The sequence below is a fragment of the Puccinia triticina genome, chromosome 2A (assembly GCF_026914185.1).
Source record: "Puccinia triticina chromosome 2A, complete sequence".
NCBI lineage: Eukaryota > Fungi > Basidiomycota > Pucciniomycetes > Pucciniales > Pucciniaceae > Puccinia > Puccinia triticina.
This window is the reverse complement of record NC_070559.1, coordinates 5698896-5770984: the sequence shown is the minus strand read 5'-3', so window position 1 is coordinate 5770984 and position 72089 is coordinate 5698896. Positions and strand designations below refer to the sequence as shown.

At 47.7% G+C, this 72089-nt stretch overlaps 5 protein-coding genes across 5 annotated transcripts; 4 read left to right on the top strand and 1 right to left on the bottom strand.

Annotated features, from left to right (window-relative positions):
- Positions 1-2361: 2361 nt before the first annotated feature.
- On the top strand, positions 2362-2652 carry PtA15_2A626 (uncharacterized protein; the record flags this gene model as incomplete). The annotated part of the gene is made up of 2 exons (XM_053166665.1): positions 2362-2470; positions 2540-2652. The coding sequence occupies 2 exons, from the start codon at positions 2362-2364 to the stop codon at positions 2650-2652; spliced, it is 222 nt and encodes a 73-aa protein (XP_053017864.1).
- A 2052-nt stretch (positions 2653-4704) lies between these two features.
- On the bottom strand, positions 4705-5814 carry PtA15_2A625 (uncharacterized protein; the record flags this gene model as incomplete). Its single annotated transcript, XM_053166664.1, has 1 exon — positions 4705-5814. The coding sequence occupies one exon, from the start codon at positions 5812-5814 to the stop codon at positions 4705-4707; it is 1110 nt and encodes a 369-aa protein (XP_053017863.1).
- A 22414-nt stretch (positions 5815-28228) lies between these two features.
- On the top strand, positions 28229-28620 carry PtA15_2A624 (uncharacterized protein; the record flags this gene model as incomplete). Its single annotated transcript, XM_053166663.1, has 2 exons — positions 28229-28288; positions 28378-28620. 2 exons carry the CDS (start codon positions 28229-28231, stop codon positions 28618-28620), a joined length of 303 nt encoding a protein of 100 aa, XP_053017862.1.
- A 3989-nt stretch (positions 28621-32609) lies between these two features.
- On the top strand, positions 32610-45796 carry PtA15_2A623 (uncharacterized protein; the record flags this gene model as incomplete). Its single annotated transcript, XM_053166662.1, has 4 exons — positions 32610-32711; positions 32777-33165; positions 44886-45304; positions 45405-45796. The coding sequence occupies 4 exons, from the start codon at positions 32610-32612 to the stop codon at positions 45794-45796; spliced, it is 1302 nt and encodes a 433-aa protein (XP_053017861.1).
- A 949-nt stretch (positions 45797-46745) lies between these two features.
- PtA15_2A622 (uncharacterized protein) lies at positions 46746-47454 on the top strand (the record flags this gene model as incomplete). Its single annotated transcript, XM_053166661.1, has 4 exons — positions 46746-46827; positions 46899-46948; positions 47032-47253; positions 47314-47454. The coding sequence occupies 4 exons, from the start codon at positions 46746-46748 to the stop codon at positions 47452-47454; spliced, it is 495 nt and encodes a 164-aa protein (XP_053017860.1).
- Positions 47455-72089: the final 24635 nt, after the last annotated feature.

Genomic DNA, 72089 nt, shown 5'->3' with positions numbered 1-72089 from the left:
TTGGTCTTTTTAGTGTCCAGTACCACTCCTTTCTGCTCGTTTGGGAGACTGATATCTACTCTTTGCCTGGACTGCTCAATTGCTGGGGACTGCGCAACTGAATTCAAAACACAGTTGAATCCTGCCCCAATGGTAGTGTCCAATCCTGGGGTTCCCCTAGTGTAAGGTGTTGAAGTTGCAAATCGCAATGCTGTTGGTCTGTGTACCGGTGTCTCCGGTAAAGGTACATTTTGTGGGGCTCTGTCCTGTCCAAGAAGAGTCTGTACCAGATCTTTTAACTCTGCTACCGAATTTTCCATCCTTGAAATCTGCTCCCGTTGCTCTTGAATTATATTTGACTGATCCATAGTTGATTCTTCTTGATTAGACATGTTGATACTCTGCTTCTGATCCTGTTCAATTTTATCCACGACCTCCTTGAGTGATTCAATTTGTGTTCTGTAAGACTGCCGTTGAACCAAATCCTTCTCTGTTTGCTTGTTGTGTTCCTTCTGTCGCCAATGGCAGACTGGTCGTAATGCTGCTCACTTGAATGTGGCGAAGGGGAATCTTCCTGATTCTGATCCAGGATTTGAGTTGTTTCCGTTCGGGTTTTCTTAATCTGTTGCTGATCTTTCTGAAGGTTGTTGGCCACTGTTGGGACACCAGATGTGAGAACTCCTTTGGGATGGGTTGGCAGTCGTTTGAGGGGGAAATAACAATATGATATTCCAGCTAAGTAATACTACTGTTACGGGTGGTTTGAAAGACCTGCCCCTCTATTATACTACAGAATTCTGACAACAAATTTATTTATTGATGTGGCGTGACTTTTATGACAGAGAAAACTTGTATGTAGTAGTCTCTATCAGACCTAGATCAGTTTTAAACAAGAACAAGATGCGTATACAACCTCTATATGGCGAGATGGGCAAAGAATATAATCAAGTGAGAATATGTTTTGTTGGGTTTTTAATGGTTTCAGCAGAGGGAAGTGATGATGGAGTGTGGTATGAGATTTCTATGTTTTGATGTATGATGACTGTGTCTTCCATGATGATGGCAAAATGATGACTGGTGACCACTGAGCTGGGGTGCCTGGGTGATGATGGAAAAATGGTGGGAGGAGGGCCTCCTTATATATTCTTTTCTGAGTTATTTTTGCTGGTGAGGGCTGCACTCGAGGCATTTCTGCTGGTGGTGACCCTGTGGATTGCACTGCCTTCTGCAAGGGGTGCATAACTTAAACTGATGTTCCGCATGACAATGTGTGATTTGTACTTTTTAAGGCAAAGGCCGCCTAGGTTGGTTGGACTGCCAAAGTGGAGGCTTTCTGACCGCATGCATTGATGTAAGGTCCGTGCAAATCTGTTGAGTTGTTGAGTGGAGGCCTAGTCGATGCAGTTTCCAACGCGCAGGTTGCGTGAGGTGATCTGTAGCTAATAGTGGAGGCCTGCCTAACTAGTAAATCCAACTATACTCTTCTATATATGCATGCCTTTTATGATTTATGTGAATTTCCACCTGGGTATGGCCTGTACTAAACCTATAATTGTAACTACCTTCTAAACTAAAAGAGCTAGCTGGGTAGTTGAAGTGAGTGACTAGGGTTAAGTTTGTATTTAGAATCTATTTCTCTAATAATATTCTATCATATTCTAGTATTGTAGGCTGTGAGTTGAGGTTTTGGCAGTTTTGTTGTGCGCAACAGATCTGGATCACCACACCAGCACCGGTACCCGATGACACAAAGCGTTCATCCGTACATGGATGTCGTACCAGAGAGCGGTCATGAAGCCCTCCCTCCGAATGATGCCATCCACGTTCCGCTTATGCGCTACCAGCCAATTCGCCAGGTTCGCATGAGAGGGTATCTTGCTGACTGCCCGCAGAAAAACCTGGTGATTGACGGACCATTCCTGGTACGTCTGGAGGTACTCGCTCGGGTACGGAAAGCCTGTGTAGCGCAGTTGATCCCTGCCCATGTCGTCTGACTTGTTCCTTTTCTCCGCGTGGTGGAGGAACGCTTGCTCTTGCCACCACTTGTTGAAGATTGTCAAAGGTAGGGGGGCTCGGAATGCTAGGAGGTTGTTTGCAAAAAATTGAGGAAGGCCGATGTTGTCGTTGTTTGGGATTGCGGCGTTGTCAAAAAGGACTGCCGCCTCCGGCCCGGTTGACACAACCATCTCGTCGTAATCTCTGATCCTCGGGGTGACTGCCGGCGCTGGGGTTGGAACTTTGAACCCAAGGTGTTGGCTGGGGGCGGTCGGGTTGGCAGCTGGCAACGTGAAGGAAGGTGCGACCGGCGGTTGGGCCGGGGTCGTGGGTGGTCGAGCTGACAGGGTCCGAGGTTGTGGTACCGGGGCCGTTGGGTTGCTTGCAATGGTGTTACCCAAGCCCTCGCAGATCTTGAACAGCATTGTTGCTTTGCCGGACTGCCCTGCCGCTTCGGCCGCTAACGCTCTCCCGATCACTTCCAGCATGGTGCCTTGTACGTCCGCCTTCCCTTTTGCTCCTCCAATGACCCAAATCTCCTCTTCCGCGTCGACTGGGTTATCAGCTAAGCGAAGTAAAACGCTGCAAACCGTCAGTCCTGACCCCTCTAACCTTAGCCATGCCCAGCCTCTCCTGCCCCATATCCCATGCTTACCGGTGCCTGCCTGGTTCCCCTGATCTCCAATATCCTCCCCTATCAACTCCCTAAATTCCCCCAGCCCCGTCCCCCTATCCTCCTCACGATCCTCCTTGCCCCCTCCACCATGAAAGACCTGAGGGGACTAGGTGGTAGGTGACGTGAAGCTAACTCCAGCCTTAACTCCAACCACACACTTTTGGAAAAGTGGTAGGACCCCCTGATGATGACAAAGGGGCCATTGTTATTCAAGGGGAGTAATGCTGGAGTGCCACTGGAATTCCAGCATATTTTACTGAATGTCACCTGACACCTATTCACATCATTTTTTTCATGGTGCTCGGTCCTTGTCCTTGTCCTGCTCCCCCGGCCTTTTCGACGTTGCTCGGGTCGACCTTCTGGTTGGGCCCTTCACGGTTACCTTTTTTGGTTTCTTCGGTGGGGCCGGTGCTGGTTTGTCAGTTGAGCCTCCGCCGGTTCTTTCCTCTTCCGGTGGTGCCGGCGCCTCCGATTTGTCTTGTTTCCCTATTACCCCTTGCGACTGACTACCCGGTTCCTCCTCCCTCTGTCCACCCGAATTGCCTGTCGACAATCCTGCCGCCACTTTCACCGCTGAGGTCGCTGCTGCGATTGAGTTGAACATTGCGATTAGTTAGGTTTGATTTTATCAGAAATGACTTAGTTTTTGGCCAAAAATTCCTTGTGAAGTTTCCGGTGCTGTTGTGCTTGGCGTCTTGTGCTCTGGTGCTGGTTCCGTGTGCTAGGTCTCGGCCGGTACCGGTTGCTCCTTGACCAACTAGGTTTGGTCCGTCCTGGCGCGCCTGGGCTGCGCGCTGCGGGAGCCCTTGCGCACGCGCCCCGCAGGTGCTCCACTGCCGCCCTCCTTGGACTCGGCCCACCTCCCGCTGCGCTCCCGGTAAGCGCACATGAAAAATTACAAGATTTTAGTGCACTGTTTTCAGCGGCCCGTAGAAGTATTGCGCTACGCTGGCTTCTGAATTAGTGCAAAACTGCTTTGCTGAGCGCCAAAAAGCGGGAAAACCAGTAAACATGCTGAGCGCGGGGAAAAGTGCTACGCTGAGTGCTGAAACACGGCAATTTCCGCTGATCCCAGCTCTTCAGCGCACCCAAGCGCAGGGGTGCTATGCACTCTGGACCCCATTCTCAGCAAAGAGAGACTTGGCGCAGAATATTGCTGCGGCACAGGGCACTATATTCTCAGTGGAAAGTTTCTGAAAACATAGCAATGGGTCACTTAATTCAGCGGTCAAAAGCGTAGCGGCCCAGTGCACTATTCACACTATTTCAGCAAAAGTCCACTAAAAAGCGGGTCCAGCAGCTATCCTGCTTTTGCTGCACTGTTTTGTAGCAAAAGCAAACAAAAAATACTCTGGTGCTGAAAATAGCAGTCCCCTGCTACTGCTATTTTGCTGATTGGCGCCAGGAATAGCAGGTAGCCGCTGCGCTGTGCTTTTTTGCCGCTGTTTTTAGTGTAGCATAGCACTGAGCAGTTGTGGTGCTGCTGTCAGCTTCCACACCAGAATTGCTAGGGGGGTAGCCCCTTGGTGAAACAGAGAACCTGCGGTTGCAGGGCTCTCCTTCAGACAGGCTATGTTAAGCTTGTCTTTGCCTCCTTGACTTCTGGATTCCTCCGCCCTGCTATTGCCCTGCTATTGAGTCCCTGATTGGTGCTTATTCCCAATCAAGATTTAGCTACCTAGTAACTTTGATTGGTCTTCAAACTGTAACTAGCTCTCACAAAACTATGCAGCATTTAATAGTTGAGTGTTGTAACTGAATTGATCAAATATGGCATCATGACAGTGAACCACGGTCATTTTTACAAGCCAAAATGCCAATGAGTGGAGACTTGCTGATGAGACAGCCATCAAGGAAAAACAAGTTGACAAATTGAGATTGACAGCTGCAAGAATGAGGAGTGGCAGCGGCAAGACTGAGGAGTGACGGATGAGAAATGTCAGCAAAAAAGCACATCTTGCGGTGGCTGCCAGCATTGGCAGCGAGGCACCAGCATTCCCTTTGAGGCTCCAAGACTTACTACTAGATACTTCCATCGACTAATCTAGCACCACTCATAGGTCACCATGGCGGCGCAGCTTTTCCTTGAGCTCCTCGATCTCAGCATCCTGTTTCCCTTGGTCAGCCTTTAGTTTGGCCTCAGCTCGCTTGCGTTCCTCCTCTAGTCTGGCCTGCCTTCGAACCCGTTTGGCTTCTAGTTTGGCCTCAATTCGCCTTGCTGTTATTTCTTTGGCCAATTCTATTGTCTCGTCAGCTTTAAATTTCTCGTACTCGAGTTCCCTCTTTTCCGACTTCTGGTAGGCAATTCTTTCTTTGATAGTAAGACTATTGTAGGTGATCTGATTCATCAATAGACTCGCAGGCTTGTTGGTCCGAACCCATTTGGGGAGCTCTTCCAAGTGTGACTTAGGTCCAACATTTGCAAAAATCCAAATTAACTGTTCCAAAATGTCGTTGACTTGTTGGCCCAGATGCTGGCAAGCCGTTGGGAGGGATATGAATACATGTTGGACAGTTGGTTCGTTTTGCAGTATGGCCGGGACGTTGTCTGAGCGTTTGGGGCGGTTTGATCCCACTTTCCAATGTGGTGCCAGCCACAGAAGCCAATCTTGGTGCAACTCAACGGGTATCGACGTCAGTGCTGTCCATGCAAAACCACACATCGATATCACGTAGATTGGGGGGCATTTGTAATCGCAGTTTTCTACTGTTGCTGGGTGGGTGTTTGGATTAAGCTGATTATTGCTGTGAAATAGTGTCTGAGGACCTTCATGGGTGTTGTCACAAACTACACGAGAGCTGTAGTATGCCATTCTATCGAGGTAGAAATGCTGTTTAACTTTCTGCATTTCTATGTTGATAACGATGTCTTTGTCAGTGACCACGACAAGGTCGTAGCGTACAGTCTGGTTCAAATCGTCAGAGCCCGGGTGCTCATCAGTGGCGTATCGCACGCTATTGATTGTCGAAGCTCGCCGTGGTTGTTCAGAACTTTGCTGGACTGGACCAAGAGCGGAACTCAAGACTTGGTTACTACTTTGAATCTTGACGATCACGACGTTTTCCTGCTCCAAGATACTATTCAGAAACGATATGAGAATCGTGGGATTTTTCATAATTCTATTGAATGCCACCTCTGATGTTGGCGCAATCAGCTCTGGCATGTTGGCGACTGGGATGACGCTGGTGGTAAATTTCAAACGCGATTAGTGGTGAAAAAATATCCGGTTGACGAAGGAATGAGTACAGAGCTTGATGGTAGATGTGAGACGACACCCGGTTGAACCCACACGCCTGAAAATGGTCCTCTTGCAGTAGATTCGCGGCAACTAGCTTGTGAGACGCACAGCTGTGGAATGGAACGAGGAGGCCGGGCGATGCGAACAAAGGTGATTGGATTTTGATTAGTCAGCTCGTTTTTGTTTTATCGAAAAAAAGCTGGTGGATTATACGGCTGTTGAGTTGTGGGAAGTGGGATCAAAGGAGGGCGGGGCCGTCAGTTTTGTGGGTGGGAGAAGGGAAAAGGGGAAGGGGTGAGGGAAAGAGCTCACGATCACGCTGCCGGCGATTTTCCTCCGGTCGATTTTGTGGTCGGTCGCTCAGCTGGCTTGAAGTACAGCAAGGCGGCCAGGAAAGCTTGCGGGTCCGGCAGCCTGAAAATCGACCAAACAACTTTGTCGACTTCAGCCACCGGACCTGTATGCCCTTCCAAACCTTCCAATCATTCCTCCTTCTTCCTACTCCTTCCCTCCCAATCCCCCCCCCCCTCCAGCGAAAATGCCCCCCGACCCAATTCCCCCTCCCCGCCCAACCGGACCCACCTCCAATCCCCCCACCCACAATCCAGCCAGCCCGCCAGCCAGCCACCCGCCGAACCAAAAAAATCAATCCAGCACCGGTGAGCAGCGAACCTCTCTGCCCCCCTCTCCACCCGTTCCCAGCTGACCTCCCATTAACAACTCTCTGCTTTGCTTCCTCTGCCCGGCATCCAGACGCACCCAAGCGCTTCGACTGCACCGCCGACATTGGATTGCTGCAAAATCAATTGGAAAACCTGGTCTGTCCTGCCCTCCCCTCCCCCCCCCCCCTTCTCAGTGCGTCCCCGGCTGACCAAGTTTGCGTTTGCAATCAGACAATGCCAAACTCAAACCCCAGTAACTCTCAATTCACCCTCACCCGCGAGACTTTGGACCCGCTCCCGTTCACAAACGTGCCGGGCGAGACTCAAGAGTCGTACCTTGGTCCCTCCCAGCCACCAGACTCGCAGGCGGCAGCCTGTAAGCTCTTTTACAAAGGATCGGCCACCGAACCCAAGTCTTTGATCGATCCAACTGGCACCGCTACTGCTACCAACCCGCCCCCGCAGCCACGAAACATCCATATCGAGCACTGTTTATTTCAGCGAACGGTCGCAGGCCAGCTGGCCATGGCCAATCCAAACACCGTGATCCACACAAAGCAAGGCCTTGCAGAGGTCCAAAAGCACTGGGAAAAGGTAACCCCAAACGGCACCGCGGTCTTGTCGACGGTAGTGCAGCGGGTCACGTGGACCCAGTTCTGATTGGATGTTGCAGTGGCGCTGGGCAAGACAAAACAGCACCTTGGGACCCACATCGACCTCATGGATGCGAATGGCCTCATCAAGTGGCAGGGGGCAGTCAAGAAGCATGCTGTCTTTGGCATTGGACGGAACACCGTCATTGCGTCCGACGCGGATTTTGATTCCTACGTGGACGCAATCCTAGCTAACCCAAACTCCGAGGTCATCATCCGGTTGATCATGGCCAACCCCCGCCGGACCGCAAAGGAGCGCGAAAGTGTGAGTTCGGCCGCATTATCTTTCTATTCCGCACTCTCCCACTCGGTCTGACATGCGTGCTACTTGCTGGGCAGGAGCGTGCTCAGTCCGATGCCCTGGCGATAGCCTATGGGTCCAACGACGACCGGTTGGCCCTTGAAAGGACCAGCGCCCGAGTGGCCCGCAACGTAAGTCTTTTGTTTTGTTGTGTTACCTTCATACCTGGGAGGGGGCTGATTTGTTTGGTTTGTCAGCCCCATGCGGATGTTGATGCCCAGGAACGGATGAGGATCACCCAAGAGCTGTACGAATATCACCGTCAGCTCTATGGGGTCAATCGCGAGTCGATGCGCGTCAAGGACCCCGCAGACCCCGCGAGATCGTTCCGTGTGACGGCCAATGGGTATAAGACGTGGAGCATGGCGATCTTGCACGGCGCGCGCGGGGTTGATCAGGATACCCCACCAAAAACCGACCAGTTTGTCTCCGAGAAGGAGGCCGTGTACACCTTGGCCGAGTTGGCGGCCCAGGCAACCAATCGGCTCTCCAAGCAAAAGTCTGCCGCCGCGGCGCAAGAGATTTCGCCATCCGGACCGCCGACGCACGTGACCTCCACCCCTGCTGTAGCAAAGGCGCCGCCTCGCCCACCTGTGTTTGCTTTGGTGGCCCAACAACCGAGCTTGTCTGGGGCGGCGTCCACCCACCCGCGCTTGCCTGCCCACCCGACCCGGGCCACGTTGCCTCCCGCCGGCGGGGCCTCAACGCCGGCCACCCCTGTGTTTACCCCGGCCCGAAGAGCCGCGTCCGGCCGATATATACCACCCTGACGGGTATCATCCGCCCCAGGTGCGCAACCCAGCCCTCCGGCCCCAGACGGCACCGCCTTGGCGTCTCCCACAAAGGCCGCTTGCAAACCGTTGATACATCAGCTCATGGGGGCTGAGGGGGTGGGAGACGAGCTCAATGTCTCAGACACAGATGATGTGCCGTTCAGCCCGGTAGAATCCGTGCACATGTGTTCGACCCGTCATAACAGCCTGGCAAGCACGGATATTGAGATCCTCCCGCCTCCAAAGTCATACGTGGATTCCAAGGGCTATGTCCATCGATCCCCCGCAGCCCGCACGGGGATGGCATTGCCCACACAATCAGCCGCCTAAACTTTGGCAGGCCCTGATTGCCGACCAGGGGCCGGCCGGTGTCGCCCACTCGTCAGACTCCGGCATCTCGTTCCCGCTCGGATTCCATGGCGTCCTGGATGACCAAGTCCGTCCCCACGGCCGACTATCCGCTCAACGAGGCGGGGAAGGCCCTCACGATTGAGGGTTTCCTAGAATTATCGTGCTTTGATAAGGGTGATGTGATCACCCGTGGGTTACTTGCGATGTCCCACATCCGCCGGTGGGATTTCTTCCTATACAGACTTCCCCAAGGATTTTGGAGACAAAATTCGGATTCCCATACGCAATTTCTTGCCAATTGGTCAAGGGGGCCACTTGGCTGATCCCAACCCACGTTATCGTCCCGAATGCAAACGGCCTTACCACGCCTGCCCCCCCAGCCAACTCAGTTGTCAACCCCCCCGCGAATGTGATTGAAGACCCCGGTGCTCACCACCTTGTCGCGACCAAGACGGCGACTGTAGGACTCGCCTGCGCTTCATCCAGCGGGGATGTCGCGGCTGATGGGACGACCAAAACTCCCGCGCCCAACACTTCCGCGCTATCAGGTCCCCGGGACCTCCTTGGCGACGACTCCACCTCCGCATGATGCAACCGGTTCGTAGCTCGCAGGGATTGGAATGTTTCTATCTCATCATGGTGGTTCCCGGCCTGGCTTGTAAACCTGGGAACCAAGAATCTCACATTCACTCTGAAAGATTATCCGGCGGCAGAAACACAGTCAGTCTCGAATTAGATCCGGCTGCGCAGAAACCCAAGTACCCGGTGTCCAAACACAGGTTCAAGAAGTAAAACTTTTCTTTTTATATCCGTTATAAGTTTGTTTCCCCCTCATCATCATTATTATCTGAAATTATAATAACAATGATGTATTTGAGGCCTATGAGAAACAAAGGGCACAGATGACACCCAAAAATATCCAGGGGGCTTCTGCGCCCCACTGGGCGGAGGCCGTTGCGGCGCAGAATCAGCCCCCAGGCGCTAGTGAGGACATGGCAGTGCTAGAAATTGCCCCCAGGGGCGAGTGTGGACTTGGGAGTGCGCCATGAGCTCCCAGGAGCGAGTGGCGACTTTGCCAAGTCCACACCCGCCCCCAGCGGGGGCGAGTGTGGACTTGGCAGTGCGCAGAGAGCTCCCAGGAGCGAGTGGCGACTTTGCCGTGGAAAACCCGCCCCCAGGGGCGAGTGTGGACTTCACAAAGCACCAACAGCTCCCAGGAGCGAGTGGCGACTTTGCCAAGTCCACACCCGCCCCCAGCGGGGGCGAGTGTGGACTTGGCAGTGCGCAGAGAGCTCCCAGGAGCGAGTGGCGACTTTGCCGTGGAAAACCCGCCCCCAGGGGCGAGTGTGGACTTCACAAAGCACCAACAGCTCCCAGGAGCGAGTGGCGACTTTGCCAAGTCCACACCCGCCCCCAGCGGGGGCGAGTGTGGACTTGGCAGTGCGCAGAGAGCTCCCAGGAGCGAGTGGCAACTTTGCCGTCGAGAACCCGCCTCCAGGGGCCAGTGCACCAGGAAAAAAAAATAGTCACTTGATGGCAAGTGACATGATGCAGCTTTGGTTTCTGCTCCAGAGCTACTCCAGCACTGCTCCAAGTCTGCTCCACCAGCACTTGTAGAGCTTGCAGGACTGCACCAGAGCACTCAATGTGGCACAGTCAGCTGATCCTAATTTTTTCCCAGGAACAGCTGATGCTCATCATAAGCTGAGCAGTAGGAATTGACTGAGCCTGGGCCAAAGATGAGCATTGGATGAGCCTGGGCCACAGCTGAGCATTGGATATTCCAAGCCTGAAACAAATCCAAGTGTCAGCTGGACCAAGAATATTCCAAATCTGAGCATCAGCTTAGCCAACAATGGTCCAAAGCTGAGCATCATCTTGGAAAAGGCTTGCGCAGAGCTTAGGATCAGCTGGGACAATACTGTTCCAAAGATTAACACCAGCTGGGCCAAAAATTTTCAAAAGCTGAGCATTGGCTGAGCCAATGCTGATACAAAGCTGAGCATTGGCTGAGCCAAAGCTGTTCCAAAGCTGAGTATCAGATTTTTTGAGACTATTCAAAAGATTAATATCACCTGAGCCAAGGCTGTTCCACAGCTGAGCATCAGCTGAGCCAAGGCTGGTCCACAGCTGAGCATCAGCTGAGCCAAGGCTGGTCCACAGCTGAGCATCAGCTGAGCCAAGGCTGGTCCACAGCTGAGCATTGTCTTAGCCAAGGTTGGTCCACAGCTGAGCATCAGCTGGGCGAAGGCTGGTCCACAGATGAGCATAAGCTGTTACAGGAGTGGTCAGACTCAGAATCTGAGCATTGGCTGGGCCAAGATTTATCCAAAGCTGAAAATCAGCTGAGCCAATACTGGTCCAAAGCTGAGCATTGGCTGGGCCAATGATAGTCCTAATCTGAGTCTAAGCTGAGCCATGACTGGAATAAAGCTGAAAATAAGCTGGGCCAGGACTGGTTCTGATCTGGGCAACAAAGCTGAGCATGAGCTGGGCACCAAAGCTGAACATAAGCTGGGAGCTAAAGCTGAGTATCAGCTGACCAGAAATGGGGATCAGTGGTGCCCAGCAAAAACTGAGGATCTCCTGTGGAAATTCTTAAACTGGTTAGATGGTGGGTAGATGGTGGGTAGATGATGGGTAGATGGTGGGTGGATGGTGGGTAGCCCGCTGGAGCTGGAATGATGTCACTTGTCATCAAGTGACTATTTTTTTTTCCTGGTGGTGTGGACTTGGCAGTGCACAGAGAGCTCCCAGGAGCGAGTGGCAACTTTGCCGTGGAAAACCCGACCCCAGGGGCGAGTGTGGACTTGGCAGTGCACAAACAGCTCCACTTGCCCCTGTAGGAATGGACCGAGCGCGCCAAGGTGGGTGAAAAAAGGCACCGTGGCGCGGGTTGCTTGGCAAGTCACCAGCAATCCTCCAAACGGTTTTTTAGGTAGTGTATATTGTGCATTGCAATTATCTCTGAATCGGCGTCAAAGGCCAAGGAACCTGCGCCTAATCGATGAATAAAACCACCCACCACACCGCGGATCCACCGCGTATCATCACACAATTCCTGCCGAGTAGCCACTGCCAAGGAATAGGTTGCTCATCATCCGAGGATTTGCAACGTTGGGGAGCACCTCCTTGATGATCCGAGCATCCTGTCGGGTCCCAGTGAGAATTTCGAGGCGCTTGAGGTAGGTTTTCAGAGTCGCAAAAACCTTTTCAATCGGGTTGAAGTTGGGTGAATAAGTTGGCAGATACAGTAGAAGGACCCCAGCGTTCGCACAAATTTCTGCAATTCGACCCCCATGGTGGATGGGGGCGTTGTCCATGATCAGGACACTGTTTCGGCCGGGGAAGGGATTCATCACAGGCATCTAGGAACACACCAAATCAATTACATCATCTTTGCATGAATGGGACCAGACCGGATAGCTTACCAAAACGTCCTTGAGAAAATACTCCATGTCGATGCGGCGCATGGTCCCAACCTGAGCAATGCACTCAATACACCCGTCCAACAACACTGCCGGGAGAACCGACACGCAAAGGGCCCCCAGGGGCCTAGGTATGCGTTGAGTGCGGCGCCCGCGGAGCGCCCAAGCTTTGTCCCGTGAGTGTGTTCCGAGCGATACTCCAGCCTCGTCTGAAGGCCAACAAACGTGTTAGTAACAGCGCCAATGCAGACAGAAATTCCCCACAACTCTTGCACAACTCTTGCTTACCAACAAACACCAGGAATTCCGCCGGGTAATTACCCACGCGGGCAATGTAGTTTACTCAAGCGTCGGGGCATTGGTTTGGGTTGACCGTGCGGGCGGTTTTCTTCATCATGAGGAGGCAGAACTTCAACTTGGCTTGGATTGTGCTGAGCGGATGTCGGGTGCCGGTCATAGCTTGGATGTGATTCTGGATCTCATCCAGGTACAGGGTTGGCTCCACCTCCAGCGCTGCGAGCACAAACTCGGCCTCCTCGCGGCTGAATGCTAATGGGCAACCCCGCTTGGCGTACAGTGCCGGGTCTCAGACGACATTGCGGGTGTGTCGGTACAGATTTTTCCACCGGAGGAGGGAGTCTTCGGACACCTTGTGGTCAAGAGTGCGATTGATCTCGGCGAGAGTCTGTCCTCCCACGGCCATTTTGACGACGATGACCTTCACGTCGCGCGAGTACTTCACAAAGACCATTGGGCCTAACCAAGGCAAAAAATTAGGTGAGTGGGGGGAGCATGAAGCAAGGGCCCAAACAAAAAACCAGGGCTCACCATTAGCAGGATGGGATTGAGTGGCCGCGTGGTCCTCGGACTTGTTGGCCGTGCAGTTTAAGGGCTTGTGCGGTTCTGGAATCCGGGATAGGGACGCAGGGGGAACGGGAGGTCAGCTGGATGAATGGGGGGGGAGGGCTGGGATGGATGGTTGGTGCTGCTCACCGGCGGAAAACTCGCTCGGCGGGAAGGCCTTGCGCGGGTCTGGAAGCCGGGCAAACGAAGGGCGCAGGGGGAAGGAGGGGTCAGCTGTGGACGGGTGGGAATGGAGGCGGCGGAGTGGATCGGCCTGCTCACCGGTGCCGCATCGATTTTTTTGGTTCGGCGGGTGGCTGGCTGGTGGGCTGGCTGGATTGTGGGTGGGTCCGGTTGGGCGGGGAGGGGGAATTGGGTCGGGGGGCATTTTTGCTGGAGGGGGGGGGGGGGATTGGGAGGGAAGGAGTAGGAAGAAGGAGGAATGATTGGAAGGTTTGGAAGGGCATACAGGTCCGGTGGCTGAAGTCGACAAAGTTGTTTGGTCGATTTTCAGGCTGCCGAACCCGCAAGCTTTCCTGGCCTTGCTGTACGTTCTTGTGCTTGCGGGACGATCCCCTTGTTTTGGCGGCCAGGCCCGGGCTGGATGCCGCGGGGTACCCGGCCACTTTGAGCTAGCCCGGCGCCCTTCCCGCGGGTATACCCGTCACTCGGGTACCAAAATCAAGCAGCCTGAGCCTTACCCGCGGGTATCGAGAACGGGAACAGGGTACCCGCGGGGCGGCCGGGCTACGGGTATACCCGCCAGCCCGCGGGTATACCCGCGACCCGTTCCCGATTCCCGCGGGTAAGGCCCGTAAAGGCCCAGAGCTACTGCACCCACTTTGCGCCCATGAGTCATGAGGGCCCCAGTCTAGGCTGAGGGACCATTGTACTTTTGCTATGTGCATTTTTTTTGGCTCATTTCCTCCACGCGGTTGCAGATTGGTAGCCGCAGCTCACATCAACATCACTTTCCTGATACCCAATATACCCGCGGGTATTTCTGAGGCTGCCCATGGACCGTACCCGCCGGGTAGACCGGGTACAGTCCAGGCAAAGAGGCGTCCCGGAGCCCTATACCCGCGGGGCAGACCACGGGTATACTGTAAACCCCCTCCCTCCCTTGGGGTTCACAAGACCACAATACATGTCACACATAGATACATAGCCTGTTCATCTTCCTTCCTTGGCTCAGCAGAGAACTGATCCCCTCTCTCTCTGAGCCAGGTAAGCATTTCATTCCTTCTCTTCTCTTCTTCTAGTTGTACCCAGCAGAGAACTGATCCCCTCTCTCTCTGAGCCAGCCTTCCATCTGAAATATACTTACTTTGGCACTAGAACTCTCAAGACAAGCTCTCAGCGCCATCCTTGCAATCTTTAGTGAAGAGTCCAAACGGGACTCTTACATATACCTGGAGAGGCTGGGAACGGGGGCCACTCTCCTTCGACCCGACTAAACCACCAATGGTCCAAGGCCTGGACAGACAACAAGCTCAAAACTGGCTTGGTTTGGAGTCTTGTGTAAGGCAACCTTATCAGTGTGGCGCCGGAAAGAGGCGGCGGTGTAGAACAACCAACTCCAAGGTCCCAAGCCCTACTGCTCTCTCACAACGGTGAGTGTCCTTTTGATGCCAAACAAGGCACCGGCCCAATCCTCAGGACCAGAAATTGATGCCTGCTGCTTTTACCAGTTATTGCGTCCATGATCTCATTGATCCCACTACTTGAGGTACCTATCAAGCCAGAGCCATGGTTGCTTCCATTACTCCGTCAACTGAGTAACATCTTGGTGGCCTGTTTACTTTGTAGCTAGTAAGCCAATCAAACTCACGTTGCTGTTATCATCACAGTTCCTCAGAGTCGCGGCACACAATTTGCTCTTCTTGGGGACCACAAAGGGTAATGTGAAGTTTTAACCTTGGCGCACAGTTGAATCAACCCGCAACTGCCACCCACACTGTGCACAACTTATCCAAAAACAGCAATTCCGAGACTACTTGACTCACACATCCAATCATCCTGGGCTTCTCCAGAGGCGACTTGTTCACACGCACAGAAGATGTTTTCCAGTTGAGCTTTGAGAGTGCTTTTGCCGGTATCAGTAACAGCAACAAAAATTCTGACTCCATTGGTCAGTCACAAACCATCAAGCACATCAGCAGAGGGTTGGGAAGCCTACCTAACAATGTTTTTGGGCAGAATTTCCCAGAAGATCCAAATTTGCCTCGCTTGACGAACTCCTTCCAATGCCAAAACCAAAGCGGGCGGCGTAAGTCAATCAGCTTTGGCTCGACCGAAGGGTCCAAAGGGAGCTGAAGTGCGCAATCACCTGGCAGTAACATGAATGGTGATATGGCTCGCCTTTGGATCAGCCCAGCATCCTATCAGAGCCTCTCTAGCAGAGATGTAAGGGTCCGGTGGACCCTCACTGGAGACAAGGAGGAAAGGGCGAGTTGGGACGAGGCCGGAGCCTTTGGAGCTTTCTAGTTCCAACGTATACTGGATTTCAGGGGGCTAGCCAGTAGAGAGAAGGGTCCAAGATCTCTGTAAGTACAACTAGAGGAAAGAGAGAGAGGAAAAGGAGAAAGGCTTACCTAGCCAGTAGAGAGAAGGGTCCAAGATCTCTACTGGTCTAGGAGAGAAGAGAGGCAAGACTAAGTACAAGGAGCTTATGTAATCATGTGATAGGCCTTGTGAAACCACACTGAAGGTGGGGGTTTACAAGAGGACACCATGAGACACAAATGGGAATGTCTCACGCTGCCCCTGCTTTGCCGAGGCAGATGCCCGCAGATTAAATGATCAAACCCAAAAAAAATGCTGTCCACAGATAAAAGTTCCCAGAAATTGAAGGAGACACCCAAGTCCGACCCCGTCAAGCCTTCTCACCCGCCCTCTTGCTCACCGCTTCCATCTTATTACTGGTACTCGGCGCTGTCTAGAGATGGCCAACGGGTACCCGGCACTGCTTGGCGGGTACCCGTCACTGCTCTCCAGTACCCGTCCGCGTGTGCTGTGTACGGGTCCGGGTATGGGATTTTGGCTGAAAAACTACAGGGTACCCGTGTCCCAGACGGGTACCCGTCATTGTCAGCCGGAGCCGGCCATTGACATGCATGCATCCCACTCAATAGCTGGTCATCGAGTGGGGTACACACCCCTCTCAATGGCCGGTCATCAAGCGGAGTACACACTCCACTTGATGACCGGACATTGAGCGGAGTCCAAACCCCGCTTGATGACCGGACATCAAGCGGGATACACATCCCACTCAATGACCGGCCGTCGAGCAAGGTACACACCCCGCTTGATGGCATTGAGTGGGGTACACACCCTCGATGGCGATTGAGTGCAATGTGCACTCAATGACCGGCCTACACCCCCACTCAATGGCCGGTCATCGGGTGGAGTGCGCATCCCACTCAATAACCGTTCATTGAGTGGAGTACGCATCCCACTTGATAACCGGTCATTGAGTGGGATGTGTACCCCGCTTGATGTGGGGTACATATGTACTCCGCTCGATGACCGGCCATCAAGAGGGGTGCCGGTGTGTAGCCCACTCGATGTGTCACTCTCAAAATGTAGTGGCGTTACCCGCGGGTACCCGCCTCAAGTACCGCCGGTACCCGCTGGCGGGTGCCGTGTCCGGGTCCGGGTGTCCGATTAGAGACAAATTTGCAGGGGGTACCCGTACCCGTCACGGGTTAAAGATGGCAATTGGGACCCGGGTACCCGTACCGCCGACCTTTTTTGGCCAAAATAGATACCTGTACCCGTAATCGTACCTGTGGACGGGTGTCGGCGGTACTTTGGCGGTGTACCCGCGGGTATACCGCCTAGACTTGCCACAAAAATAACTCAAATATATGTTTATTGCTCTCGTCTGATCACTTCTAATCCACAACTAATACTTTTTTTTTCCCTTGTCCTTCGAACTTCCCTTCTCCTTAGCATTTGACCTTTTCTCCTGCTGAATTTGAGCCTTCCATTTAGCCAGGAGGCCATCCCCAATCAATCCATTCCTCGAGTAGAAGGCCACCGTCATGCCCCTGCTCAATGATCGCCCTGAGAGCCGGTGCCTCTTTGCCGACACATAATTGCGGCCAAAACTGAAAGCCCTTTCAACATCAACCAATGTAGCTGACATATCAGATCGTCAGTGCATGTATCAATGAAGGACACAAAGAAACCAACTCACCTGGACAACTCAAGATATCGAGTGCCATCTGCATGAGACCCCCATGAGTGTTTCCAGATTGCTTTTGGTTCATCCACCACTTGAGTGGATTTACGGGTTCGTCGCCTTTCAATACTAGCCCGCCTGCGAGCCACACGTCCAATGCATCTGTTGAGCAGCGTCCACCTCGGGCAGCAGCAGCACTTCCAAGGCCAGCCAACATACCAGTCTTGGGCTGAGGGACACAAACTCAAGTGGATTAGCATGTAGAAAAAATTGTTCTATGAATAAATAGAAATCAAGTCTTACCTTGTTGTTAGATGATGATGAGGGGGTCATCGGGATGACTGCAGGCTTGTAAAAAGATACCCACATCTCCCGGGTTAGCCGTATTGCTTTGACGATCCACTCGGGTTCCCAATTTGCTAACTTGAAGTATTCATCCCTAAAAGATGGGTGGAGGACTGAATCATGTGTGTTAGTGACAAGGAAGTGATATTTATCAATATGAAAGCAAGAAATTAAACTTACCAATAGCTATCCTATAAAGAGGGGAAGTGTCAGTAAGGCTGTAGAATTTGTTGGTCACCTTTAACCCAAGCCGACAGGCATTCCTTAACGCCGGTGGATAAGCTGAACTGCTGATCACTGACGACAAATGCTCAGTGATTTGATCAATGAAGACAACAATATTTGATAATCGAGGTGATGCAGAGACCAATATTTGAAGTGTGATCTCATTGAAGAGCTTCAGTACATCAACAAGATCGCGCGCCAAGTCGAAATCGGACTCGTCCAAGTAGTGCTTATGGTCGATTCTGTGCCACTTATGATGTTGCCACTCAACGCTTGAGTGAAGCAAAGAAAATACATATCAGCATAGGGATACGAGTAATAAAATCAGCTGAAATAAGAATGACTTACATGCCATCCTTGCATCTGATGATGCTGGAGAGTTGCGTATAGGTGGAATTCCATCACGTACAAACATCTCTTCCAACCGTATGAGGGGTGGAACACTCCTTTTCGCTACATATTTCTTTGAACAAGTTCCTCGAGTTGGGGGAGTACCTAAGTTTTTTAGCAATTGCACAGAACTGGTAGGGAGAAAGGCATCAGTCAGAATTGCTTGAAAGGAAATAAGCAGGAAGCTATCTTACTTTAGCCAAGCTTTGTTTACAGCCACTTGTGGTGTATCGATCCTCTTCGTCCTCGTTGCTAGCATTATCGATATCATCCAGCTTGATCATTGTAGAGTCCTCAACAAGTTGAGTATCATCCTTGCTTGCGGTAGATTCTCCATCTTCGGAAACAATATCTTTCTTGATGTCAAGACTTGAATGTGAAAAACAGGCCGGTCAGTCTCTTGACATGAAATAAATAAGATTCCCGTTTGGACTCATGGTATTATTTGGTCAGCTGCAATGTCGTTGTCACTCTCTGAATCTGAATTGTCTGAATGATCCCGATCCGATGTAGTTTGGGTATTTGAAGTCCTTGCTCTCTTGTGATTTCCAAATGGTCGGAGGATACCTTGGACAATTAGATTGAGAACGTGCGCAAAACATTGTATCCACTCGGACTCCCCTTTAAAACGAGCCCACTTCTGCTTCTTGAGCTCCCTTACCATAACTCCATTGTTGGCCGCGCTGTCGCTGACAATGCCACAGATCTGGGTAAAAATGTAGTTGATGAGCTGGTTGAACAATTAGAAAAAGTTGAATAAAGAGAACCAAGATCAAAGATACAATACCTTATGCTGAATACCAAACTTCTGCACTACCAAGCTGACAGTCTTGGCTAAGTACTCACCGGTGTGCCAATGGGAGAGTCAAATGAAATCGAGAGGCATTGCCTCCAGCTTCAAGTCATCGGATTCAAGTTCATGCAATCGGTAGATTACAATCCCGAGAATGTCAAAGCCGTTAGGTGACTGCCACGTGTCGACTCCTAAGTACAACGCCCCTGTGTGTGACTAAATAACAAAAAGAAATTGTTATTTGGGTGATATGATCTGAGGAAATGAAATCACTTACTTCGAGAACAGCCTTGTACTCTTGCTGGATAGCCGAGTACAGCATATGGATATCCCTCGAAACCGTCCTTCTGGTTGGTAAATGAGCAACAACGACTGGATGGAGGATGGCCCGATGGCTATCATCAGCAAGCGCCGAAAAGGGCCTTGCGGCCTTGGCGCACCAGGTTGCACACAATTGTGAAACCTAAATAAGAACAGAACAAAAGATAAATATTAGCTGTGCAGCTTGTCGTTGAAAATTAGAAGGCTCACTTCTTTGGGATCAATATCCCCCGTCCCCTTGATTCCAACACTCGCAAGCGACCGGGTGGTTGATGTAAGAGTCCGCTTAGGACTCTTCACTGTCTGGGCTGGCACACGGCACAGAGGCCTGAAAACGGTTTCTAGGAACCACTCGTGTATTGCAAAGTACTAGCCCAGGAGAGAAGTTCAGCTTCTCTCTGTACATACAACTGAGAAAGGAAAGGAAGGGGAAAGATCGGTGCTCACCTAGCCCAGGAGAGAAGTTCAGCTTCTCTCTGTACATACAACTGAGAAAGGAAAGGAAGGGGAAAGATCGGTGCTCACCTAGCCCAGGAGAGAAGTTCAGCTTCTCTCTGCTGAGCTAGGAGGGCGCGGGGGAGCTGAGTCTAAGAGTCCGTCGATGGCTTATGTAATACCGGCTTGTGAGTTCCCGAAGGGGGCTTCACAGTCTCCCCCCCTATAAGACATAGAGGACGACTGTTCAGGATGATCGGAGAGAGTCGAGTTGTCGTCCGGAGTAGAGGGCATTGATGAGGAACGGAAACGCTTGATTTTTGAAATGTGGAAGGTTGGATGTCGCTTGTCGCCTTCTGGGAGAGTCAGGGTCACATTTTGTCCGTGATTGAATGTTTTAACAACTGGATATGGACCCTCGAAACGATCTTTCAGCTTGTCAACGCCAGTTTGGTGTTTCCCACGCCAGTTGGCCGAGTTTAGGAAGACTCGATCACCGACTGAAAGAGGAGGCGGGTCGGCTCGTTGTTTGTTATGTTGGATTGCTTGTTTGACCCTGCTTGCGCAGAGTGTGTCCCGGGCTTCTGCCCAGGTGTCCTCACGGAGCTTGGTCCACTTGTCAAGGGTGGGGAGATCTGGCGGTGAGTCTGTAAGTGGCGGGGGTCGACTTGGGAAAAGGGAGGGCCTCCGTCCGTAAAGTAGTTCGAAAGGACTGAAACCCGTAGCCACGTTCACGGCTGAATTGATAGCATATTCAACGGCGGGTAGGGCCTTGAGCTACTTTGATTGTCGTTTGGAGGTGAAGGTACGTAGAATTTGACCGACTGTTTTATTCAATCGTTCGCTACGGCCGTCGGCCTGAGGGTGGAACGAAGTGGACATGTGAAAATTGATGTTGAGACGGTTCATGAGGCATTTCCAGAAACGGGATGTCCAGGTTTTGTCCCGGTCGCTGATGATAGAGGTCGGGGCTCCAAATCTGGCAACCCAGCCACTGAAGAAGCGGCTAGCAGTCTTTTCGGCTGTGTCCGTTTGGAGAACCGGGATGATTTGAATGAATCCCGATAAACGACAGGTACACATCAAGATCATATCGTAGTGGGTTGCCTTACGCAATGGGCCCACGAAGTCGATTGCGATGTTGGTTAAGGGTTGACAAGGAAACGAGGGAGTGAGCATCTTGCCCAGCGGTGCCGTCGTGGGAGCCTTAGTACGCTGGCAAACTTCACACCGCTCGAGGAGTTGTCGTATGTCTATTGACATCCAAGGCCAGAAGAAGTCCCGGCGAAGCTCTTTGGTGGTCTTGAGGACCCCCAAGTGTCCAAGGCGTTGGTGGGCCTTGTTGATGAGTGATCTTCGCAGTTGAAAATTCGCTGGGATGACAAGTCGGCCATCAATGAATAGAAGTCCGTTCTCTTCTATACAATCTGTGCGGAGGGGAAGAGCATCACGTAAGGCAATGCAAAATTGGTCATGTGCATAACCAGCCAAGATAGTTTGTTTGAGAGAGGGGTCAATGGACAGACCAATTTCTGTCAGCGCCGCCACGCATGCTACTTCTTCAGGTGTGGATGGATCGTCGTCGGGGAGGTCTTTCCTTGAGAGGGCGTCCGCGACCGAGTTATCCTCCCCGCGAATGTAGTTGAAGTTGAGGTCAAAGTCAGCAAGAAGTTCTGACCATCGTGCTTGTCGCTTGCTGAGAGTGCGTTGACGAGGGAGATGTACAAGTGAGTGATGGTTGGACATCCCATTGATCTTCATCCCCAAGAGAAGCATGCACCATTCTTGAAGTGCGTGTATGACGGCCAACAACTCTTGCTTGTGAACTGGGTAGTTGCGTTCCGCCGGCGTCATCTGGTGGGATTCGTAAGCAATGGGAGAAGCGACTTTCCAGTCTTTACCCTGGAATAGGGCCGCGCCGAGAGCGGAGCCGCTTGCATCTGTAAAAAGCCAAAGTGGGTCTTCGGACTCGTAATCGACATTTTTTAAACACGGGAGAGAGGTCATGATACGTTTAATGTTTTGAAAGGCTGCTTCCCCTTTAGGGCCCCATTTGAAGGCTTTATTCTCAAGTTTTGAGCTTGTTAATGGAGTGAGCGTCCCTACGTAGCGCTGTAGACCCCATATGAATTTCTTCATCCACTGCACCATCCCAAGAAAGCATTTCACACCCTTTGCTGATTGCGGTGAAGGCCAGGATTGGATGTCTGCAATTTTCTCGTCATCCGCTTCAATACCCTCCGCCGAGATCCAATGTCCCAGGAACTTTACTCGTGTGCAAAACAGCTTTGTCTTCTTGGGACTGCAGTAGAGGTTGGCTTGACGGAGTTTACGGAGGACCGCTCTGACGTGTGCTTCATGTTCTTTGAAGGAATCCGAGAAAACGACGATGTCGTCAAGGTATACAACGCAAATGTCGTTGATTAAGTCACCTAGCGCTTCCTCTAGTCTCGCCTGATGGGTGGCTGGCGCGTTTGTGAGTCCCATGGGCATAACGACCCACTCCATGAGTCCCCACGGGGTCTTGACTGCCGTCAATGGAATGTCTTCCTCTCGCATTCTGGTCTGAAAGAATGCATTCGTTTGATCGAGTATCGAGAAAACTTTGCCTGAAGCCACCACTCGTACGAGTTCATCCACATTCGGCAAGGGCGAGTGATCGCGAACAGTGAGGCTGTTGAGTTTGCGGTAGTCGCAAACCCAACGGGGAAGGGCAGAGGGGTCTTTTTTCGGAATGATTAGACTTGGGGACGCGTACTGACTGGTTGACCGTCGGATGCGGCCCGCTTTAATATGTTGATCTAAGAGTATTCTCCACGATGCGAGGTGCTTGGGAGGGTACGGGAATTGACGCTCGTTGATTACTGCATTGGGGTCAGTCAGTACGATTTTGTGTTGAGTTCGAGACGCTGCGTCTTGTAGTTTGTTAGGAAACGAGCTTCCTTTAGATTGATCTGAGTCGTCAACGTCCTCATCGACCGCAGGGATGTCCTCGGGAAACAGATCAGCAAATTCCTTCAAAATCAACCTCTCCGACTCCGCGCACGGATATTGATTTGCCTCGGAGGGGGCGTCGACTGCGGCTATGGATTGAAATTGTCCAGGGTCCACTCGGTAGTCTGGGATGAGGACATTCAGTCGGGAACACTCCATGGCTTGTTGTTCCACCGAGACGGATAGCCCATGACAATGCAAAAATGGCGTTCCAAGGATGAGGTCGAAATCGCCTAGCACCGGTCCCACCCGCAGAGAAGTATCTTCAAATATCAATGTGGGTCGGGTGACACGCAGCGTCGCCACGACGAAATGACGGATGGTGAGGGGCATTGCGGAGCCGTCTCCCAGCACCAGGCGAATTGAGCTAGGTCGTGCCATCGGTCGGCGTTCCAGAAAGGAGTCGTCCACCGCTCTATCCGAGATGAGATCGATCTCAGAGCCTGTGTCGATGAGAGCCCTGAAATAACGGCCCGTGATTTGCAGTTCAATTATTACTCGTGCTGGTTTGATCGGATTCAGAGAGGGGTCGAGTACGTCGGACAACTTTGAGGAAGGGAGCGAGGTCGAGGGCGAAGACGAAGGCAAAAGGTGAGCCAGATTGCTCGACGAAGACGAAGAGTTTAGAGAACCCATCACGAAAGGGTTTTCAGGAGTGGTATCGAGAAAAAAAAAGTGTAAGAGTCCGCTTGGGAATCTTCACTGTCTGGGCTGGCACACGGCACAGAGGCCTGAAAACGGTTTCTAGGAACCACTCGTGTATTGCAAAGTACTAGCCCAGGAGAGAAGTTCAGCTTCTCTCTGTACATACAACTGAGAAAGGAAAGGAAGGGGAAAGATCGGTGCTCACCTAGCCCAGGAGAGAAGTTCAGCTTCTCTCTGCTGAGCTAGGAGGGCGCGGGGGAGCTGAGTCTAAGAGTCCGTCGATGGCTTATGTAATACCGGCTTGTGAGTTCCCGAAGGGGGCTTCACAGTTGATTTTTTGTTTTGTTTCCGAAGACAGTTTGCAGCGTGCTTGATCAAGTTGCTGCAAGAAGAGTCGCCGGTCGGGCGGTTGATCTTGGTTCCACATCTGGAGTTGGATTTAAGGGGATATCAGGGAGGAGTTGGGATCAGTCATCAAAAAAAGAAAACGACTTACATTTTGCATGGATATGCAATCATTTGGCGGCCATGCTTGTCTACTTGATTAGATAGCTTGGGTGTTGAGTAAGATTTATAACTTGCGCTGATGGCGTTTGCAGCGATCTTCTGGGCCTTTTCTGAAATTCAAGTGAAAGGTAGGGTCAGAACGCAATTTCTTGATTGATACAATAATATTTTATGATTACTCACCTAGCTCCTCCCAATCGGTCAGTGTAGTTCCTGGTGGAGGCTCTGCGGTAGCCGATTCGCTTTTGTCGGGCTCGGTGTCTTTTTGAGTAGATCAAGGATTTGGAGAGGAAGCAACTGACGATTCAATGGAGGTGTTTGGTCTTTTTTGCTTGCGGCCTGACATGGTGGTTGATTCCGGGTGGTTGGTTCCAGGTGAGATGCTGGATATGCAGATATCATGGCGGGCTTGGATATGAAGTACACGCCCCCCCCCCCCTCCCCCTACGGGGGCGGGGAACGGCCGCCGGCGCGCGCCATGCGCAACAAAACTTTGGAGGGTACCCGGGTACGTACCCGCCAACCCAAGAAAATCAGGGACACGTGCCCGTACCCGGACACCGTACCCGGACACGCCAGGCGGTCCCAAACGGGTGTGTGCGGGTACCCTCCAACGGGCGGGGGGTACCCGCCCGCGGGTACCCGTTTGCCATCTTTATCACGGGTACCCGGGTCCAGATGGCCATCTCTAGTGCTGTCCTCACCACTTCTTTTGCCTGCCCTCTCCGATTCCCTCCCCTGTCTTTGCCATAATCTGTTCAGCCTACCGCGCCATGGTGCAGAACTCTCAATGAGCTGGTTCAGCCTGTCCTTTATACAGTCAAGACCTTCATCTTCACAGAGAAAGAGGGTGGTGTGGTAGACGGAAAAGTGAAAAATCAAAAGTTTTTTCTCATACATATATTTACTCAACCTAGGCCTAAAGATACCACCAAATGGACCTCAGAAATGGATTCTACAGCCAATTTTACCCCTACTCACCAATGGAAGCATCACTGGAACCCCGCTGGATTGGAAGTTACACCCTCTTGGACCCTCATGGACACAGCCAGCCCCAGTCATCAACCTGTCACACCCCTCAAGTCACCTTTCCCAGGTATACGCATACTCAGACCCAGCCAAACACATACTCTTTTCTATCCTCTTATCCCCCCTGCTTATGCAGGGGACCAACCCCATTTCCTCTGTATTTGACATGTCCCCGCCTCATTTATGCACCCCTTGCAGCTGCATGCAGTCTTCTGACCCCATTTCTGCACTCCATGCATTAGTCTGACACCACTCATGCACCCCTTGCATGAAGTACCCCTGTATTTGACATTTCCCCGCTTTGTTTATGCGGTCCTTGCATAGTATGACCTCATCTTTCATTTCTCACCCCACTTTTTTCCTGTATTTAGTATCTTCTGACACCACTTGTATGCAGCCCACCATCTAAAATCTCTCATCCAGGGTCCCCCTTGTAGCTAAAATCCCTCACATTTTTCTATATAAGGAGCTCTCTCTCCCCCAGTTGTTTTTCCCTCAGTTCAGTACCCACCAGTTATACAGATATCACCCATTAGCCTTTATCATCACCCTTACACTTTATAACATTACCATATAATCCCTCTCATCTGCAATAACCACTGAGCTCACTCTCATATTCTCATACTCTCATATCTCCTGGTTACATATCACACACCTGTCACGAGTTACCCGTTTCCTGGTTCAACTCCCGACTGAGACATATAACCTTCTCAGTCCAGACACTCTTCTCAACTTTTTATATCACCCTCTTGAGGACCTGTGTTCAACCCCTACTGGAAACATCAAGTCAACTTTCACCCTTTCCATCATCATAAACACTCTCAAATCTCACATACCTGTCATCAAACAACTTCATCTGGAACTAGACCAGACCTATCACTTGATTAAAACTTGCCAAGCTTAGCTTGGTGGGTCTTGTTATCTGATAGTATAGAAGGGCAGAGTTTGCACCTCCATCATCCCCTTCTCCATTCAGCAAAAGGGTTTCACAACCACTTTTGAGTCTTACAGCGGGGTTTTTCTTTGCAAATGATTTTTATGTCACACTGTCCAGACTCCCACCCTCTTGCTGGTCCCCCGCGAGGCCCAACCCGCCGCCAATCTCCTAAAGCCCTTTGTCCTGACCATCCTTGGGCTCTGCATTGAATATGCTCCCACGAAGCTTGCATCTTCGCTCTCAGCTCTCGGCCAAGCCTGTATGTCCATCCTTGGCCCTGCGGAGGCTTCACGGGTGTGTTTGGGGGAGTCTTCCGGCGAAGGCCCCAACAACAAACCTTGGACATCCGGCCCCAACACCGAGTACCAAGTTGCCCCAGGCACAACCCCAATCACCGTACCGATCCATGCCAGCCTCCACCCGCCACCCTCCTTGCCCAGACCCTTCTTTTCTGCCGCGGCGCCTCTGTGTCCCGCACGGTGGGCAAACGGGCTATTGCTTGCACCCTCCGGGCCGCCGTTGAAGTACACATGCAAAAACAATCCTATTATCTTGGAATGACATTAGATTTGGTGAAGTTATAAAGGCAAATTTTGAATTCCCCTGGTACCTTTGAAAACACAAAGTGTTGATGAAAATTTCTATGCATTGTGTGATGATCCTTCATTTGATGTTTGGTTGACACCAAATTTTCCTCCTATCTATTAACTGGTATTTAACTGGTTCTGTGTTTCTTCATCTCCCAACAAGAGACTCACAACCAACTGGAGGAAAAGTGGGACAAGAAATCAAAGTCCAAATAATTATGTGAACACTGAAATTATGATATTGCCTATACTTTCCTAGAAGGATCTTTAAAATGCCTTAGGTTCTACTGGAGTTGAATGGAGCTTCTCCTAAGGTACTGTCAAGTCATCCATAACTTGTCCTGTGGCATGGATACATAACACAACAGTTGAACCAAAATAATTTTTGACTTGGAATCATAGTTCACCTTTCAACTGAATAATAACTGGGAATTGATGTGGTGAATATACTACACTAGAGGCCAAAGCGGCTACGCCGCTGCAGGGTCTAAGCAGGTTTAAGCTCCCTGGTCCCTGCATGCCCCTTATTGCTGAATGGCCTCACCTCCACCAGATAACCAGTCCAACTCATCAGAATATTTTAAATCTATTGATTTCAGGCAAGTTCATCAATCTTGGAGTTTGCTACTTACCAAGTTAGGACTCCATAATTGATTATTCTCTATAGTTATTTTGGAGAATCAAGCATCCCATCCCCACTTGTAGTGTTACTATCCCAAAAAAAAAAAATAGGGAAGAAGAATGAAAAAGATATCAGCTCTGTGATCCGCCAGGTGCAGGGAAATTATGATGAAATGAGGCCACCTCAAGAAGAAATAATTTAAACATCTTCATTGGATTCTGTCCAGTTCAAGGTTGGAGATACTTCAATCATGCTCTTCAAATCCGGATCATTCATAATGGTTTGAGGCTACATGTCTAACCAACTAATTTTTTTAGTCCCAAACACGTTAACATTCATTCATAATTGTGGCTCCTGTTCAGCAATATTATTTTTGCTAAGGTGTGGAGAAGTAGATAGTCTAGACAGACAACCAATTGCTCATCAACATTATAAACATTGTGATCACCCGCGGCCAGAGGCAAGAATTCCACACTCCAAGCAGCCTCACAAAGAATTTCGCAAAGAGCAAAGAGCTAGTTAAACTGGGCTCACAATGGTGTAGTTGATGGTGGGACAGTAGGGCTTGGAGCAAGAGGGATGTAGAATCATTGGTTTTGAAGGAGGTAAAAAAGACAAGGCAATAACAATTAGTTATATGTAACAAGAAAGTATATAGCACTATAAGGAAGTTTATCACAGTTTTATACAAAGTGAAGAGAGGAGAAGAGGCCAAGAAAGAAGAGAAAAGAGAGAGGAAGAAGAGAAGAGGAGCACCTGGTATCTAAAAACCTATTGAGAGAGGAGATCTTTTGTGAATGTTATATAAAAGACTAGAGGCCAAGCGGCTCCGCCGCTGCGGGACCGCCCCGAGCGGGTGCGCTTGACCGCCCACCCCAACACCTTGACCCCCGCGGGCGCCCACCCCCTACCCCGGAGGCAAAACCTCCAGAGACCAGCCCCCCCACGCCACCCACCCCACACTATTCCGGACCACTTAACAAGCACCTTTCCCCCAAGACCATCACCACGACAGGGCAAACCCATCTCTGCCCCGCCCCCCAAGTGCGCCACGAGGCCCAGATCCGTCTACGCCCAGGCACCGACCACGGCCAACCAATGAGACCAAGTCAGGCCCGCCTGCCGCTCTCAAGCAACGACGCGCCCTACGAGCCACCCCTCACAACAAACGAGTCATCGACGGTACCGCCTGCGCAAGGCTTAAGACCCATGCCCAAAGGCAGCTGAAAATTCCACCTCCAACACCCTACCCGACACCAATCGCCAAGTCCCCTCACCCAATACCCTCAAGATCACCTTCGTCACAGGACCCATGGCCCTAGGCAACAGATCCGTGCAAACTACTCACCATGAAACGTCATTGGCCGACAGGGTAAACTTTTGGGGACAGATATATATTGACGAATCCGTGCGTACAACTGTTATTTCCAATATTAAACCAAAGACCTGACAACACAAAAGATCTCTACACTGGGCGATGGCGTGCCCTCGGGCAAAGGCACATCGTCCCGCAGCTGGCTATTCTCGAGCCCGCCCGCGGCTCCTACCTTCTTCCCCATCAAGTTGGAGCGGGCATTCAACGATGGCGCAATTCCCGTCGCCGAGCGGGCGTACCACATGAAAGGCTCCATCGATGGAATTGGCCCGGACGGCGCACTAAAATTCAAGTTTACATCTTCAGTGATGTCCGCACATCCGCTCTGAAGCCTCACGCACCAAGAACGACCCTTAACAGTCAACGCAGTCGGAACCATATGCGCACTTTCGATGACAGATATCCTAAGCAAGAACCCGGTTTGCGCCATCACCCTTGAGCACACAACGGCCGTGAGTACACCTTATCTCAAAGCAAAAGACACTACAGCTAATGCCTTGACCAGAGTCCTAAGGCGAAGCTCGTTATTGACTTCATTATACCACTACGTGCCAATTGGAGTTTCGACCTCAATTCAAACTACATTGGCCACCGCGCCTGGTTTTACGGCCATTTGGCTGGGGTTAACGTCGCAAACGGGCGAGCAGTTGTAGAGGTGAGACTCATTTTTTGAAAACCTTTTCACGCTCGATTTGACTCTTTTTGTCATTCAATCAGATACAATCTGGAAGAGTGTTTGGCATCAAACATTGAGCCTGATGGAGGAAAATCTCGACCAGAAACCACGGCCTAACACGCGGTATGTATTTTGTAATGACTACCTAGAATCGCGTTAAACAACATGTCACATTGCGGGTTGGTGAAAGTATGTCACAATAATTGCTGCATCCTTGGTTTAAGCTCAGTACAATTATACAACATTCCCACCAGGCTCAATATTTGTATTAGATTTCGCAATTGCAAGGCTAAAATGCCACGTAACAAGCCTTAATGTTGTTGAACAAAAGACCATCAGGCCAACCACCTGAACTTCTCATTTGCGATGGTCTGCAACTTATCCATTTGTACTACGAGCAACCATCAGCGTCGGCAAGCCGTCGCGATTAATATGGACTACATTGCCCGATTAGTTAGATTGGCAGTAAACGCGAAGATTACCAGGCTAGTCCGCCCTCAGTTTGATTTGATCAAAGGCAAACTGGTCACCGTCCCCCAAAGTTGAGGGAACGGCCTCTCCCGTAGATCGGATGGCGCATCATCTTCTGTGATCATGAGTCACCCTCATGCAAGCTGCCAAGACGGCCGAAACCCGTCCCTCTGTCCCAGTGTACCGCCGGGCAGCAATAAAACCGCATGTTTGATGCCACGACCGAAACTGGAACGCTTTAGTCGAAGAAAATGCCCATGTTCATGTTCATGATAAGTCCCGATATGTCACGACGTTTAGAGTGGCTTCCAGCAACCTCGGAATGGCTGATTTTTGGCTTGTGTTTATATTGACGCTCGTCGTCCAGCAAGTGACTACCTGATTAAAGGCTATATCGGAATCACTCCATGCGCGTCAAAACTTATACAAATCATACCACATAGGTTGCCCGGCAACTCACGGAGAAGAACTGTTGGAGGAGTCCTCGCAACTTCACAAACCATCCATGATCCAACCTCGTGATTAAACGCGCCAAAACGCAATTGTGTTCGGAGCTCTTTTTTAGCTTCATGGTTTGCTTACAGTAGCAACACAACTAATCAACTCCCATCGCAGCTCGCATCACCCTTGCCTCAACTCCTTGCAAAGCTCGACTCAACACAAATCTTAACACGACTAAACACCCGAAAATCAACCAGATTTTTACTGCAAATTGGCCAGACACGTGATTCGTGAACGTCGAGTGATAAGATGAGTTAGTAAGTACCCAGTTGCTGTTTAATCCCTTGGCGACACGCTTTTCAGATTTTCAGAGTCACTTTTAGATTGAATTGTCTGCTTTATATCCAGGATGCCATGAGAGTCAATCAAATCTCAAGTCTACACGGCAGTTGCCCGCAGACACCGCGCACAAACCCAACACCAGGAAAATTTTCATGTCAACTGGGGGCAGGTGACGTGAAGGCATCTCCAGTTTGGTCTCCATTCCAACTCCACTCTGAAAATCAGCCCACCACTTGTACTGCTCATTCCAATGAGCAGGTTCATTCATGTTCAGCTCACTTCATGCTCATATTCTGCTCAGAAAACGTATGTATATGTATATGTACATATGTACATAAATGAGCTGTGCTTTGGGATTGCCGGATTCACACGCACGCGTGTAGTCTGACGCCTTGGCCCTCGCACCCATCTGGGGTGCACCTGCTCCCGGAGGACCCGCTCGGCTAACCTCTCCTCCCTTACGGACACTTCTTGGCCCTTGGGATCCCTCTCAGGGGACCTCAAGCCAATGCAAGGCCGTGAGGAGGGGAATCCCTAGCGGACTGGGGAACACACCTCCCCGACCCTCACACAGGAGTCTTGGAGTCCCCCTCCCGGGTTCTCGGGACTCCTTGGGCGCCGCAACATAGCGCCAAGCCTGTGAGTAGGAACGAGACGGCTCCCGCCGCAAGTTCGAGTGTACATAACCGCTAAGCACGGGCGGCGAGCTAGCCTAACATAATCCCCTTGTTTCAGGGGCCGGGGGAGCCTCGCGAAGCGAGCCTCTGAATTGCTCCGCGGGAGGGGCCCGGCGGTGTTTCACCCGCCTCCCTCTGAAACAAGGGGCTTGTGTTAAGCTAGGGCGGCGAGCATGCACAGTGCACCTGCCCTGCCAGGAGGCCGCCCCGCCGCGTTTAGGTCAGAGTGGACTCAATGGCGAGTACACATGGCCATCCAAGTGAGTCTCCTCTGCCTGGTGGCCAGTACCAACCGGCCATCCAGTGAGCCCCTGCTGGATGGCGGTGTGTACCGGCCATCCAGCGGAGCCGAGCCCCTGCTTGATGGGCGGTGTGTACCGGCCATCAAGCGGAGGGGAGCCCCTGCTTGATGGCGGTGTGTACCGGCCATCGAGCGGAGGGGAGCCCCTGCTGGATGGCGGTGTGTACCGGCCATCAAGCGGAGCCGAGCCCCTGCTTGATGGCCGGTGTGTACCGGCCATCGAGCGGAGGGGAGCCCCTGCTGGATGGCGGTGTGTACCAGCCATTGAGCGGAGCCGAGCCCCTGCTTGATGGCTGGTGTGTACCCGCCATCGAGCGGAGGGGAGCCCCTGCTGGATGGCGGTGTCAATGGCCACACAATGCCTCGGGGAAGACTTGCTCTCAAGGTGTAATACATACATATCCTTGCAGCCCCCTGAAGCTGAACAAAAGTCTGAACTCGAACATTCGAGCTCAGAAGTTCAGCAATGTTGGTGGATGAGCGGACTCAGTCTTACTCACCTATCCCTGATGCGCAAATGAGTAAAGAAATACATTGCACAGAGTCGTGCTGAAGTTGTGGCAGAGTCTCAGCCTGTGTTCCTTCATGTCACCTGCCCCCAGTTGACATGAATTTTTTCCTGGTGCAATGGTGCAGATCACGAGTTATGCAATGCACCCAATGTCAAGTTTAAATCCCCAGTTGACAGGCACGCTCAAACCCACATTAAGGCACCAACCGGCTGCGAAGATCTTTTTTATGAGTTCCAGCTTGTTATCCCTCATCGATTTAGATGCAAAACAATGACTAACAACCGTTGTTTGATCAATCAAATCCTGGCCTGCCCCCTCAACATATCTGATGAATTCTGTCCGTCTCCCAACACGGTGTAATAGCCCTTAGTAATTGGACAGTAACGACAATCCGCATTGGTTTCATCCAGCTGCTTAACATGAAGACAACTCCGAATATCAACTGCAGTAGACCAGATCATGACATTAGTCGGGCCTGATATTGGTCTTGCCTAGGCCCAACTTCACCCTCCAATGAACGAGTTCAATCCTACGCAAAGAAAAGGGCAACTCAAAAATTGAAACCGGCTATACCGGTTAGGACTACAACTCAAATGCAACCAGGCAAGTCAATGGCAATGTTGTGAAAATCAGCTTGCAGTTTTTAAACCTGCCCAATATTGTCATGCCAAGCATACAGTCAAAGTCGCCCATCAAGCCATTATGGCAAACTCGTTGTTACTCCGTCACGCCCAAGCAACAACAACCAGGCAATACAGCCAACGTAGATGAGCAGTTGCTTAGGAGAAAGCTTGATGTCCGGTCCGGCTAATTCAGCTCATGATGTCTAAGAAAATCCCTAGAAATACTGTCCTGATAGTGTCGGTTAATCATCCTTGATTTATACTCAAGAAACAACATGACTTCTTACCAAAGTTTACATGAGACGTTTTTCCGTACCGACACCAAGGCCGGAGACAACAACTTAAGCTTCAAAGGCGAAGTGAAAATTTATGGCTCTGTGAGGCTTAATTCTGATTAAAGTCCACCAGTTGTTCTCATCTAACACAAACACGAACACAATAGGATTCCGAGACGACCACCGAGGGCAAGTTTATATATTACAACTTGCTCTTAATTGTCCCTAGAGGAATCATGCGCGTAAATAATCAGAATCCCCTTGTCACCCCGAGAATCGACGTGCTCCTCAAATCGCCAAACTTGACCAAATACGGATATAGTCTTTCTGCAGGAGATTCCTATACAGTCTCCGGAAGCATCAACGCCGATGAGGAAGGCAATCATATCTTTGAGCTCAACCCGCTTTTGGCTCGACGTCATATGCCTGTCATTTGCCCATTTTTATTCAACAGGATGATTGTTGAAGGCCGAGGGTCTATACAAGAAGTATTTTCTGTTTCGAAGGAACAAAATTCCGAGCGCGCTTATTCAGAGTTCAATATTAAAATTATGCCGTCAGTAAGTCAATTCTTGACTTTCAACTCCCAAGGATGAGCTGACGTCTATCTCCAGCATGCTTCCTCAGTGTTGAATCTAACTGTGATTGTCAAACCAGCGGACATACCAGGAGACTTAACGGATCAATATGCTGTCGGTGACCTTGTCCAATTTTGAGGATACTTAAGTCGCGGGGACGGCTCACAGATGTCCCTTGTTGTTGAGGTTGGTGAAGTCAATTTAATCCACCTCCCGTTCATTGTATACTGACAAGATCGAATTACCTAGGTCATAAGTCATGAGGCAGTCAGGTTTTAATATAAATGACTTTAACAAGGTTAAGATAGAGATGCATTTTAAGAGCGGTGTTGACTCAAGTGACAATGCAAAGGCTTCCCAGATTCTAAATATAATGTTCATATTCCTGCTCTTTTTGTAAAGCAAAACTGTGCTCTCGGCTCATTTGTGTGCCAAGCAAATCAACTAAAATGATAAACATTGCCCTACTTCAATTGGCTTTCATCGCCTTGATGACTAAATTGTTAAGCACAATATTGCGCGCAAATCAAAACTCCAGCGAGCAGATTTGCCTTACGAAAACGACCACGTCACAAATCCTGTTATGAGTGGGAGATACATTACGAGCTAGTCCGTGATCAATTTCCAGCTGAATGATAAATAAGTTACATAATCTTGCATTCCACGCTATAGCTCAGGTCATGAGGCACAAATCATCTCATAACGTGTTTGGCATACCCGATCCGTAGGATGACGTTGAAATCACGAGACACGGATCGCGTACAATCATCCATGCGGTCAAGTACTTGTGTCAGATCACATTAGGAACGGTAGTGTAATACCACCGGATGTTGCACTGCATTACAAACAATAAATTAATGTGGCTGTTAGCTGTAACCACTGCCACCCAACAAATGCGAGACTAAAGACGATGGGCAATGCACCACCGGTTAGGCCTTCCAAATTAAGACCAACCAAGTGAGATCTGTGCCTTTCATCAAACGATATTAAGTAAAATGGCTAAACTTACAGGTCAAAACGAGTATCCACTAATCCATAATCGCGTCCGCGGCGTCAATGATTGTGGGATCATATGTTGAGGCCGAAGCGTCATCCGTCAGGAGTGGCTCACCTGAAATTCCCCGTTGGCTCAGTGTACAAATCAGAATAGCAATATATAGAAAATCCAACTCACTTCGCCTCAAGTCTGAAAATATTTGTCTATTAACCACATTCAGGATGCCTTCCCGAACAGAGGGCTTGACCACGAGCAAATCGTCAACATTCGAAACTCTTGATAATGCGACGTAAAGCTGTCCGTGCAAAAATACATCTGTCTCCAAGTAGATCCCGACTCGACTGAGCGTTTGGCCCTGACTTTTGTTGACGGACATGGCATACGCGGGGGAGACCGGGAACTGATACCTGAAAAATGAAAGTCCAGACCTTGCATCGCCCTTATTATGCAATTTGACTCAAGGAAGTGTGATTTCCTTCCCGGCAAACGGCCCGGACATGAGCCTTCCAACAATAAAGCTTGTCCCGAAGTCATGGACGACTATCCTTGAACCGTTACATATTCCTTCCTTTATCGCCATGTTTCGAATAATAACAAGGGGCATTCCAATTTTTATTTCAATCTTGTGTTCCGGAAGCCCGGCTATCGAGAGTTTGTTCAAGCACTCTTTGGGTAGAGCTCCGAAGCAGTCAGGGTCCGGGATGTCCATTGATTTCAAAACGCGAGACTGTCCCGGTAGTCTGGAGAGAATTTCTTGATTAAGCTTTTTGACATCACGATTGAGTGGAGCTAAGATACATTGCTGATTGAGGTACGTCACGCAGGAGTTAATTCCCTCGGCATGGACTATTTTGATATCACGGTAGACAAAGTCAATCAGCTTGTTGCGCATTTGCTTGCGCGTTGGATGTGATTTGACGTTGATAGATGGGAGTTCTACAACACTCATATCCTTATCTTGATTTGTACCTTTGCCTAAAGCAAGTAGCGATTTAGAGAATTCAACATTCTGATTGTAACTTCCCCCTCGCAGTGCGTCTGCGAGCCGCATGTTTTCTACCAATCGGTGCTGATCGGCCTGGAGCCATATTGAAGATGATTTGATAGTCGCGTTGTAAGCTGGAGGATATTCGTTATACTTGACCACGGGTAGAATCTGGCGGAAGTCACCAGAAAAAATTAAAACCTTGCCGCCGAAATTTTCTTCCGATAAACACAGGCGTTTCAGCGTTCTATTGACGGCGTCAATCGAGTTCTTATGAATGGTGACTATCTTGTCCCAAATAATAACGTTTGTTGACTTGAGTGTTTCACCCAAGATGGTGTTGTCTTCAACGGGGCATTTGGATCCTTCCGGGGCATCTACTGGAATGTTGAAGGCGGAATGCGCCGTTTGACCATTCTTGAGAAGTAATGCAGCTACACCTGATGATGCTACAGCCAAAACTTTCTTGCCTTCGAGTGAACATAGATCAATGATTGTGTTGAGCAAATACGTTTTGCCTGTACCACCCGGCCCATCTAAATAGAAACACGTTCCGCCCAGGCGACGAATTGCCAAGTTTACTTTGTTGTAAAAGTTAAGTTGGTTTCGATTGAAAGTCGATTTGACCGCCTGCAAGCGCGATTTAATTGACCTTTGATCTTCAGATTCGGTTGATTCAGCATTCATTCGGACCAGGAGCCGAACTTCACGTTTTTTTAGCTTCAAACCTGCAGATGTCAAATCGCCGCCCATGCCTTCAAGCAAGCCTTTCATCCGAAAATTGCCATGACACGACGCTCCTTATCTGTTAGAGTGCAGGAGAATCTCTTTTTCATGTCAATACGATTACAGTTGTCGGTGAAATTGAGATAGTGCTTGTTGAATAATACGATTGGATCCGACGGGGGAGCGTGAATACACATCATAGCGAAATAACCGGTCAATTGATAACCGCTGCGGACAGAGGATGCTTCGGACAGCGCTTCGTCATAAAGGAAATTGTTGACAATGTGGTGATCCAGATCTGTTGCGTGCAACAAAACTGTCAAAACCTCAACTTACAGCCTACAATACTAGCATATGATAGAATATTATTAGAGAAATAGATTCTACATACAAACTTAACCCTAGTCACTCACTTCAACTACCCAGCTAGCTCTTTTAGTTTAGAAGTTAGTTACAATTATAGGTTTAGTACAGGCCATACCCAGGTGGAAAGTCATATAAATCATAAAAGGCATGCATATATAGAAGAGTATAGTTGGATTTACTAGTTAGGCAGGCCTCCACTATTAGCTACAGATCACCTCACGCAACCTGCGCGTTGGAAACTGCATCGACTAGGCCTCCACTCAACAACTCAACAGATTTGCACGGACCTTACATCAATGCATGCGGTCAGAAAGCCTCCACTTTGGCAGTCCAACCAACCTAGGTGGACTTTGCCTTAAAAAGTACAAATCACACATGGTCATGCGGAACATCAGTTTAAGTTATGCACCCCTGGCAGAAGGCAGTGCAATCCACAGGGTCACCACCAGCAGAAATGCCTCAAGTGCAGCCCTCACCAGCAAAAATAACTCAGAAAAGAATATATAAGGAGGCCCTCCTCCCACCATTTTTCCATCATCACCCAGGCACCCCAGCTCAGTGGTCACCAGTCATCATTTTGCCATCATCATGGAAGACACAGTCATCATACATTAACATAGAAATCCCATACCACACTCCATCATCATTTCCCTCTGCTGAAACCATTAAAAACCCAACAAAACATATTCTCACTTGATTATATTCTTTGCCCATCTCGCCATATAGAAGTTGTATACGCATCTTGTACTTGTTAAAACTGATCTAGGTCTGATAGAGACTACTACATACAAGTTTTCTCCGTCATAAAAGTCACGCCACAACAATAAATAAATTTGTTGTCAGAATTCTGTGTAGTATAATAGAGGGGCAGGTCTTTCAAACCACCCGTAACAGTAGTATTACTTAGCTGGAATATCATATTGTTATTTCCCCCTCAAAGGACTGCCAACCCATCCCAAAGGAGTTCTCACAACGAGTAACCCAAGTTCATTGCATGCAGACCGGTAATCGTCGCAAAGTTGGCCATCAACCGTCCGCAAGTCTCTATGTGAGGTTACTGCTTTCCGGTGCAAGAGGAGGGTTCTCATGTAGAATTTTTCTCCAGCTAAATACGAGACGGAGAAGATTCGACTGACCACATCAACCTTTGTTTTGCGAGGGAGCCATTCTTGCTTTGACTTAGACCACAAGAAATAACCTGGAATTTCTTTGTACAGCAAGGTGCGAGCATGCCGACCATCAGCGCCAATTGAATCTTCCGTGTTCAAAGTAAACCATTGCGTCAGGCTTGTCTGATTAGCTTTGCCACTGTTGATTTGCCCTTCCGCGCCTTCTCTTCCTGTGAAGTAAACAAGTTGTTCGTCCGCGTCGTGTATGTTCAATTGGGTGACGGAAGGCGAGCGGCCAGAGAGTGGAAACTGGAACAAACGCCAACACACTGTAAATGAGGTCAGCTCAGTAGCTTAAGCGTATTTCAATTCTTGCTCACCTTCCGGTGCGCTTATGTACCGACCCTCCAAGAAAGACTTGACCTCGTCGCCGTCATCAACCGACATCGTTAGTCGATCATGACCTTTCGTTATATACTTATAGAGGTACTTGATGGCTGATGTATTGACTGGAATTTCGACGTTTATGTGACAGTTAAAGGCACGACTCAGGAACGGGCAGTACGGTACAACATGCCCATTGTTGAATGTCGTGGTATGCTTTACAATAGTCCTCCCCGTATCCCGTTGCAGGTAGACAGGATAAGCGCCGTCAACATTCACAGTCCTGTCGCTGAAAGGCTTAGGATAACCAAGCTTGCAATTCTTACCATTCCAGCAGGGCCTCCCTCGGCATGGGCCATGGAGCATGAAGTCGGAGACCACTTTAAATAATTCAGGGGATTGACTTCAGTCGGGAATTTTGGCTGAGACAATCCCGTCAATGTGTTCAGGCGTAGTCGGGCGATCATCCTCATGAAGTGTGAGCATTAAGTGGAGATGAGGCAGCCCACGTTTCTGGAATTCAACCGTAAACACAAATGCGACCACTCGCCCGAGCCGGTCCATTTTCAGGACGACAAACAGAAGGTAGCACATTTTAAGGTAAAAGACTCTGGTGACGATCGTCAAGTGATCAACCGCATTGTCGGTAGCCGGGATTTCAGCCCGGACTTCAGGCCAGTTAGGATTTGCTGTCATTGTAATAAATAAGGAAGGCGGGCCGTACTTCCTGGTGATTGCCATGGCATCGTGATAAAGTTGGTTCATGCCCCTTGGGCTACCGATGAAAGTTGCAGGCAAAATCACACAACGTCCCGTAATCAAAGATTGATTTTCAAGCGACCTTATCAGTTTGTTGTACTGACTAACTCAAAGTTTTATTTGATTATTAACGATGAAAGACAATCGTCCACCTTCAACGGAAATATACATGTCGACTATAATCTCTTGCTGCAAGGACCGTCCCGCCAGAATCGGGTTGAATTTGTCTTTGCCTTGAAATAACATAAAAGAAAACCATTCGAGTGCGCTTACTTTTCTGTGTTTCCGCACTAAGGTGTAACCTATCAGCACATGGAGAGATCAGTGGTTGAGTAAGATGCTTACCTCGGGAAGTTGTCGTAGTAAAAAGGTCGTCCCATTGTTGTTCTCCAAATGGGAACAGCAATGGATAGCGGAGAGGGAAATAAGATGAATGGCTTGTGGAAATCGCTTCAAGAGTATTGTCCTTGCGGTGAAGAATGATTTGACGTGGCCAAACTATTTCACCAGCTCCTTGCACGATGGCTGCGACTTCGTCGACTGTCGGACAGTTGTAGCGTTTCGGGTTGGCCCCGGCGGTAGGGACACCTGTGAGTTTCAGTGTTTTTGCGTTGGACCTTTCGAGAACCTCTTGTGCCGAACGGAAGTTTTGAGCATACGGATTGTTGAGGGACAGGAAGTTCATAATCTTAAGTACTAAGTTGGTATTCATGTTTGAAGCGTTGCCACGATCGCCATTGATGCCACGTGCTTTGTCGACTCTGAGTTGAGCTTCACCAAGACCTCTATCTCCAACAACATATATTTGGGAGAAGCCGGGGTCAACGCCGGGCGCCGGCTCCAAAATCAAAATTAGGTGGGTCAGAGCCCCTGACACCTTGACACTACAAACATGGATGAATTTGGGAAGGCATATATTGATCAATATGGCATATATTGATCAGATTATATTGATCATCTTTTTTTTTTTGAAATTTCTCTTTAATTTTTTTCCTTCCTGCAACATCATAACCCTTATATCATCCCTCTTCCTCTTGATTTCCCCCTGTCTTAGTTTTTGACCATAGCACTGGAAAAAAAACTTGGTCAACTGCTTGCAGTTGACATGCAGGATACTCAAGCCAAGCTGCCATTGTAACTCCATCTGAATGCACAAGGGTCTTTGTTGGCACAGTCACTGTGCAAGGTGCACAGTGACTGTGCATTAAAGCTTGGGTTGAGTCAAACCTTGAGTAAGGCTGGTGTAACAACACAAGCTTCCTCAGAGTTACCGCATGTCAACTGCTCACAGTTGACACAGTTTTTTTTTGCAGTGTAGTAAAAGCTTCATTTTGTTGCCAGATTGAATAGGTCATTTTTACATACTCATATGAATTATTCCTGGGAAAAAATAGTCTGTTAAGTCAGGCAGGGAGGGGGAGGGGTGAGAAGGAATGGGGAAGCATGAATTATTGTTTCTTGAAACTTGCAGAAGTGTTGAAATCTACTTTCCAAAAAAAAAAAAAAAAAAAAAAAAAACCCAATCAGTCTCAATTTATCATGCTACATCAATTTTGTTCAAATTTAATGGCTTGTATATATCACTCATCATATCCAATATCCTAAATTTCTACTAGGCCTGAGATTGATTTAACATTTGTACCAGATTTGAGTAAGGTGTCTTTTGCTTCTGTTGTTCAATCAAAGACAAATGGGAGGTGTTTCCCCAATATATTCAATGGGTCAACTGATGTTATCTCAGAATCTGAGGTTCAACATGTTTTGAATGTAAAGAGATTCATTGAGTCTGATTGGCTTGAAACTATCCCCTAAAATTATCAGGCAGTGTTTTTTGTGCTTCTGCCATTGTGTCTCAACCAGGGCTAAGATTTATTTCATGATGTTGGTACCATGAGGTCCTTGAAGATCAGCAATATCTGAACAATAATTTGACAAATTTTTGGTATATGAAAGTCCCAAAATGTTGCAGTTACAGTCTGATCAGTGTGGAATATTGCCTGATTGGTTGGTTTTGTTGTTTTTCTACAACTACTAGAGGCCAAGGCGGCTTCGCCGCTGCAAGCTGAAGGGGTTTGGTCTAGCAGCACATTGCAGATTATGTTTCCACAAATAGATTTGAGACTTGAGTTCTTCAAACTTAAGAAACTAACTCTGGCTTCAGATTGTAAGAGATCCTTATAAAGAAGGCCTGAATCAGGAGGGAGAATTGAAGGATTACATACCAACCAGAGACAGGAGAGTCTGGAGACTCAGAATTTCAAGATTAAACAGATTCTGATAAATCTTAAACATTATTATTCATTAGCAAGTGTTGGCAGAAAGAATACTTGAGATAAAGACTAATGTGTCACACTCAAGGACCATTTTAGTTGATAACTGATCATGTATTGCTTGTAAGTACAAAAAAAGTTGATATATATAGTAAATAAATAAATTTTGAGCTGTGTTTGTACATAAATCATGCATTAGGGTGGAGAAGTGACAGGCCCACTGTCACCCTGGTGGGGTATTTGACAAATTTTTAAATGACCAATAATATGGACACCCAAAGCATGTCTTCAAACTTCCCTGTTATCAATAATCAAAACTTAACTGGTGGAAAAAGGGCCCATAGTTGGTTTTTAAATTTCCATGGGCAAACTCAGCTCATTCTTCACCCCATTATCCATATATATGTTCATGGCAGAAGAAGTAATAAATAAACCCAGATTTAAAAATGTATGGCTGTCAAAGGATGAGCAACTCAACAATGCACAGTGATGGATTAGAAGAGGACATGAAATGAAATAGTGTATTTCAACAATATTTCATATGGGGCAAAACATATGCCTATCAAAATCAATCAGCATTGAATTTTCTCCCTTGGTTTAGACTGCATTATTCAAACCAGGTTGGATTTTTATTTTCAAAAAGAAAGTTTTCAGTAAAGCAGGGCCCTGTTCTCTCTGGACTCAATTTTTTTGAAACATTTATCCAAATTTGCACAAAAACTGCAGATTTGGTTTGTTGAATCAGTCATGCCAAACTGGGAGATTTCCATTACAACTGAGCAGGAATATACATGAGAGGAAGAAAAATATGAAAAAGAGTCTTCCTGTTGAACATGAAACATCTCCACACATTGATACAATGGAAGTTTAATACTAAAGCTCAAGTACAGATGTTCATTGCAATAATTAGAGAGAAGAAAGGAAAATTAAAGAAAGCTGTGTGTGTGGCCTGGGCCTCCAGAATCTGCTCTTCAAAGGCCATGCCACTGGCGCTGAGGATGGAGGTGTGTCTCTGGGGGGCAATGTGGGTTATGGTGAGGGACAAAGCAACCAACCCGCATGATGGCCCCCCAGCCCCCAAACACACTCAGCATGTTCCCCACAGATGCGTAGCCGCGCGCTCATTTCAAGGCAAAAACCAGCCAGTACATATTGGTCTTAGCAACCTTGATGAGCTTACGCACAAAAAAATGTGTGAGGGGTGTTCCAGTAGACGGCCCAAGGCACTGATGCCTAGCTCCCGGGCCTCCTTGAGCTCTTTGGGTAAGTGGCCCAGGATTGCCCAAGAGCTATAGCAATGGTGACTGCTAGCAAACCTCCCTTTGGCAAGCAGGCCGGGCCTGGGAGTTTGAAGTCGAGGAAGTGGCAAAAAGCAATCTATGATGACCGGCCGGAGGGAGACAATTCAGTGGAGGTTTAGAGACCATACGCGTTGGTGACTCAACGACTTCTTTGGGTTGCGGGGCCCCTGTGGCGGGCAACATGGCCGGACCAACACCGAGGTCGGCTGGAACTCTGAAGCCCACTCCATCTACCTTAGCTGGTGGTTTTTGGGAAGCCTTGAACGCTTTGGCCACTGTTTTGAAGGCTGATTTCAATAGTCTTGTGCCAAACCACTCGGTACGGGTTTATAACTGCCAGCTATGATCGATCTTTTCAGATAATTCCTCCCCATTTACTTTTTTTCTCTCTTTGCGGGCGACTTGCCTGCAATCTTGGGCCTGGTGGCAAACAGTCCGTTTCTCAAGAACAACCACAAGCCTCCGCCACCCTGTCTGAGGGAATGGTCAGGTATGTTGGGTTCACATTGATAGGGAGAGGTTTGGGGGGAAAGAGAAACCAACTGATATCCAACTGCAGACTTGGCAACGCCGACGGTGGTCAACACAAGGACTCATAGCGGCCATCAAACCCCCCGCATGCCACCCTTATATAGAATGATGACGCGGATCTTATATCAATGGGGTCAAGGGTGGGGCAAGCGTAGCCGACGACGCCAGGGGAGCTGCATAGAACTGAATGGAGCCTGAGGCCGAGTCAGCCCGCCGAGCGCATGAACTCCGCTCACGTCGTCCGCCGCCGCTTCTGCCCTGTTTGACACTTGGGAGAACGTTCTTTTGACTATGCCGTCCAGTGGAGGTTATGGCTGAACTTGAAGCCAAGCAGAGTGAGTCTCTTGTTGTCATGGAAGAAGGCCGCATATCAGAATATCACACCTGGTGAGGACGGTAAAAAGAGGGATAATCTTGGTCCTGATAGGTATAAAAACACATACTTAATAGGTTTCAAGTTTCAAGGATTCAAGTCCGTAGAGCGCGAGGGAAATCAGAACCGTTGGCGGGGTCACTGACGATCTTGAGCAGCTGTGAGTAGTCCTGACTCATGCACTGTGGCGTAATTTCCGGGCAAAGGGATGATCTAGGCCAGTCAAAGTGTAGTCAAGAATGGTTGCAAGGCCCGCGGCGTGGGCTGTATGAAGTAGGCGAAGCCAAATGAATGCAGGAGTCAAGGGTATCCATTGGTCTCTCATCCGGATCTGAAGTGGCTGGCGCGGTTGGAATGGAATCAGATACCGTTACGATGGCCACGGCGTGTCGTAGGCATAGGCAGGAGGAAATTTCTGGTGGCCTGGGGGTCTGAGAATTGAGTCGAGTGTTTGAGCCGAGAGCTTAAAAGGCAGGTAGTTGGGTGTTGAGCTGAATCCCCAGGCAATTGGAGATGCTGCACTTCCAGCTATCCGTTGTCCTCAACCCCTCCGCTGTTGCGCGTGCGCAGTCTGAGGGGCAAAGAGTGGGCCCCCCACGGGTCTGCAGCCTTTGCTGCGGGCCGGGGGCCTTCATGTCCATCACTTTTGACCCGTGTGCTTGACGTGGGCTGGGTGTTGAGCCTGTGGGCACGGCTTTGCCGCTGTTGGAAGGCTAGCTTGAAAACTTGCTTGTGTCTTTTTTGTGATGGGGAAACCCAGCATTTTTTTTTTGAGATTTTGTTAATGGGGAAACCCATGATTTTTTTCTTCTTCATTTTGTGTAATTGTAAGGGGAAACCCTTGATCTTGATTTTTTTGATTTTGTCAAAACTGTGTCTTTAATAAACTTGGATGAAATTACGGTCTGGAACTCCCTAGACAGTGCCACAAATCCCCCCAGGTGTTTATGGGTGGTGACTGGTCTGGGGGATCTTTTACTGAGGGCCAAATAGGCCTCTATTTATAGAGGTGACTTCTGTGGGCCCAACCACTACGTCCTTTTCTCCATATGGGAGTATCCTGGTGTGTAGGCGTGAACATAGCCTGGCTGTGGGCATTTTATTTATACTAGAGGCCAAGGTGGCTTTGCCGCTGCAAACACATGGTTCAGCTGCTCCACCCCTGGTTTAAATCACTCCTCCAATGCCCACTAAATCCACCACGCAAGACATATCAATATCAAAGTGCTACTTGACCAAGATCACGCAAGCACATATTACATCCTCTACAAGGTGTCCAAAGCACACTGGAAATTCAAAGAAAACATTTCATTAAATCTAAGGTTTCTGCCAACACACCTGTGGTGTCCAAAGAACACCCTGAAAATTGCCACCATATATACTCAGTAAACCTCTAGCTACTCACAACACATCTAGGGCTTTGCCAACACTGCTTCTGAATCCCCATTTCCATTCAAATGACTGTGGAAGATATTCCAATTTACAAGTTGCATTGTTTGTTGCCTTCATGTCAAATTTGAATCTTCAAGGTGCTCATGTATTAATCTTGAAATCAACTCATTCTCCATTCCCCCAACAAAAAAATATCTACATACTACATATCCAAGTTTCCTAAATCCACACAATTGTGGAAACTTAGATCTAAGTTTTGGCGTATTTCTATTACAATTTTTTTAAGAGGCCCCTACATAGACTAAATACACCCGCAGTCTGTTGAAATGTCCCCAAAGACTTCAGAAGTCCTATGGACGACCCTCCAGCCGTGCCGCAGCAACAAGCAAATAGGGGCCGGTTGGTTTTGTTTTGCAAGGAGGGCCTAATCAAGTGATTAGGGCGCTCCAGGGAGGGGTTAGGACGAAACCAATGCCCCTGGGGTTTCTCCCATTTGGAACATTAGAACAGCAAGGATTAGTGGCGTAGCCAAAAGCGGAGAAATTAAGGCCTCTCCAGACGTGATCAAGATTGTGAAGACGCTGTGTTTTGATCAGAACGACGGGAAAGAACTTGAAGGCAGCGATCCACTAGCTCACGAAACGGATGTGATCGTGGACCCAGCAACACGCCGAGATGTGGCATTGATCCGCAAGATGGGCTTTGGGGTCTCTGAGATCGGCGAGAAGCGGCTGAAAGGCCTGGAGATGCCCGAGTTCATCTTGCTGATCTATCCGTGCTTGTTGGCCGGAAGACTCAACAACCAAGGCACCTTGTTCGGTGGGCCCGACTCCAAGGTCGATGAAGTCTATGAACCGGCCCCGAGGATGCTGGACGTCAATCCCATCAGACAGTTGGCTGCATTGGTCGTCAGACTCGAGGCTGGTACGCCCTCTCTCCCTTCCTCCTTTTCCCCAAGCGATTCTTATTATGTAAGATTTTAAGGAGATTGAAAACGTCCCTTCTTGGACCCAAATCGTCACAGTGTCCGCAGCGACGGTCCATGCGCCCTTAAGTTTCAGCCCCAGCTCGCCAAACCCGACGAACAAACTGACAGCCTGTCCCGGGGGAGAAGAGGGCGGAGGAGCAGGCGGGAGCGGAGGGAGCGCGCCGAAGCGGCCAAAATCAAAGCTCCTGAACGGCCATCTGCTGACCTACCCGATCCGGCTGGAGTCCACCGACGAAGAGCTCGCCGCGATCCTCGAAAACCAGGTGATCTGGATCAAAACCGTCATCTCGAGCCTTGAGTTATGCTCCCTCGGCCCCATCTATGACTTTCTGTCGGCCCTCGGCGACACCGTTAAGATCCAGCCTAACGTGCTCCTACATGCGCTGGAATCGTTTGGCCTCGCGTCCAATGCCGCCGGCTTGTTCTGAACCACACACCCTTCCCCCCCTTTCATTCCATATAAATTCTCTCTCCTGCACAGTTCATTTACTTCTTCTGCCGGAAAATCTTACCTTCCATCGGCTATGTTGTTGATTTCCCCCCTCCCACTTTCATGCCTTTTCCTATGACTCATACTTCTACTACTGGCAATTGCATGACTATCTTAGCTTATAATGTCCATAAATCTTTTTTAGATCTTCAAAAATTTACATATATATATATATATATACATATATGGGCTGTCTTCTCTTACTTCGACATCTTCCTTACTCCTCTACCAGCCACAGATTCTCTACTTTGTGGTTTGTCCTTATACCGTTTCTTTAATCTTATTATCTTAGACGATTTTGGGAAGCTTTTCACACACACACTCTCACATATATATATACATAATAATTCTTTATAGAGGTACTTTTGTTCTTTTGTTCTTAATTGTATATTGATTTCTCATCCAAGTATATTAAAGCTTCAGGTTCATAGAAAAAAAAATCAAGGGTTCCCCCTAGAAATTGCACAATTACAAAAAAAAAATTCATGGGTTTCCCCTTCTACAGTTCTGCAGGACCAAATTTGAGGTCATTTATACAAGAATATTGCAAAAAATCACAACATTTTAACACAACAGTACAAACTGCACGCCGCAACCAACCACCTAGCGCAGCTAGCTGACGCACCGTGGCCCAACGCCCATCCCTGTCTAGCAGGGTCAAAAAGTGTTGGGTTGAGGACCCCCAGCCCTCAAGCACAAGGGGGGCCCACGAATAATCCCCGCTGGACCGCGCAAATGCAACAGCGGACGGGGGTGAGGCAACCACCCGCTGGAAATACAGCGGGAAATTGCCTGAGGCGACCTAAACTCATCTTCAGCGCTCTACTTATACCCATCACCACCAGCCACTGCTTGCTCCAAACCAAATCCTCCACGACTCGCATTCTATGCCCTTGGCACCGCAAACGAAGACAACCGTTGGCCCATTGCGCCCCAAGCAGCCAACGCAACCCTCACAACGGCCGCTGGGTAAGCCACCTCATCACATCTTCTCTGATTAACGACTACGAGCTCACAGCATAACCGTAATCCTGTTGCAGTCGGCTTCCTGATCCATCTTAACGATGAAACAATCATGCCAGACCCTTCCGTACGCAATTCACATTTTAGCCCCGTGATTCCTAAAATAACCGATTGTGTTTCTCTAACAACTCGCATATGCATCCATTGCAGGAGGAACCCTCCCAACCGACACGCCAAACAACTATTGATTCAATCCTGACCCTCGACACAACGCACCCTGCTCGGACGTTACAGTTCCCAAAACCAAGTCTTTATTATCTGCGACCCGCTCCCAACCACGACTCTGTGTTTACCTTCAATGTCAACGGTCTCCACGTTACAAGGCGTCAGACCCTTAGCTTGCCTCGGCCCGCTGCTGGAGAAACTCAACCGGTTGAGCCCCGAGTTCGAAGCAATACAAAACCTTGACAGTATCGCCCAACCTACACCCAGCCCGTCCAATCACGAGGCGTTAGACCCTGGGCTTGCCCCCGCCCGTTCCTCGACAAACCCAACCAGTCCAGCCACGAGTTACAACCAATTGAAAACGCCTCGACCCTCAGCAAACCCTACACCCAGCCCGTATCAACTTAGCTCGGCCACAACAACACACCAAGCCTCTTTTCTTCCGTCCTCTCCTAACAAACAACTTGGCCCAGTTATTATAAATAATCACGTTTGAGCCGACCTAATAATCAAATTACGTGAACAAATGTTTCACCTTCCATTTGCACCCCGCGTTTGAGCCAATAATCTATGAGAGGCTTGATTCATTGTGCTTGCAGGCCTTTGGCACGTCAATTGGACACATCCTGATTACCAGCGAAGCGCATCTTGCCAATGTGTGAACCAGAGTTCGCTCGATATGGGACTTCTATCGGCGTGAGCAGATCACCTGGGTACTCCTGGAGGAGAACATATCATCATATCCCCCATCGCCAAATCAATACCCGAATCTCATTGGCATGCCCGACCTGAGTGATCGGAAGACTCCTCACTCAGGTTTAACAACGTCAGCCACGACCCTTTCAAACATGACTAATCATCCCGTGCACGACCAGCAAGACTAATAGTAAATTAATAAAACAACAGTTGAAATGACCCGGACAATAATCTGGCAAAACGGACTGACGAAATTACGTGAACAAATGCTGGACCTTTGATTCGCACCCCGCCATTTGAGTTTTATCTTAGCCGCCATCAAAGATCAATGCTTCCTCCGACTTAGATCAAGTTCTCACCTGATTCGACTTGGTACTTGATATTTGACATAACCGATTCCCCCCCTTCTCTTTATGCAGCGCTAAAAATTATTCGCAGTGACTTTTATCATCCATTTTCATTAGTATTCAAAAATCCTTAGCGTAAGTGATACATGTGCCCAACTTCAACTTTTACCCTTCGTGACCAAGCTGACAAGTGATTGATACTTTGCTTCAGCCCAATGATCGAAACAAAGGGAAAAGTTCTCAATAGCACGTCACCAGGCTGGGAAGCTTCCCACCAGAATTGCCCGATGTTTAGCGTTCCTCACAACCTTGGCCCGTGTAATAAAAAGTGTGAAGGATGTTTGGCTCGTCATTGGACCGATGAAGCTGCAATAGTCAACCGAGGCAAAAAGAACGTGTTATATACTATGTGTTGTCAAAAGAACAAGGTAACAATACCTTTTGTCGACAGCTCAGCACGGAGGTATCCCGAATTCCTACGAAGGCTGCTCATCAAAAAGGATCAAGGTATGCTCGCGCCAACCTGATGATCGATCCGCGACTTATGACTTTTGGTTTACCAGACTGTTTAGATTTTCAATCCCTCATACGGATGTACAACAATGAAGTTTCGTTTACCTCATTAGGCGCGAACATAGATCCTTCCGTTCAAGGCCAATACGGAATTAACGTGTTCACACTACAAACATGGATGAATTTGAGAAGGCATATATTGATCAATATGGCATATATTGATCAAATTATATTGATCATTTTTTTTTTTTGAAATTTCTCTTCAATTTTTTTCCTTCCTGCAACATCATAACCCTTCTATCATCTCTCTTTCTCTTGATTTCCCCCTGTCTTAGTTTTTGACCATAGTAAAAGCTTCATTTTGTTGCCAGATCAAATAGGTCATTTTTGCATACTCGTATGAATTATTCCTGAGAAAAATAGTCTGTTAAGTCAGGCAGGGAGGGGGAGGGGGGAGGGGGAATGGGGAGGCATGAACTATTATCACTTGAACCTTGCAGAAGTGTTGAAATCTACTTTCCAAGAAAAAGGAAAAAAAAAAGAAAAACCAATCAGTCTCAATATATCACACTACATCAATTTTGTTCAAATTTAATGGCTTTTATATGTGACTCATCATATCCAATATCCTAAATTTCTACTAGGCCTGAGATTGATTTAACGTTTGTACCAGATTTGAGTAAGGTGTCTTTTGCGTCTTTTGTTCAATCAAAGACAAATGGGAGGTGTTTCCCCATCAACTAGCAATGGGGATGAATTCATGATATTGGTACCGTCATGATGGGAAATTTTGAAATATTAATTTAGGAAGGCTTTTTTCCAATGAAAATCTCCCAATGTAGCAGCCCCATTTGATCAGTCAGGAACTATTGCCTCATTTTTTGTGTTTCTGCCATTATATCTCAACTAGGAATGTTGATTATTCCATGATATTGGTACCAGAATGTTCATCCATTTGCAAAGAGTATTTTGGTCTAGCTTTCATGGATTAAAATCCCAAAACCAAGCGGCTAAAGTCTGATTAGTTTCAAAATATTGCCTAATTGGGTGTTTTTTTGGTGTTTCTGCCACTGTATCTGAACCAGGCCTAACATTTATTTCATGATATTGATACTATTATAATAAGAGATGTTGAGAGATTAATTTGGGTCAGCTCTTGACCATGACAATGGCAAAATGAGGCAGCTACAGTCTCATGAGTCTCAAATTATCACCTAATTGGGCTTTTCTTTCTGTTTCTGCCACTATATCTCAACCTGGAATGGTGATTATTTCATGATATTGGTACCAGAATATTCATCCATTTCCAAAAAATAAATATGTATAGCTTTCATGTATGGAAATGCCCAAAAGGGGCTGCTATAGTCTGATTAGTCTCAAAGTATTGCCTAATTGGGTATTTTTTGGTGTTTCTGCCACTGTATCTCAACCCGCAATGGGAATGATTCCATGATATTGATACCATTATGATAAGTGATATTGAGAGATTAATTTGGGTCAGCTCTTCACCATGAAAAAACGCAAAATGTGGCAGCTACATTGTGGTGAGTCTCAAAATATCACCAAATTGGGGTTTTCTTTTTGTTTCTGCCACTATATCTCAACCTGGAATGGTGCTTAATTCATCATATTGGGACCAGAATATTCATCAATTTTCAAAGATTATTTTGGTATAGCTTTCATGTATGAAAATGCCCAAAAGGAGCTGCTATAGTCTAATTAGTCTCAAAATATTGCCTAATTGGGTATTTTTGGTGTTTCTGCCACTGTATCTGAACTGGGGCTAACATTTATTTCATGATATTGATATCATCATGATAATAAATGTTGAGGGATCAATTTGGGTCAGCTCTTGACCATGAAAAACCCAAAATGTGGCAGCTACAGTCTCATGGGTTTCAGAGAATCACCAAATTAGGTTTTTCTTTGTGTTTCTGCCACTATATCTCAACCAGGAATAGTGATCATTTCATGATATTGGTACGAGAATGTTGATACATTTCCGAAGATTATTTTGGTTTAGAGTTCATGTGTGAAAATGCCCAAAAGGAGCTGCTATAGTCTGATTAGTCTCAAAATATTGCCTAATTGGGTATTTTTTGGTGTTTCTGCCACTGTTTCTCAACCCGCAATGGGAATAATTTCATGATATTGATACCATTATGATAAGACATATTGATTGATTAATTTTGGTCAGCTCTTGACCATGAAATTCCCAAAATGAGGCAGCTACAGTCTCATGGGTATCAAAATATCACCAAATTGGGCTTTTCTTTGTGTTTCTGCCACCATATCTCAACTGGGAATGGTGCTTATTTCATGATATTGGTACCAGAATATTCATCCATGTGCAAAGATTATTTTGGTATAGCTTTCATGTATGGAAATTCCCAAAAGGAGCTGCTGTAGTCTGATTAGTCTCAAAATATTGCCTAATTGGGTATTTTTTGGTGTTTCTGCCACTGTATATCAACCTGCAATGCAAATGATTTCATGATATTGATACCATTATGATAAGACATGTTGCGGGATTACTTTGGGTCAGCTCTTTACCATGGAAATCCCAAAATGTGGCAGCTACATTCTCATGAGTCTCAAAATATCACCGAACTGGGGTTTTCTTTGCGTTTCTGCCACTATATCATAACCGGGAATGGTGATTATATCATGATATTGAGAACAGAATATTCATCCATCTCCAAAGATTATTTTGGTATAGCTTTCATGTATGGAAATGCCCAAAAGGAGCTGCTGTAGTCCGATTAGTCTCAAAATATCAAATTTTATGGTGTTTCTGCCACTGTATCTCAACCCCGCCATGGGAATGATTTCATGATGTTTATACCTTCATGATAAGAAATATTGAGAGATTAATTTGGGTCAGCTCTTGCCCATGAAATTCCCAAAATGAGGCAGCTACAGTCTCATGAGTCTCAAAATATCACCAAATTGGGCTTTTCTTTCTGTTTCTGCCACCATATCTCAACCGGGAATGGTGATTATTTCATGATATGGGTACCAGAATATTCATCCATTTGCAAAGATTATTTTGGTATAGCTTTCATGTATGGAAATTCCCAAAAGGAGCTGCTATAGTCTGATTAGTCTCAAATTATTGCCTAATTGGGTATGTTTTGGTGTTTCTGCCACTGTATCTCAACCCGCAATGGGAATGATTTCATGATATTGATACCATTATAAGAGATTTTGAGAAATTAATTTGGGTCAGCTCTTGCCCATGAAAAACCCAAAATGTCACAGCTACAGTCTCATGGGTCTCAAAATATCACCAAATTGGGGTTTTCTTTGTGTTTCTGCCACCATATCTCAACCAAGAATTTTGATTATTTCATGATATTGGTACCAGAATATTCATCCATTTGCATAGATTATGTTGGTATAGCTTTCATGGATGGAAATACACAAAGCAACTGCTATAGTCTGATTAGTCTCAAAATATTGCTTAATTGGGTATTTTTTGGTGTTTCTGCCACTGTATCTCAACCCGCAATGGGAATGATTTCATGATATTGATAACGTTATGATAGGAGCTTTTGAGAGATTAATTTGGGTCAGCTCTTGCGCATGAAAAACTGGCAGTTGCAGTCTCATGAGTCTTGAAATATTACCAAATTGGCCTTTTCTTTCTGTTTCTGCCACCATATCTCAACCATGAATGGTCATCATTTCATGATATTGGTACCAGAATATTGATAAATTTCCAATGATTATTTGGGTATAGCTTTCATGTATGGAAATGCACAAAAGGAGCTGCTATAGTCTGATTAGTCTCAAAATATCACCTAATTGGGACTTTTTTGGTGTTTCTGCCAATGTATCTCAACCCCCCAATGGGAATGATTTCATGATGTTGATAGCAATATGATAAGATAGGTTGAGGGATTGCTTTGGGTCAGCTCCTGACCATGGAAATCCCAAAATGTGGCAGCTACATTCTCATGAGTCTAAAAATATCACCAAATTGTGGTTTTCTTTGTGTTTCTGCCACTATATCTCAACCGGGAACGGTGATTATTTCATGATAATGGGACCAGAATATTCATCCATTTCCAAAGATTATTTTGGTATAGCTTTCATGGATGGAAATTCCCAAAAGCAACTGGTATAGTCTGATTAGTCTCAAAATATTGCCTAATTGGGTTTTTTGGGTGTTTCTGCTACTGCATCTCAACCCGCCATGGGAGTGATTTCATGATAATGATACCATTATAATAAGAAATGTGGAGAGATTAAATTGTGCCAGTTCTTGACAGGGAAAATCCCAAAATGAGGCAGCTACGGTCTCATGAGTCTCAAAATAGCCCCAAATTGTGCTTTTCTTTGTGTTTCTGCCACTATTTCTCAACCAGGAATGGTGATCATTTCATGCTATTGGTACCAGAATATTGATCCAAGGATTCTTTTGGTTTAGAGTTCATGAATTGAAATCCCAAAAAGGAGCTGCTATAGTCTAATTAGTCTCAAAACATTGCCTAATTGGGTATATTGTGGTGTTTCTGCCACGGTATCTGAACCGGTGTGGAACTCCTACCGTGCCAGGCGGTAGGCAGAGCGTCGAGGGGATGTGTGCTTTTGAGGCTGCCCTCGTGGGTGGTCCGGAAAAGTGATGAGGATCGTGTAAGCGAAGAGGTAAAAGGGTATTTTACGACGGCGTTGAGCGCGCATCGGCGGTTGAGGTGTTTGAGAAGAGGGCCGGGGATACTGCCGGCAAAGTGATCAGGAAAAGGGATCAAGGGAAGCTCAGGGAAGATGAGGAAGGATCAGGATCAATAAGGTTTGATGAATTTCTGACTTGGATCAGTACCGAGTTCATGCCGCCCCATCCTCTGAGTTTGGGCTGAACTCAGAGTCTGGGGTTTGTGACATCTAGCGGACCTGTCATGATGCCCGCAAACTTCAAAGACAAAACAAAACAAAACACAAAACAAAACCAACCCTCCACTCTGAAACCTACCAACCCGCGCAAGAGGAGAAATAAACAAACAAACAGGGGAGGACAGGAGAAAATAAAACTGAGAAAGGAAACAAAGAACAACAACTAGGAAAAAGAAGAAAGAAAGGGGGGGGAGGAAAGGATCTTGAAGAGAGAGGGTTTGGGGATGAGAGGGAATGAGGTAAATCTTGAGATTGAGAGGTCTTGAGGAGTGAATTATTGAAGCCTTGGGGATGAAATCTTGAGGGTCTTGAAGTCTTGAGGATGGAAGAGACTCTTGAGGGGTGATTGTAGGTCTTGCTACTTGCTGGGGATCTCGCTGATCAAGGCTGGTGGGGGCGGGAATGCTTCTGACTAGCGGAAAACCAAATGGGGCACCACATCCACCCACCACTTGGAGTCTGTCCCCAAACTCCTTTGAAACTTCTTGCGGCTGGAGAGAGAGATCTGAAAAAAAAAAGAAAAGCAAAACGGGATCCCGCGGATGGCTCACGAGTGTGGCTAGAGTAGAGCTTACAAGATGACGGTAGTATCTACCCAAGGTGCATACTTAAGAAGGGGACTTACTTCTGGTCTGCAATACCCCACCAGAACAACCCAAATGGGAAGGCCTTGAAGCCGTCAGATCGGAATGATTGGAAAAGGTTGAGTCAGAGAATTGAGGCCGAGCTGGGATCAGGATGTGAAGATTGGAGCGTGTTGAAATGAGCGGCGATAACGGATCTGGAGTCAAAGCAGGGGTTTGAGGCGAAGGAGGGATTGAAGAAGAGGAGTCTGAGGTCTTTGAGTAATGAGGATCGAAGTGTGGGAACAGAACGGCATCATCAAGCGCCCGGGGCGACTCTGAAATGCTAGATAGAAAAGGGGGTAGTTTAACCTCATCTCGGAGGCGAGGAAGCGGAATCGGATGCTTGGCCGCCTGGCGGAGTTGGCTACTAGAACGCGGATCGAGAATTGGAAGCGGAGAAGAACAGGGATGTAGTTTAACCTCTTCTCGGAGGTTTGACGGTGGAATCAGAAGCTCCGCCACCTGGCGGAGCTGGTTACTAGAACAGAGATTGGAGATCGGAATCGCATGCTCCGCCATCTGGCGGGGCTGAAGACTAGAACAGAGGTTGGGAATCGGAGTCGAATGGGAAGGAGAACATAGTTTAACCTCGTCTCGGAGGCCGGAAGATGGGATCAACTGCTCCGCCATCTGGCGGAGTTGGCAACTAAAACGCAGATCGGGAGTCGGAAGCGGAGGAGAGCTGGGACCTAGTTTAACCTCTTCTCGGAGGCTAGGAGCATGAGAAGGATCTGATCCACTTGGAGAAACAAGGGTAGAGGCAGAAAAGCCAGGAACAATCAGATTGGCAATCTTCTTAAGCACTTGATCCACCGCCTGTGCAGATCGAACAGAACACAGCGGAGAGCGGGAGTCGGACGGGGCGGGACTGGCAGGTCTTCTGATTGGGAAACAATGGTATGAACGGGAACTGGGCAGCGCCTTACTCCTCCGCCCAAAAACTTTTGCAGAGTCGAATTGAAAAGAGATGACAATGCGGCGGATAGGGCGGCTAGAATCAAAGGATATTTTAGCGCCACTGGGAAGGAAAAGACTTTTTCCCTTCTGTTTGACCAGCGCATCCTTCCTGTCTCTCTGAAGATTGAGGCAGCGGCTAAGTCGGTGACCTCTGTGGTGGCAATAGTAACATACGAGTGGCGGCCGGACAGTGAGATTGACGGCAGAGGCGGAGATCACTTCCTTCAAACTTGGCTCCACTTTCATCTTCTCTACGACCTCAGATTCAGGACTGGGTGATCTAAGGGACTGGATAGCTCGTGTTGAGTGCTTGGAAGACTCGGGAATAGCGCTCCAATGCTCTTCTTCAGACTCCAGGGCCATACGAGTGGACTCCTCGACCGGGCTAAGGACTATAGGGTGGGGGAAAGAAAACTCCTCGGATGGCGAAGGAACTTCCGCGCAATTCGACTCTTCCATTAATTGTTCAGCAGGATCCAGCTTGCAGTCTTTGTATGCTTTATCCAAATCGAGGGCTGGCAGCTTAGGTTGTTCGACAAAACAAGAGCCCAAAAGAGAATTTATAGAACAAGATTCGCCCGGCTTGGTCTCTTCGCGAGATTCTAGGGCAAGAGCAGATGGATATCCTTCAGCAAGAGACGAGGAAGCGACCTGACCAGAAAAGGAGAGCCGTCTAGTGGAATCCGCTTTGGTGTGATTCGGATCTTCAACAGATTGTTCAGAGGAATCCAGCTCGGTGTCCGTGTCATCATCGATAAACTCTGTTGCAGCACGACAATCAAAAAACCAGGTCTTGTTTTCTTGCGCTGAAGAGGGAAAGCGAGCAGCCAGAGATCGTCGGCAGACCCAGAAAAAGGCTTGAGAGCAAAGATCGTGGATGTCTTGCGAGTTCCAGCCTTCGTTCTGGAGTACATATGAAGCAATCGGCTCGAATGATTGCCAAAAAATCGGATAATCTCGCGGCCAATAGATGTATTCTCTCGCTGACCAAGATTCTAGCAATTCTTCCAGTTCTTGAAGAGGGAGGCGAGGGGTTTCAGCTTGTCCCCAGTACGCGAGCATCGACACTTTCAGATCTGACCATCTGCGATGTTTGAATCCGTCGAATCTTTTTATTACCCCAAAGACTTCGTCTGAACGGATGAAAAACGAAATCTTCCAGGACATATTGTATTCCGAGGTGCCGTGCCTTTTGGCCATCGTCTCATACGCATCCAAAAAACTTTTGACATTTGCGCCGTCAAAATCCAGCGCTAGATCTTGATAGTCGACTTCGATCGGAGCTGGACGAATTGCGGCCACCATGAAAGATTGACTAGCCCCTAAAGAAGAGAGCAAACAGATCCGAGTGGCTCACGAGCGTGGCGATCGTAATGCTTCGACAAAAAAAGCGTAGACAACCCGCGGAGGTGCACTGTTGGGGAGGACTTACTTCTAGCTCCCTGTGCCTCCACTACTGAACACACCCAAAAAAAAAAAATCAAAGACTCGGATCCGTCCAGGAAAAATCACCTAAGACAAAGAAAGCAAGAAAGAAGACCGCCAAGCGTCTTGAACCGTCCAAAAATCGGCGAGACTGTAAATCTTGAGGTCGCTGGTTCGATCCCGGCTCGGGGGACCAAATGTGGAACTCCTACCGTGCCAGGCGGTAGGCAGAGCGTCGAGGGGATGTGTGCTTTTGAGGCTGCCCTCGTGGGTGGTCCGGAAAAGTGATGAGGATCGTGTAAGCGAAGAGGTAAAAGGGTATTTTACGACGGCGTTGAGCGCGCATCGGCGGTTGAGGTGTTTGAGAAGAGGGCCGGGGATACTGCCGGCAAAGTGATCAGGAAAAGGGATCAAGGGAAGCTCAGGGAAGATGAGGAAGGATCAGGATCAATAAGGTTTGATGAATTTCTGACTTGGATCAGTACCGAGTTCATGCCGCCCCATCCTCTGAGTTTGGGCTGAACTCAGAGTCTGGGGTTTGTGACATCTAGCGGACCTGTCATGATGCCCGCAAACTTCAAAGACAAAACAAAACAAAACACAAAACAAAACCAACCCTCCACTCTGAAACCTACCAACCCGCGCAAGAGGAGAAATAAACAAACAAACAGGGGAGGACAGGAGAAAATAAAACTGAGAAAGGAAACAAAGAACAACAACTAGGAAAAAGAAGAAAGAAAGGGGGGGGAGGAAAGGATCTTGAAGAGAGAGGGTTTGGGGATGAGAGGGAATGAGGTAAATCTTGAGATTGAGAGGTCTTGAGGAGTGAATTATTGAAGCCTTGGGGATGAAATCTTGAGGGTCTTGAAGTCTTGAGGATGGAAGAGACTCTTGAGGGGTGATTGTAGGTCTTGCTACTTGCTGGGGATCTCGCTGATCAAGGCTGGTGGCGGCAGGAATGCTTCTGACTAGCGGAAAACCAAATGGGGCACCACACCGGGGATAACATTTATTTCGTGATATTAATACCATTGTAATAAGACATGTTGAGAGATTAATTTGGGTCAGCTCTTGACGATGAAAATCCCAAAAGGAGGCAGCTACAGTCTCATGAGTCTCAAAATATCACCAAATGAGACTGTAGCTGCCACATTTTGGCATTTTCATGGTCAAGAGATGACCCAAATTACTCTCTCAACATCCCTTGTTCTAATGATATCAATAGCATGAAATCATTCCCATTGCGGGTTGAGATAAAGTGGCAGAAACACCAAAAGATACCCAATTAGGCAATATCTTGAGACTAATCAGACTATAGCAGCTCCTTTGGGGCATTTCCATACATGAAAGCTATACCAAAATAATCTTTGCAAATAGATGAATATAATGGTCCCAATATCATGAAATAATCAGCATTCCCAGTTGAGATATAGTGGCAGAAACACAAAGAAAACCCCAATTTGGTAATATTGTGAGACTCATGAGACTGTGGCTACCTCATTTTGGGATTTTCATGGTCAAGAGCTGACCAAAATTAACCTCTCAACATTTCTTATAATAATGGTATCAAGATCATGAAATCATTTGCATTGCGGGTTAAGATACAGTAGCAGAAACCCCAGAAGAAACCCAATTAGGCAATATTTGGAGACTGATCAGACTATAGCATCTCCTTTTGGGCACTTCCATACATGAAAGCTAAACCAAAATAATCTTTGGAAAATGAATGAAAATTTTGGTACCAATATCATGAAATTATCACCATTCCCGGTTGAGATATGGTGGCAGAAACAGAAAGAAAAGCCCAATTTGGTGATATTCTGAGACTCAAGAGACTGTAGCTGCCTCATTTTGGGAATTTCATGGTCAAGAGCTGACCCAAATTAATCTCTCAATATGTCTTATCATAATTGTATTAATATCATGAAATCATTCCCATTGCGGGTTGAGATACAGTGGAAGAAACACCAAAACATACCCAATTAGGCAATATTTTGAGACTAATCAGACTATAGCAGCTCCTTTTGGGCATTTCCATACATGAAAGCTAAACCAAAATAATCTTTGGAAATGAATGAACATTTTGGTAGCAGCATCATGAAATAATCACCATTCCCAGTTGAGATATGGTGGCGGAAACAGAAAGAAAAGCCCAATTTGGTGATATTTTGAAACTCATGAGACTGTAGCTGCCTCATTTTGGGAATTTCATGGTCAAGAGCTGACCCAAATTAATCTCTCACCATCTCTTATTATAATAGTATCAATATCATGAAATAAATGTTAGCCCTGTTCAGATACAGTGGCAGAAACACCAAAAAAACACCCAATTAGGCAATATTTTGAAACTAATCAGACTTTAGCCGCTCGTTTTTGCGATTTTAATCCATGAAAGCTACACCAAAATACTCTTTACAAATGGATGAACATTCTGGTACCAATAACATGGAATAATCAACATTCCTGGTTGAGATATAATGGCAGAAACACAAAAAATGAGGCAATAGTTCCTGACTGATTAAATGGGGCTGCTACATTGGGAGATTTTCATTGGAAAAAAGCCTTCCTAAATTAATCTTTCAAATTTTCCCATCATTATGGTACCAATATCATGAATTCATCCCCATTGCAAGTTGAGATATCCAAGTTTATTCAAGACACAGTTTTGACAAAATCAAAAAAATCAAGATCAAGGGTTTCCCCTTACAATTACACAAAATGAAGAAGAAAAAAATCATGGGTTTCCCCATTAACAAAATCTCAAAAAAAAATGCTGGGTTTCCCCATCACAAAAAAGACACAAGCAAGTTTTCAAGCTAGCCTTCCAACAGCGGCAAAGCCGTGCCCACAGGCTCAACACCCAGCCCACGTCAAGCACACGGGTCAAAAGTGATGGACATGAAGGCCCCCGGCCCGCAGCAAAGGCTGCAGACCCGTGGGGGGCCCACTCTTTGCCCCTCAGACTGCGCACGCGCAACAGCGGAGGGGTTGAGGACAACGGATAGCTGGAAGTGCAGCATCTCCAATTGCCTGGGGATTCAGCTCAACACCCAACTACCTGCCTTTTAAGCTCTCGGCTCAAACACTCGACTCAATTCTCAGACCCCCAGGCCACCAGAAATTTCCTCCTGCCTATGCCTACGACACGCCGTGGCCATCGTAACGGTATCTGATTCCATTCCAACCGCGCCAGCCACTTCAGATCCGGATGAGAGACCAATGGATACCCTTGACTCCTGCATTCATTTGGCTTCGCCTACTTCATACAGCCCACGCCGCGGGCCTTGCAACCATTCTTGACTACACTTTGACTGGCCTAGATCATCCCTTTGCCCGGAAATTACGCCACAGTGCATGAGTCAGGACTACTCACAGCTGCTCAAGATCGTCAGTGACCCCGCCAACGGTTCTGATTTCCCTCGCGCTCTACGGACTTGAATCCTTGAAACTTGAAACCTATTAAGTATGTGTTTTTATACCTATCAGGACCAAGATTATCCCTCTTTTTACCGTCCTCACCAGGTGTGATATTCTGATATGCGGCCTTCTTCCATGACAACAAGAGACTCACTCTGCTTGGCTTCAAGTTCAGCCATAACCTCCACTGGACGGCATAGTCAAAAGAACGTTCTCCCAAGTGTCAAACAGGGCAGAAGCGGCGGCGGACGACGTGAGCGGAGTTCATGCGCTCGGCGGGCTGACTCGGCCTCAGGCTCCATTCAGTTCTATGCAGCTCCCCTGGCGTCGTCGGCTACGCTTGCCCCACCCTTGACCCCATTGATATAAGATCCGCGTCATCATTCTATATAAGGGTGGCATGCGGGGGGTTTGATGGCCGCTATGAGTCCTTGTGTTGACCACCGTCGGCGTTGCCAAGTCTGCAGTTGGATATCAGTTGGTTTCTCTTTCCCCCCAAACCTCTCCCTATCAATGTGAACCCAACATACCTGACCATTCCCTCAGACAGGGTGGCGGAGGCTTGTGGTTGTTCTTGAGAAACGGACTGTTTGCCACCAGGCCCAAGATTGCAGGCAAGTCGCCCGCAAAGAGAGAAAAAAAGTAAATGGGGAGGAATTATCTGAAAAGATCGATCATAGCTGGCAGTTATAAACCCGTACCGAGTGGTTTGGCACAAGACTATTGAAATCAGCCTTCAAAACAGTGGCCAAAGCGTTCAAGGCTTCCCAAAAACCACCAGCTAAGGTAGATGGAGTGGGCTTCAGAGTTCCAGCCGACCTCGGTGTTGGTCCGGCCATGTTGCCCGCCACAGGGGCCCCGCAACCCAAAGAAGTCGTTGAGTCACCAACGCGTATGGTCTCTAAACCTCCACTGAATTGTCTCCCTCCGGCCGGTCATCATAGATTGCTTTTTGCCACTTCCTCGACTTCAAACTCCCAGGCCCGGCCTGCTTGCCAAAGGGAGGTTTGCTAGCAGTCACCATTGCTATAGCTCTTGGGCAATCCTGGGCCACTTACCCAAAGAGCTCAAGGAGGCCCGGGAGCTAGGCATCAGTGCCTTGGGCCGTCTACTGGAACACCCCTCACACATTTTTTTGTGCGTAAGCTCATCAAGGTTGCTAAGACCAATATGTACTGGCTGGTTTTTGCCTTGAAATGAGCGCGCGGCTACGCATCTGTGGGGAACATGCTGAGTGTGTTTGGGGGCTGGGGGGCCATCATGCGGGTTGGTTGCTTTGTCCCTCACCATAACCCACATTGCCCCCCAGAGACACACCTCCATCCTCAGCGCCAGTGGCATGGCCTTTGAAGAGCAGATTCTGGAGGCCCAGGCCACACACACAGCTTTCTTTAATTTTCCTTTCTTCTCTCTAATTATTGCAATGAACATCTGTACTTGAGCTTTAGTATTAAACTTCCATTGTATCAATGTGTGGAGATGTTTCATGTTCAACAGGAAGACTCTTTTTCATATTTTTCTTCCTCTCATGTATATTCCTGCTCAGTTGTAATGGAAATCTCCCAGTTTGGCATGACTGATTCAACAAACCAAATCTGCAGTTTTTGTGCAAATTTGGATAAATGTTTCAAAAAAATTGAGTCCAGAGAGAACAGGGCCCTGCTTTACTGAAAACTTTCTTTTTGAAAATAAAAATCCAACCTGGTTTGAATAATGCAGTCTAAACCAAGGGAGAAAATTCAATGCTGATTGATTTTGATAGGCATATGTTTTGCCCCATATGAAATATTGTTGAAATACACTATTTCATTTCATGTCCTCTTCTAATCCATCACTGTGCATTGTTGAGTTGCTCATCCTTTGACAGCCATACATTTTTAAATCTGGGTTTATTTATTACTTCTTCTGCCATGAACATATATATGGATAATGGGGTGGAGAATGAGCTGAGTTTGCCCATGGAAATTTAAAAACCAACTATGGGCCCTTTTTCCACCAGTTAAGTTTTGATTATTGATAACAGGGAAGTTTGAAGACATGCTTTGGGTGTCCATATTATTGGTCATTTAAAAATTTGTCAAATACCCCACCAGGGTGACAGTGGGCCTGTCACTTCTCCACCCTAATGCATGATTTATGTACAAACACAGCTCAAAATTTATTTATTTACTATATATATCAACTTTTTTTGTACTTACAAGCAATACATGATCAGTTATCAACTAAAATGGTCCTTGAGTGTGACACATTAGTCTTTATCTCAAGTATTCTTTCTGCCAACACTTGCTAATGAATAATAATGTTTAAGATTTATCAGAATCTGTTTAATCTTGAAATTCTGAGTCTCCAGACTCTCCTGTCTCTGGTTGGTATGTAATCCTTCAATTCTCCCTCCTGATTCAGGCCTTCTTTATAAGGATCTCTTACAATCTGAAGCCAGAGTTAGTTTCTTAAGTTTGAAGAACTCAAGTCTCAAATCTATTTGTGGAAACATAATCTGCAATGTGCTGCTAGACCAAACCCCTTCAGCTTGCAGCGGCGAAGCCGCCTTGGCCTCTAGTCATTCAAATGTTCTGATGTGAGCTCAATGTGAATTGCAATTCTTGTTCAATTTCTTTCTCAATGCAAGGATAACTATAGGTGAAGTTGTTGTGGATTGATCTGTGAATCAATTTCAACACATGAACATCTCTCTGTTGAAATAATTATATGTTTGGTTCATCATGATCACAATTCTGGATGTGAAATTTAATTTACAACATGTGTTGGCAAGAATCCAAGTATCCTTATGCTGGAACATATCCTTGACCAAGTGACAAGGAACATTTTGTGTAGCTGATTTTTTCATTAAAAATGCACATAATGAAGCAAACTTGTAAAATTTAGCACCTTCAAAGGCTCAGCCAAATGTTAGATGAATCATTGTGGCATGTTTCTGCCACAACTATTCCCATATTAAATTGGGAGGAGATTGGTTTGAAATCAAGTGTCTAGACTCTATGCTTCAAGTATTAACTAGAGGCCAAGGCGGCTTCGCTGCAGCACCTTTAGCGGTTCAAATTAATTTCCCTAGCAAGAATCACCATCAAAAAATCTTCAAAACCGCTTGGAAACCAACAAAAAGATTTGAAACCATTTTTGTGAAATTTTAGCAAAAATTTTGGCTTGCCACCCATTCCTATCTTCATCCTGTCTGCTGGATGCTTGAGCTTTGCCAGAAATTTGAATCATTTTTCAGCATAGCAGTTTTTATAAAGAGTGTTAACTAATATCATTGTCCCTCTTATTTTCAGCCAGCTGCTAGACAAATAAAATAACATAAAAACACATAAAAGTTTGATTATAAAAGGAAAAGGAGCAAAAGCATAAAAAGCAGTCTGAAAAGGAGCCAGAGCATAACCATTAGTCTGAAAGGGAGCACAAGCATAACAAGCAGTCTGTTAAACGTGTTTACAAAAAGCCCAAGCATAAATTAAAAGACTAAATTTTGAATATATAAAAGACCTTGCAACTGATCATTCTCATCGTATACTACTAACCTTAGTTACGACACTTACCGTTTTTAAACCTTACGGCTCTCACTCCCTCTCCGACACACCTTGCATATCCGGAAACATTGTTCATCAAGATCAACAATCTTGTTTATCCGGGGAACTAATCACTCTCTGTTCAGACGACTCAACAACACCAGCTATTGTTGGAAAGTTCAAAGCTATTATTGGCTAGAAAGGCTAGCCACCTTTTGAAAGCAAGACTGTGGCCCAGTCTTGTCCGCTGAGAAGTAGTCGTAGACCTACAACTTTAGTAACCGTCTTCCAACCAATCTACTCAACCAATTCTTCACATTTTTCCTCACTTTTGCAAAAACCCCACCCAACAACTTTCTTTTCTCGTCCTTTTTTTCCATCCAACTCTATCGCACTCCTCCTCTTCTTCTTCTTCTCTTAACAAAATAAAAACCATAAAATTCACATTGATTTTTTTTTCCTCCAACACCTTGTCTTTCTCCACTCAACCCTTACTCTAAGCCTTCCCCTTCCCTTCCAATTCCTTCCCTTTTGATTCTTTCCCTTTCAATTCTTTCCCTTTCCGGAAACTTTCTTCCCGTACCAGTCCACCTTGTCAAATGTCTGGATCTAAACAGAAACGAGACTCGACCTCCTCGACGGCGACCAACTGGCAGCTTGAAGACCTATCCCACCAAGATCGCCTGGCCGAAGACATTGCGGTCTTAAATCAGCAACTCGACAATCATCCACCGAGCCCGGAGTCCAGCGGGGATACGATCCTGGACAAAGGAAAGCGGCCGCAGAGCAACCGGCTCGATGTTCAAGCTGGCAAAGAAGTTCCCGCTCATATGGATCCTTGTCTGCCAAAACCCAGTATCCGTGCTGCACTTAGACCTGACAGTATGAACCCCCCCCCTAGCAGAAGACCCCAGGATTTTGGCTCGTGAATCACAGCGACGTAAGGAGCTTCAAGATTTTGAAGAGGCGGAATTTCTCCTCCGACAAAGCAAACTCGTCGCTGGGTTGATACAATCAGCAAAAAGCCTTTTTCAATCGGAAAACGTCCTGCAACCCAACGGCAAGAACTTCGGGGACTGGTACAGAAATCTATCCGAAGTGGGTCGAGCATGTCTGACAAGCGGAAATTTCTTTTTCAAGAAGTGCAACAACACCACCTTTGAGAAAATTGGTCGGGCGATTTTGATCAGCAGCATTGACAGGTCCCTGGTGGCAGAAATGCAAAAGTTTACCACCTGCTACGAGATGTTTGAGGCGCTCTTTGTCAAGTTCAAGACAGCCTCGCGTGCTGCGCAGATGAATATCTGGTACAAGTTCCGCAACTTTAAAATCGATCCCGACGGACACAATGCCGGAATCTCGTCGGGGCTGAAGGACTTGCTCAGCGAATGGGTCTCGGTCGGCGTAAATTTTGGCACGGATGCTCTTCTAGGTTTCATTGTTCAGGCTGCAGTCATGGAGTCGGAGGCGCAGTACAGGTCGGCTTTTGAACGGCGTGTTGAAGATCTTGTGCAATCTGACAAGAAGGGCGGTTGTCCAACTTTTGAGTCGGTCATGAATGCACTTGACATCTGTAAGGAACAACACCGGAACATCACGGAGATGGAATCCTCTGGACCGGCTTTTGCATCGTCGCAGGCCCCGTCGGCACTCCTCACCACGGCTATCACTGAAGATACCTTTGACGTCTCGGCCTTTTTGTTGGAAATCAATCAGTCAGAGTGGGTAGACACTCTTGATTTCTATGCACTGACTGCTTCGACGTGCTGGCAGTGTGGAGGGAGCGGGCACTATGCCAGGAACTGTCCAGACAAACCAAAAGGGCAGTCGAGCAATCATCAATATGGCCAACCAATAGGTACGCTTGTCGGCACAATCTATGGACAACTTCCCAGCGGGCTTTCGGTACATTCGGTTTGTTTTTCAAGAATGAATGGTCGCAAGCCAATGACACCCCCCACGCGGAACCAAGAACATGCCAGGAGCCTAGCCGACTACTATCGCCCGAGATACTCCACCTCAAACCAACAGATCAAATCCCAACTCGTGAAGACCGAGTCGATGCAACCAGTGCAAGAGAAAGGGGGGGTGTCAGCCCACATCGTGGAAGTCAACGATCTGCCGGATGATCTTGACCAGCTGGACTTCCATTCGATGGCTTTGGGAGAGGATCTAGTGAGTGAGGTTGCTGTTTTTGACACAGGTGCTTCCCATGGCTTCACGGGTTCTAAGCATCTGTTGCATGATTTCCGTCTATTGTCGAAACCCATTGGGGTTTCTGTAGCTACCAGCGGAGCAGGGGCGCAGATCACCGGACTGGGGAATTTGAAATTCCAAGCGCCTGACAGGCATGTCATTATCTTACAACAAGTTCTTTACTGTGAGCATGCCAAAACTACCCTGATATCAATGGCTGCTCTGCAGAAAGCTAAAGCTTTGGTTACATATGATAACGTAACAGATACATTCCACATCTCTGGCCCCAACTGCGACAGACTGTTTTCCTGTCCTTTTGAACCCATAAAGAACCGATGGTGTATGCCTTATCCGATGATAACAGCCGATTCAGCTATGCGAACTTCACCATCCTGCAGCATATTGCTATCAACTGCCAAAAAACCCATTACCAAAAACTCTTCTTCCTTGCTTGTTTCCTCTGATATCCCTGCCCTACCTCCTGTTCCCCTTCCTTGTTCCGGTGTTTCTACATCTGTGACTCTCAAATCTTCTTCCATAAAAGAAATGAATTCGTTAACCTTTTTTGCTTCGAGATCCAAGTTGACCAAATCTGATGAGGTTTTCAGGGAGCCATTGTGCCAAGCGTCGGGTTTTGTGTGGAAGCCGGAAACACTGACAAAAGAGGAGTTAAAGCTTTTGCATTTACACAGGATGTTCGGCCATGCTAGCCTGCGGCATATTTGGCGGATAGTCAAACTTCAACTGGTTTTTGGACTGCCGACGGAGATTCCTGTGGGAAAGATCCATTGCCCGGTGTGCGCGATCAGCAAGAGCACACAACTAAATCCGCTGGCATCAACTCTGAGGAAAGTGGAGCGCCTAGATGTTATGGCAGTAGACTTGATGGGTCCTTTTCAGGTTAACTCCATAGATGGCGGCAAGTACCTTCTAACAATGAGGCATGTGGCCACGAGATATGCTTTTGTGAAAGTTCTTAAGGCAAAAAATGAGGCTAACAATCACATTATCTCCATAATCACGAGACTGGAACAGATAACCGGAAAACGCCTGGGTACGCTGAGAAGTGACAATGGAAGTGAATTTGCTAACAAAACCCTTAGTGATTTCTTGTCAACCAAGGGCATTGCAGCGGAAAAGTTGCTACCTTATCATCACTACCAGAACGGAGTGATTGAGCTTTTCAACCAAACGTTGGCCAACATGGGCCGGACGATGCTAATTGATAGCCCTCTACCGAAGGAGTTTTGGAGCTACAGTTTCGTGTGGGCGGGACATGTCCTTCACGGGATACCGAACAAGGCAAGTGGAGAAGTGACGCCTTATGAAGCCATGTTCGGCAGAAAACCGCAGTACGATTATTTCAGGGTATTCGGCAGTCTGGGGTATGTCCATATCCCACAAGAGAAACAAAAAAAGCTGGACAATCTTGCGGTAAGAGGTCATGCCATTGCGCATCTGGAATCCAGCAAAGGCTGGCTTTTTTGGCTACCTGATGATAAAACTTTTGTGTCATCAGCCATGGCCCGTTTTCCTGATGATACAATGACACTCAAGACACTGACAAACAATATGATTACTCAACCAGCAACGCAGGCGGAATCTTTTCCCACTATGTCAAAACTGTTGGTTGACTATGTCATGAATCTACTTCAGCTTGGGTATTTCTCAAATGAGATAGAGTTTACCAACCAAGAGCTGATTGTTGACAAGATTATTGACCTTTGTCAGTTCTATGCCATTACAGTTCCCAAAACTTTCAGACAGGCGATGAATTCCTCCAACAAGGAAGCGTGGTCAAAAGCTATAGCTGTGGAACTTTCTAATCTGGAACAAATGTGTGTCTGGGTACTGCGACTGAAGCCGGACAACAAGAAGGCTTTAGGGGGTCGATGGGTGTTTGCAACCAAGCCGGCAGTGAATGGGGAAGGAGTGCGTTTCAAGGCGAGATACGTAGCAAAGGGATTCACGCAAGTTGAAGGACAAGATATCAATGCAACCTTTGCGCCTACGGCTACATTTGTTTCACTGAGACTACTACTGACCGTAGCGGCCGCTTATGACTGGCCAGTACAGAGTTTTGATTTTGTAGCAGCTTACCTCAACTCCCCTATCGATGAGGAGGTTTGGGTAAAACCACCAGAAGGGATGGACGTCCCAGCAGGTCATGCGATGCTACTGAAAAAAGCACTGTACGGCACCAAACAGGCAGCAAGGTGCTGGTGGTTACACCTCAAAAATTTTCATGACCATTTTGGATACTCACCTTCCCAGTATGATAACAGCTTATACATTCTTAGGCACCTGGAGGAGTCGGGAGTTGTGTGGTTACACGTCAATGATGGAGTGGTAAATTCCTTGAGTATGGCGCTGCTGAAGAAGCTGGAATCAGACCTCAAAGACATTCTGAAAATTAAGTGGTCAAGCGGCCTGGACTTGATTGTTGGTCTGAATGTGGAGCGTCTGAAGCAGGGGTTCCAACTGTACCAAAAGGAAATGGTGGACGGCATTTTAGAAAAACACTGGGACGGAGTGACGACGGCTGCTACTCCTCTACCTTTGGGTTTCAATGCAACAACAGACTTAAATGGTGTGGCAGAAGACTCAGGGCAATACCCATCGGTCATCGGGTTGTTTAGCTATCTGGCGGTAGGTACCAGGCCAGATATCTGTTTTGTGGTTAATTATCTGGCCCGTTTTGCTGCAAAACCTGGTGTAGCACACTGGAAGGGAGTCCGGCATCTAGTGAACTATTTGGCAGGAAGCAGAAACAGGAAACTATCCCTGTACCCAACCACTGATATTAAACCTCTGAAGTGTTTTGCAGATGCATCGTGGGGGGGCGAGTTCTCGCGCTCGTCATACGGAGTACTGATAACTTTTCTGAATTGTCCAGTCCTCTGGGTTTCACGGAGACAGCTTTCAGTGGCGTCCTCGACGTGCCACGCGGAGTATATGGCGCTAGGAGTGGCAACAAGGCAACTTTTGTGGGTGAGACATCTGCTTCGGGACGTGCTAAAAAAGAATTACGTAGGTTTTCTGTTCTGTGATAACCAGTCCGCTATCAAAGTCTCCACCGATGACGCGTCCAATAAGAGGACACGCCACACTGATCGGGACTTTTATATAACTAATGAGTCTCTATTTCAAAAGAAAACTTTGCTAGAGTGGATAGTGTTGTGACACTGCGGTACATCTTGACTGCCACACCTGTCACAGATACTTGTACATAGGATATTTAGTTTCTCTTCCCTCCTCTATGTGAAATCTATCGATTCTCAAGCTCTCCATCCAACAGGTTATGAGCCTCTCGCCGGAGTAGCTCGAAAATTCTTCAAAAAAAAAATTCTCAACTATACACATCCGTAGCCGGCACCAGGACGAGTCTTCTTCCCGTAGTTCTCCTTGAGAACAAGTATTGTAGTCATTCCAGACGAGCAAAAGTAGTCCGCCGGCGAGTAACAGAATATCACCGCTTTTTTATCTATCTCAACAATCGATTTTTTTTTTCCTTTTCTCTTTATATCCCAATCTTAACACCCTCCGCATCATATCATTAAAAACAAAAACAAAATCATAAATAAAACAAAATAAAATAAATAACAAAAAAAATCCATTGATCAATTATCTCCTCATTTTTTTTCTCTTCTATCTAACCGATTATCCGACCGAACTCGACCTCGGAAGTTTAGTCCTCTTGTAAATCCTACTCTTGTGTGGTAACGCTTGCGGGTTTATTCTTAGTTTGTTCTCTTTAAGCGAGCGCGTGGTGAATATCCTGCAGATATTTACGTTGGATTGATCACCCATAGACACCTTGCCGCTGAAGGAGCAGCATTCTGAGTTTAAACTTTGTGTGTAGCCCAGCAAGTTGGGTAGTGGTTCTACTTGACCTTGGAACGCCTACGCCGACCGTGGACAACTTCCCTTTTTTTTCTTTTTTCTCTTCTTCAGTTCTAAAACTCTCAATCTCGGGCTCCCAGGTTTGGTTTTCATCTCCCAAACAACATGTCCAATACCAAGATACCATCAGGACGACTATACACAAAACCCCGACTAGGTGCAATCCCAGGACTACGGACTATTGAACGCCAGACGCCGAAAAATCTGACAATCAAAAGCGTCCTTGGTCCCCAGCTCTCGACAAATGATTTCTTCAAGCGTCGACTTGGTCGCATCCCTTCCTCTGACTCTCATGGCGAAGGCCCGTCTTTCCTCAAGACCAACAAGGTGGCTGATCCCAACGAAAACCCCTTTTTGCTCCGGAACGCCAAGGGAAAAGGCCGCAATACATCAGAAGACGTGCCCGAAGAAACAACCTTCCAGCCCCGCTTGACTGGTCGAGTTATAGGTTCTTCCTCCGCCAACTGGAGACGAACAGAACCGCCTCCCCATGTCAGTCCTGACCCACCCATCCTGCCACCCCGAGAAACCCAAAAAACCGGCCAAGTAGACCTCAACAGCCTCATAGCCAAGATCCGCTTCCAACGCGAACTCAACCAGGCTAGACTGAATGAAGACCAAGCACGACGTGAGGAAGATCGAGCACGTCGTGAAGCTGAAGAAAACCGCAATCAGTGACGCCGTGAACTCAATGAGTCAGCCAAAATTGCCGCGATCATCAACGCAGCGATCAACAAGTTGGATTCCGAAGACATCCTTAAACCGGACGGTTCAAACGTCAGACGCTGGGAGGACGCCCTTTGACTCACAGCCTTCGAACGCTTCCACAACCAGCATTTCTTTACGCCGGATGAGGATACGCCGTTTGATCCCTATTATGAAGCAATCGCACAAGGGATCATTCACTCATCTGTACACAGCGACCTATCGTACGATCTCGTCGATTTTGATAACTCGGCCGCGGTCTACAAGCACTTGTTTTCGAAGTTCCGCATCATCAATCGAGCAAAGCAACTCCACACGTGGGAAGTGCTTAAGAAAATCTCCCTGCGCGATTTCAACAGCTCGGCGGAAGCGATTGCAGCGGTTGATCAGTGTGCCAGATCATTCCGGGAACAAGGCGTTGAGCTGAGCTGGGACACCATCATCAGTTTCATTTTTCAGGGCAACCTCAACGACCACCTTGGACCGGTAGTTGATCGAAAAGTGGACCTTTTTATGGAGACCCACGACTTCAAGTTGCCCACCTCTGGCGACATTCTTCGGTTTTGGGAGGCCGCACGCACGGAACATTGTCTAGCCACCGAGTCAGGACGATCGGAATCTTCAGCCCTTGCTGTCAATCTAGCTAGCCGCAACGATACTAGCGTTTCAGGAAGCGTTTCAGGAACAAATCTAGCAACCGACGAAGAACATCAGGTCAATGCTCTGGCGCTGAACAAGCCACCTATTTGCTACATATGCAAACAAACGGGACACTACGCTAACAGCTGTCCGACTAGCCGGAAAAATAACCCCCACCAACGACCAGCAAGTGCCCGTCCCAACCCGACTTCACAACCCCAATTCCCCCCATGCTCAGTCACCTACAACTTTGACCGTATCCCCTACATCAAACCAATCCAACCAGAGCCTAAATCTTCTGGTCCTCCTCGCTTGTCCACATTCAACAACAACAAGCCCTCCGGATCCCCAGCCCCGACAAAAAGGTAGAGGCTAGACAGATCAATCCGGACCTGTTCGCGGAAGAAGATGAGGATGAGGCTGAGTATGTGTTTGAGACTGAAAATCTATCTGCGGAACCGTCAGGACACCGGTTCAATCTCCGTGAGCTAGTCGTCGAACACGGAAGTCAAGAAGTGCTATGGGACTCCGGCGCCTCTGACAATGTAACCGGTGATAGGTATGCACTACACAACTTCACCACGCTCAGTCAACCTATTGCAGTCAAAGTTGCCACTGACTCAGCTTGTGACTACATCACAGGCATGGGTACCTTGCGATTTGTCAGGAAGAACAAGGCAGTCATCGTAGTTAAGAATGTTTACTACTGTGAGCGGGCCCGCTCCACTTTAATTTCCATCACTGCTTTCAAGAGCGCCGGAGCTAACTTCAAAGTAAACGGCAATTTTGATTCGATTGATCTAGTCTCCAACAGCGGTCGGCTCCTCTTGCGTAGTGTTTTTGATCCTCATCAAAACACGTGGCCTCTTCCCTATCCTTTGCGCGCCCCCTACGCACAGGTTTCTACTACTCCCTCTCATGAAATTTGTAGTAATCTATGCACAGCAATTGAAGCCAATTCCTTTTTCAAATCACCCAATCTAGTTGAGCACATTCAATTCACGTGGAACCCTGAAGAATTGACTGCTGATGAGAAGACTCTCCTCTTCTTGCATCGCCTTTTTGGCCACGCCAGTCTGAGAAAGATAAGACGACTGGTGAAATTGCAACTAGGATATGGTCTGCCTGAAAAAATGCCTACTGGATCCATTAAATGCCCAGTTTGTTCCATCTGCAAAGCAACCAGGACCTCGGCA